The following is a 72,089-nucleotide window of genomic DNA, read 5'->3' as shown; positions in this document are numbered from 1 at the left end:
TTACTTAGAAAAAACCATTTCACTTATAAAACTAATTTTATAAATTCGAATTAAATCTAAAACTTTCAATCATAATTAGAACTATAAAACATATTAAAAACTGTTAGTAGTAGTCTAAAATGCATATATGAAAACTTTATATGATTTAATTTTGATTTACAAAAACTAAATGCTTACTTTTTACTTGTTTTTCAAAAATATACTTCATATGTAAAAAAAATAATTTACATAAAAATTGAAAAAAAATTGTTAACGTTCTTTATAAAACGAAAATTAAAATACTAGGGTATCATCTTTGAATGGAAAAAAGCAGCTGCTATCTGACAAAACCTTTCGCAAGGATTCTGTCAACCAAAATATTCATCCTAATCATCCAAAGATTTTACCAAAGAGGAAAATTATATTATAAATTTCAAAAATATAACTTTTTATGAATATTTTGTATATAAGTTTAAGCTTTTTTTTCTGTGCAATTAATAAAACTTTATTTTTTTACTTTAAATAAGATTTTTAAAATAACTTTACAAAAAAACTAACGACGTTTCTCTGTGCTATGAATAGCACAGTTAAAAGAAGTTTCTATTAAAAAATAAAGCGTAATGACCAGTACTTTTATCATCCATAAGAACTTGTTTCGTTTATTATTAACAACTAATGCTTTAAAAATTTGCCTTTTAACAACATGTTTTCTAAAAGTTGCATTAACTTGATAATTATTTACAACTTTCTTGCTTTTAAATTCGTTATTTATAGAAATGTTTTGCCATAAACCTACGTGTTGCCTTTTTAATGTTTAGGAAATTTTAAAATATCTAACTCCCCTATATAAATATTGATGTAATTTTGTTAGTAAAAATATAAAAATTTAGAAACAAAAAATTCAAAAAGGACTTTTTTTGAAAAAAATATTTGATAGAACAATGTTTCTATATCTTACTTACTTTTGAATACTTTACACTGATCTAGAAACTAAAATTGTTTGTTTAAAAACTTATGACAAAGTTTATCTAAGCTAGAAGTTTTTACAAGCAAAATTGAATTGACAATCATAACTTTTGTTGATATATATTTATAACTTGCGTGATATGATATATTATTGTGTTCATTTGTTTAGAATAAACTATTAAAAAAAATATAAATAAAGATGGGAAAATTAAATATTTTATTTACAACCAGGTTTCGGTAGCAAAAAATTGCGACCTTTTCAAGTAAAATAAAATAGTAAACTGCACATAACAATGTTCTTATCTATAATGTTAATTAAAAGCTTATTCATGTATGAAAATCTAAACAACAAACTAAAATGTTACCTATTCAAAAATTCAAGCTTAGTACTAATTTTGAAACATATTGAATTTAATTAATGTAATGAGTCCGAAAAATAAACTGAATTAAGAGCTTTTTAAAATTTCTAAATAAACTGTTTATAAAAACTTCTCAAACTTTCATAATTCTATCAAGTAAATGTTTTTCTTAGTCTTTTTAAAACGTTTTTAATATTCTATTCTTTAAAAAAAAATTTTTAAAGCTTATGTTAATACTTTTAGTAAATAAAGATAAATCTAGACAAGACGTTAAAAGGTATCCGTGGTGTGCGACTCGATAACTTAAAGGTTTTTTTTCGTGCACCAGGTCCTAGGGCCAAATATTTTGAGCGCTATTATTTTTATTAAATAACAATACATAACAGTAAATAAAGATAAATAAACAATATATAATAGTAAATAAAGGTAAATAAACAAGACAGAATAAGGGAAAATACTTTTTTTTGATAAATTAGACACAATATTGAAGAAAATAGGCTGCAAAGATGTTATGTATTTACTATTTTTATCTTTTTTAATTTTGTAATGTACAGTTAAGAAAAAAGACTTCTTAGATAAGAACACTTATGTATGGATTTAAATACGTAGTACCTAAACCACTTTTGTAATATATAGTTTATTAAACTACAAAAAAAGACGCTCAAAATATTTGATCCAAAACCTGGTGAACGAAGAACCTTTCGGTTATCCAATCGCACACCACGAATACCTTTTAACGTCTTATCCAGGACATTTAAACAGAAATGTAAAAAAAAATCAATTTAAAATCATCTTAAATAATTTTATGCTGTTATTTTTACTAATTTGTTTTAAAAGTATAAACTTTTAGTAGTAATATTGTTAAAGGATTATATATTATAGTATTTATTTAGTAAAACAATAACTGCGGTGTTACAATTTAACTGTTATAGTTCTAGTCATCTAGTGTTATATTTAATTTTAAGTTTTATCATTATAGATACCTGTTTTATAAAAGTTTACTTTTGTTATAGTACATTTATAAACATTTGTTAAAAGTCTTCAATAAAATTTGTACCTGCTTACTTCTAGAACTAGCATTCATCCGCAATTAAGACTTTTTTTTTGAATTTATAAATACGATAAAAGTTTTTTTTTTAAATCAACAAAAACATTGTGTTGTAGATACTTAATTTTTTTCTTTAAATTATCTTAATTTTAATAAACTATCTCTTTAATGAAGGTAAGTTAATTTCATTAATTCGTAAGTTAATAATTGCTTGCTTTTACTAATTGAAAACTTGTCAAAAAAAGAGAAGTGATACAAATGATTAGTATACTAATTTTACTCTCAACTTATGGAACATATTTTTATAGTTGTTACTTACAATCGTATTACTAGATTTTAACTGTAGCAATTGTAAAACTGACTTAGTAAAAATTCTATGCGAAAGCAAGATAAGTAAAACTTTAAATTCTATTACCGCTTAAATATTCTACTTAAACATCAAAATCTAGGTCCTTGAAAATGAAAAAAACAATATCAAACAAAATATCGTTTTAGTCAAAAATGGAAACGTCTGCTTGTGAAAATTATAATAATAAATGTTAAACTATTTATAAATATTGATAATCAGTTTAAAATAATCTGGAAAAATATATTTTAATTTTTTTAGCGCAAAATGTATACAAACCATTTTTACTAGGTTTGGAACATAAAAATACAATTTTTATTACAAATTATTAACAGTATAATAACTTTTCTATAACTCGGTGTGAACTAAGTTTAGAGATTTTTTACTACCTGGCAGTATTTGGTTTGATTTTTTTTTTCTTCCTGCTATCTGTTGCACTTAAGTTAATTGATCTAGCTTGTATTTATTAAACTTGTTAGAAGAGCTTTTGATAAAATATATATCCTGTTAGTTTTAGGTGTTCTAGAAAAAAAAACTCAATTTTTGTACGACTAGTTTCTTTTTTGGGAGATTTTTGGATACTTTTATTAGGCTTCGAATATATTTAGAAGTATTTCTAACGAAACTTACGGATACTCCCAGACAGTTTACAATAGCTAACATATGAGTATCGTGATCTTAAAATCAATACTGTTAAATATTTCGATAACATTTATTTTTAGTTTTTATAGTACTAATTGTTCCGTAAATTACTCCAAGACTGATATTTCTATATTCCGAATGCATATCAAGTTTGTGTTTTTATACGGTAAGAAAAGTCCGACGAAGTCTCAAACTAAAGCTTAATAGAAAAGTGATACTTATAGTATTGGTGTTGGAATTTTATTCGAGTCTTATGCTTTTTAAACAAAACTGTCTTGCATAATATGTGAGTTCAGTTTCATTGTTTTTGAAATTAAAAAAAAGAAGATAAATACGTTTACCAAACGTAGAAAAATAAGAATGAAAAGTTCTAAAACTTGTAAGCTTTGTTTGTATTTATCATCCGTCTAATTTAGTCACGATACAATTCTTTGGAGTTTTTTCAACCATTAAAGAAGAGACTTCTGCTACACAGCTCGACAGTTTTATATAACCAATTCACTTACGAAAATAATTTTAGCTTTTACTATAAAAATCGTTATAGTGCGATTGACTTTAGAATTTATTACTTTTTTCTATAGTCTATTTATATAATTCCTATATTCTGACAATTTTTTTTAAACAAAAATTGAATCAAAAAAAGAGATCATCAGCTAATTATAAAATCTGGAAAAAATACGGTAAATTCATAAGAAGACATTAGGCTTAGCCTAAATTAAAACTATCAGTTAGGTATGAAAACAAACAAAAATATAAAAAAACTAAAAATGAAGTTACCTAGTAATTTTCTAAAAACCTTAAAACTATTAGGCTAATGATTAAAATTAATTTGTTTTAATTTTGGAAGCTATTACAAGAAAAAATAACTATCTAAATTCCACCACTAAATCTTAATGACCATACCAATTCGGTCTGCGGACTTCTGCCGATGTTTTTGTTGATTGTATTTAATACGAGCATACCAGATGTTTTGCCTAGTGGACAATGTATTGAATGTTGCACGGCAAAAGTCAATGCTGACGTAACTGATCATTACCAGCAAACGGTTGCTTCATGCTTGCATCTATAAGGCGTTTGTAGATTGACAGGTTTTTCGGTTATGATTGACTGATAATTTCTAATCGAAACCGGTCTCAGTCTACCGAATGTTTGAGATCTTATGATCGAGTTGGTATGATCAACCCATTAGTTAAACTTGAGCTTGTCTCACAGCATACGAAATTCCAGGCTTCTGCTCTGCAGACTTTCGCCGATGTTTTTGTTGATTGTAGATAGAAACACTATAAGGTTGTTTTAATTCTAATTAATCAAAAATGATTAGTATTCACTTTCTGATAAAATTACAAAGTACAAAATTTCTGATATAAAACAGACTAAGCTATAAGTTATTAAGCTTGACAATGACATAAAATTAAAACTAGCAATGAGGTGAAAAAACCAACAAAGTTAACTAGTAAAGTAGTAAAAATCTTAAAACTATTAGGCTGTTTATCATAAAGGTTTTTTTTGGGTTCAGACTTATCTTGATATTTTATCAATATTTTACAATAGGATTTCCCAAGCTCATTTTCCAAATCGTCTCTTTGACAAAAATTTAAAAACAATCTCCCCACTTTAGTAGATATCACCCCTTTACTTAAAAATTACCCATTTACTTTTTCGTTACGTTTAGCACTTATTGTGCTTTGATTGCCAAAATCGCCCTTAAGTGACTCTGTTCAAAATTCATAGTTGGTTGAAGAGTTTTATATTACTTAAAAGTATAATATGTGCTAAGTTGTTTTAGGTTTGACATTTAAAAAATTTATCAATTCTTTTTTTTATTATTGCTTGTTGATACGTTTATGTTGACAAAAAAAAAAAACTTTTTGAGTAATGTTAAAGTCTTTAAATTGTGTGAAGTCTGTTCGTAGGAATAAAAAAAAGCATTTATTAAGAATATTTTTACGGAGAGTTTAAGCTAAAAGAATTACTTATAAAAAGTTAAATAACTTTAGCAAACACAAATTTTAAATTTAAACCAAAATTGTTTTTAATGTTTTCAAACTTTAAACAATTATTATTTAATGATACCAGCAATTCTTTACATTATTTTTTTACAGTTTCAAATCTAGCTAATGCTAACTTTACTAACTTAATAAGGTAATCATATGTTAATAAAGATCCTAATGAAGCAAGCTCGCTGGAATATATAATGAAAACAACTCGCACTGTACCTTATTTATTGAAGTGATATATATTACCGTGTGGTAAACAAGTTAACACACTTCAACGGAGTTATAAAGATCGCATAAATAACTACAAGTTACCAACGAATAAGGTAGAGAAACATCGTTATTCATATCTGCAAAACGTAGTAAAACAATTGATATATACAATACATTCTTTTTACTTCAAAAAATAAGAATTAGTTAAAAAGTGTAGATATGCTTATATCTAATTTTTTGTTATATATTTGTTATAGTTTTTTAGCTAAGTAATAATGCTTAGTTCGTTAAAGTTCAAATGTTTTAAGTATAATTTAAAAATATCTTTAACAAAAAAATGTTACATTTTTACTTAGCAAGTATATACTAAATTAAAATTAAAACAGTAAATCACGCTAACTAGAAAAAGTACTTTTACTCATAATAACATTTTAAAAAAAAGTTCAAAACTTCAAGTAGAACTACCTTTTGAATTTTATGAAAATAAACAGTTTATTAGCATGTCTGCAGTAATTTAAAAAAAGTTTTATTCTGAAGTTATTATAAAATTAATAAACTTTATGTGTTTAAGCAAATAAATTAATGCAAAAAAGTATACCTTGATGTACTAACAAAAATATACAATTTATATACATATAATGCTTATTAATTCAAAAGTTTGCATAAATAAAATTAGTTTCGATGCTTAATGCTTAAAAAGCTTGTGTCCAATACAAAAGTATTTTTAAACAAGTGGATAAAAGTATATAAAAGTTCGTTTTTTTTAAGTTCGTTATTAAAATACAGGCTCTTTAAGACTTAGTCAACGCCTTTATTTTAAGAAAAACGAATAGTAACACCTGTGATATAAAATTTAATGAAGTTTTGAAGCACGTTTTAAGTATTTAATGTTTCAATTTTGAAGCACATGTATAAACAAAGTCAAGTTTTCGTATAAAAAAAGTGTTACTATTGCTCACTTAATTATATGTAAGCTTAAATGCGAATGAATGGCATTTTTTACTCTTTCTGTCTAAAACTATTTTGTAAAACGTTATAAATTTAAGTATATAAATTAAGCAACAAAACAAATATATTATTTTAACTTTTATAATTGTTGTTTTTGCACACCTTAAGTAGAGTGTTTTTGAAGAGTGTTTTTATAAGTTAATGTAAACATTTAAAGTATTCAAAGCTTGTTTTTTTTTCAGGTAGCAACTTTATTTAAATTCACTATATTTGTTTTAATTCTTTAAGTACAATTTAATAGTTTAATAAAATATTAAGGCATACACCTTATACTAAGCTTTTTATTACTAAACTAAACTTTAAGGAAAGATTAAACGAGTTACATTTACATTTAGTAATACATTTACTTTTTTTTTACATTTAGTTAGAAAAATTAAAATTCACTGCTTTTAAATATTGTATAAAAAAACTATAGTTTAATAATGTTTTCTATAAAGTAAAATCCAACAAGACTCATTAAAATATATTTTGTGTCTTTATTCTACTACTGTTAACAGTCAGTTTATATAGTACAAATGTTTAGTTGAGAACAAAAACTTAATTTTACCCGCTTAAGTATAGAGTTTAGAATTTTATGTTTCAGATTAAAAAAATTAACAATCTAAATATACATTATGTTTATAGACTGTTTTTAGATTAAGACTAAAAGTAAATTCTGACGAAGTGTAAACGTAGTTTTAAAAGCTTTATTTAAAAGTCTGAAGTTATAAGATAATTAATTTTAAAGATCAAAAATAACTGCCCTTGGATTAAATACCTTCATATTTGTAGAAAAGTTATCAACAAAGCTCATTTATGGTGTTAATTGCCCAAAAATAATATATACGGGGTTTATTGTAACAGAACTAATTCTAATTTAATATTAACATTAACCAACAGTTATTCTTATTCATGTTAATTTTTGATTTCCAAAAGGAACTTATACTTGAGTAAAGTATATTTTGTAACTGAAAAACTTTGTTAAGTTAAACATTGCATAACAAAATGTTTTAATTTAATAAGTCTCGTACATATATCTCTTTAAATTTTAATCTGAGAATTGTAAATGAGATTTAAAACCAAAAACTTAGAATCAAAAGTGTTGTAATTACTTATCAGGTGTAGTAAACTGATTTTTTGCAGATATTAAAACTCATATATTCGTCTTTTTTAATAGTTATTCGCTATAAACACCTTTTCGTAAATAATTAATCGAACTTACAATTCTTGTTCAATTTAGACAAAAAACTTCTTAAACGATTCGTCTTACGTTTTAGCTATAATTTTTTGGATTAGGCTAATTTATAGCACAAAAAAATATTTTTCTTTTTTCCTTAAAGTTCAACTTATTTTTTTTGTTTATTCTTTATAAAACAACTTAGTTTCTTAAAACAAAAATTAACTTACAGTTCTTATTTAACTTAGACAAAAAACACCTTAAACGATTCTTCTTACTTTGTAAATATGACATTTTTGGTTAAGGATTAAATAAAAACATTATTTTTTTTTACTTAAAAGTTCAACTTTTTTTAAATTCTATATAAAATAAATAAGTTTCTTAAAATACTTATGAAGCTTACAATTCTTATCTAATTTAAACAAAAACATTTTAAACGATTCGTCTTGCTTTGTAGATATAACATATTTGGTTTAGAAAAATAAAAACATAAACTAATTACTTTTTTGACCTGAATGTTCAACTTTTTTTTTCAATCAGCATTTGAGATGCTTCTTGTCTAAATTGATTAATATTGTAATATTCATTAATTCTTTAAGAAAGTTAGTGTTTTATATAGAATAAACAAGAAAATAATTTGTTGAATTTTTAAGTCAAAAAAAAACTTTATTCGTGTTTTTTTACATAATCTAAGCCAAACATGTTTAAATTTTATAGAGTAAACTCTTTTTTTTTTACGAAAACGTGTTTATAGCGAATAACTGTTAAAAAACGCGTTTATCTGATTTTGAGCATCTGCGAAATTTCATTTTCCCATTAAGTGTTTAGTTTACAAATGCTTATCCGCCCTACGTTAAGTTAACTTTTTGGAATGTTGAAACAAAAGTGATAAAGGTTTTTGATTCAGTTTGCATTTGTTTTAAGTTCTTTTATAATCGTCACACAACTCATTATTAGGTGATAACGTTTTGTACAATACTTTCAAACAGTTAAGAAAAAGATAGTTTGCAATCTTAAACCTTTTAACACTCGAACGTTCTTTGTTTTTTTTTTCTACTTTTTTTATTAGTTTGAAGATTAGTTCCTCATCTTTAAATTTTATCAATTAATTTGGTTAGTAATCTTGGTGCTGGACTATTTGGAAAAGTAAAACATTTTTTTGTGTGACTTTGTGTGCAAACTTATTCAATCTTCGATTAAAACATAATATTTTAAAAACAACTATACGTAAGTTTTTAAGCTTACCCTTCTTTTTCAGTGAATTTTTGTGGATTTCAAGGTACTGTATCTCAAAAGACCAAGTAAAAAAATCAGTTTGTTCAATTTTTTCTTGTATAAAGTTTATATTGTTATTTTTTTTAGGGTAGCATTTAAGTAGAAAATGGAAAACAACTACCACTGATATTATAACATTTTTAAAGTTATAGGTTTATAAATTTAACTGAAGTCTTAATTTTTTGTTTGTTTCAAAGTTTAATCAAATTCAAAAAAGTTCTACTTAAAACGGTTTTAGAGTGTGTAAGTGCTTAAAATATATTTCAATAATAATTATCAGTACTTTCAGATATATTAAAAACAAAGAAGACCTAAAGACCAAATAAACTAAAATTGAAGCTATAACTTTGTTTGAATAAACATTTTGTAAGTTAAGTTTGACAATATTAGTAAAAAAGAACTTGCTTTTTTTTTCAATCTAGTATTTTTAAACAATTTTTTAGGTATATAATTTATATACGTTTGCTTACAAAATATTAAATTTGCACTTTTATGCAAATTATCAATTAGCTCTTAAATTACGTCATAATTAATAACTTTCCTGTAAAAAATACAAAAAAAAGTATATCCTGTAACTTTTTTTAAAATGAATAATAACTCAACTTGTTGTTAATTTGTCCAAGTGTTCTAGCCATAAATATGCATGAAGTTTTAAATTTTGAAAATAGTCCTCGTCGAATTAGTAAGTAAGTACAAAAACAGTTGATGTTACATTTGACAGCATAAGTGTTTTTTAAAATTGTTTCAAAAGTACTAAGTTTTTATATAGCACTACTTTATAAAAGCTTAGACCATTATAATTTTTTATAATTGAAGAAAAACTTCAAATTTGTAAACTTTCATCAACCAAAATAAACTTCTTTAAAAGCATAAGTATTCAATTACAGAATAAATTCAAACTCATTTTGCAAGATAAGTTAGTCACAGTATTTTATAGAATAAAACTGATTGTTCTTTTGACTAAAATCTAGATAAGTAGGGTTAACATTTAAGATGTGTAACTGTTTTTTAGAAAGATGCATATTATAACAGTTATTGAATTAAGTATGTTCATCAGAATTAGGTTTTATAATAATTTTTTAACTAGTTCTATATTTAACTAATTTTACAATTTTTAGCTAATAAATTCAACATTCTTTACTAACGAATGTTTTGAATCACAAAGATTTTATCAACTGATTAAGGCGTATAAATTATTATTTTCATTCATGTTAAGCTTGTTATTTTAAATTGAATTTGAACAAATTGATGAAATCCTGAACAAATTGATGAAAACTTATTTTCTTCAGGAATGCACCTGATAATAGGGGAAAAAGTACGTATGCCTTTGGAGATTACGTAGAAGCTAACAAAAACGTTCGTTTGACCAGAAAGTGGAGCCATTTCAGAAGTAATATGTTCGATAACAGTGCTCAAAAAATATCTAAAGTTACTAACCTAAACAAGCCAGGTAAAAACATTAAATTATGATAGAAACCTTAAACAAACTTTTGTACAGGTTATCTTTGAATTTCTAATTGTATTAAGTCGTTACAGTAAAATCAATTTATGTATAACAGATGTGAGCTAATTTTATACTTTTAGTTCTAAATCGAACAACAATAGTTCTCAATATATGCAGTTACAATTTCCGATAATTTATTTATTCAAGATGTCTTATAATATAATACGATTTAAAAAAGTAATAAAAGAAAATGTTCATCAACTTTTTGATTTAGCGTAGGACAAATGAACCAATATTTAAAAATATTATTACTCTGCAGTTTATTTTAATCACTCTTAGTTTTAAACAGAACATATAAAATTTGTTAAAAAACTATTGAAAAACAAAACTGTCCCGATTCTTAAAACAAAAAAAACTTGGCAAAATATTTTTTGTTCATAAAAGCATAGTCAATCTCTCCGATTCTTATCTAAAAAAGCAGATCACCTGTATACCATTCATCCTAGTTTCAGTAGAAAACTCAAAAGATAACTGTTAAAGATCTGCTAAATCATTGTCATTTATTTTATTTCTGAAAATAGTTTCAAGGATAGTTTTAAAATATAAGTGTAGAGAGGTTTAGTCAAATTTTTTGAATTATTCAAAATATTTTTTATTTAAATTTAAATTTAACTATACTATAGTGGATAAAACTAGCTATAACTTTTGATGGATAAAAAAATTTCAATTAAGTTTTTTTAAGCAAATTTTTCTTCTATAAGCGTCAAGAAAGCTACTTTTTCGTCAAGTTTCATGTAAACTTTTAAAATTGTAATATGACTCATGCTATTTTTCTAAGTCTTACACCTTTAACATTTGCTAGTAATATTTCTTTTAAATATTGGGATTTCAAAGTAAAACTTTAATGAATATTGTTCCATAAAAAAGTTCTTAAAATCTAAAATTTCTTAAACTCAAAAGATTATAAAGTAAGAACACACTGTAGATTTAAAGGATAGTGTTTTAGAAGTTTTACGTAGAGAAAATTTTTAATCTCAGTTGATTACTTTTGTTTTTTATTTTCTTTTAGCGCTCTTTTTGTGATACCATATATTTCAAAATAAGTAGGAATTTTTTATCTTTTAAAGTTAATTTTATTTACAACAAAGTAAGTCATTGTATAAACCCTGTTCCTAATCTTAACCCTTCAATGTAAGTAGTTTTAGAATTATAAATATAGTTAGGCCTAAAAACTTCATGTTAATTTTTTCAGAAATAAAAATTACCTATTTTTAAAGTATTGATAGTTAAAACAAACAAACACAATTTTATATTAAGCTAAATAATAATAGAAGAACATTATACTTAAAAACATTATTTATTATCAACAATTTGCAAAGTACTTAGTTTATAGAAAACTAACGTCATTTATTTATGTTAATAAAGAAAAATTTACGTCTTAATAACACAGCTGAACGGGCTTCTGAAAATATATAACTATTTAAAAGAATGAAGATAAATTAAAAGGTAAATGTTTATTTTATGAAAATGCAAACATATATAAGCTATAATATGGGTAAGCACACATATATACTTAAATTTTTATAAAAGTATTCAAGTATCTTCTATTCTTAAAAAACCTAGTAGTTTTCCTACTTTCGTCAGTTTTTAATAAATTAGCTACTTTGCAATTTGATGTTCTATAAACCAACAGATTTGTTTTGTTTTAGATTCTATTACAAACATAGAAATTAATAATTTTGGATCTTTTATTATTTACTATCTAGATAAGCTCCGTGTAAAAATGGATACATTTTATTTCTTAAAATTATAGTAGTAATAAATTATAAACTTTCATACTAGATCTCTGTTGAACTTCTCAAAAAGACTATTTCAACTTTTTTTGAGAAAGACTAGATAATTTTTTTAAACTTAAAACTTTTAACTATCAATTAAATATAAAAGAAGACTGTACATCAAACAGTTATTTTAAACATGCTTTACACACATTTTTTTATTGATTTTATTATTTGTAATAATGTTACTTAGGCTTTCATTATTAGATATATATTTTTGTTTGAAATAAATAATCAACATATTATGTTATCAACAAAGAAAAAGTTATATATATATTGTTAATTATACTTCATATTGATCGATATTAATTTAAACGGTGTGTTGTCCAAAGGATTTAAGCAAAAGTAAGAAATCATTATGTCATCCTAATAAATAATGAATTTCAACATATTTCTAAAAGTGTTTTATATACACCAAAATAAGTATAAAAGAATGTATTTAGTAAATTACACACCTATTTATAGAAATGTAGATGTTTTTAATTTGTTTAATTTATATCATAAACAAAAACTTCTAAAACGATGTAATATTGATCAAAAATTTAAGATAGAAGTATTTAGACCACAAAATTAGCGTAAGCTTTAAAACAAATGATTAAAGTATGAAATACAACTTCTTTATGTATAAAATTTTTTGAAATACATTTAATTTAATAAAATACTTTTTACAAAATGTAAAACTGAATTTTTTTTTGAGATTTCACGTAAATCAAAAAATATAGTAAAAGTCTACGGTTTTAAGCTAGAGACTTAAACTTTAATGAAATATTACTTTAACAGTTTTAAAATGCTAATATGATAGATTTAAAAATATATAAAATTTGAAATTTTTGATTTAAAACTCTCAGAAAAAGCATTCTAAAAATGAGCTTTTCTGTAAATTACAAAAATTCAAGTTTTTATTAAAAAAAAGAGTAAATAACAAACTGAAAAATTTTGAATATGGTAGTATGTAAATAAATATTGAGGAAATAAAATTTTTATGATATAGTCTTTTGTCACCTTTTTTTTTAGTACCTTTCAAACGAAATCTATAAAATTCACTTATTTTGATCCCGTTTATTTACTTAAATTCTACTATACATTATGTTAGCTGTAAAATTATCTGTAAGCTGAGATAAAAATCTACAGATAAGACCAACTTTATAAAAAAAAGTAAGACTCTCCTCTATACTCTGAACGGGGTTGGGTAGGTTGTTCACGAAGATGCACTTTTGAACGAATTTATTTTTGTACAGAGACACTTTTGCATGGAGTATCAATTTTTACAAACTTTATTTTTGCACGAGGTTAGGATCAGAGTTAGGTTTAGGATCAGGGTTAGAGTTAAAGTTAGGCTAGGGTTAGAGTTAAGGTTAGGTACAAGGTTAGGCACAGGATCAGGATGAATACGTGCAAAGTGACGCCGTGCAAAAGTTACTCCGGTGCAAAAGTGATCACTCATTCAAAAGTGACGCTGTCCTAAAGTGACGACTTCTGCAAAAGTGACTACTTGAGCAAAAGTGTCCCTTCGTGCAAACGTGATACCCACCCCGTCTGAATAATTGTGTAAACTACTTTCTATGTTAAATAGTTTATAACTCAATAAAAATACTTATAATTTAACTATTTTTGTAAGTTAAAGCAAACTAAAATTACTTGCGTAAAACTACCTGTCACAAGAACGTTTGAAGCAAAGTCAATTTTATAAATTAAATTGTAAGTTTTAGCAAGTTTACTAAACTAATTAAAAAAATTAAAAAACTTTAAAAATAAAAGAAAAATAATAAAATTTCGTTTTTAAGTATCGAAGACATTGAAGACGACAGGAAAGTTTGACATGATACCTGAAAAACTTCCTAGGCCAAAAAGCTCTAAAAAACGAATTTCGAAGCCTAGTAGTAATATTTTCGGTCCACCAATTATCAGACCAAAGTCATGTCCTGCCAAAGAGTCAAAAGTAAACAAGTCAACAGCTTTTGAGCAAAATGTTACTGTCAGAAGAGTCAAGCAAAAAAAAAGTGTTACACAAGTTGAATCTTCAAGTAGGAGTTTTAATAAGTTGAAATTATTTTTTGTATTTTTCGTAAAAAATAGTATTATAATAAAGTTTTTCCTTTTAAAAATATTAAGTTTTCAATGATAAATTAATATATCACAAATTTAAATGTAGTTCTTAGTGAAATAGTCTGAAATTGTTTATTAAATATACCAAAAGAGTAGAATATGTATAAAATTTTTAGAACTTTGGAATTAAAATAAAATATTAGTTGAAAAAGAACACTTTTAATTTTTAAATGACCAAGCTTTATTTTCTACTAAAACATATATGCTTATACATATATTTAATTTGCATAAACTCTAACAAGAAACAATACTCAAAAAAAATATTGATCATTAATTAAGTAACAGATAAGTTATAAAAAGCTATCTTTTACAAAAAATAATCAAAACTTTATTTTGCTTTTAAACTTCTGCTTCTTTTCTTCAAAGCATATTTTGTTTTAGTCGTAGATAAATATTTAAACATATACATTTAACTAATTTACTTAAGAAATAAAGCTTTTAAAGATTTTTTTATTAATAGTTTTTAAGTTTAGATTCATATATCGAATATATTATTCAAATCTGTCCGTGACACTGTCAATGTTTGTTTGTGATTTTTCTACGGCACGAAGTAGATAAAATGATCGAATGGTTGTTGAAATAATCTAAAAGTTTTATTTCACAAATAAGACCAATATTCTTTTGGGAGTTCTACTCCATTTTTCAATAAACTTATTAAATAATAAGTTTAATGACAAAGCATTTTGAACGAACTTCTGTATTAGAATTTTTAGATTTTCTTAAACAATCGTTCTATTATTTAATCAAGTCTTCAAGATCTTAGATATAAATAGTTTTAATTTGAGTATGTTTAGTTGTGTTAACTTATCAACGCACAGCAAACTAAAAAATAAAACTTGCTCTCTGTTATTGTTTTTTGTTGATAATTTAAATAGTTTAGTATTGATTGTTTTCGTAGTGGAAAATTGTCTTTTTTTTTATAATATATTAATTTGCATTTAAAATTTTTCTTAGTTTTAAATCTAGATAATAACATATAACTATCAGATTATCAAAAAACTAACTTTTTCATATAATCGAATCAATGTTATCTATTTTTTTAAAACACAAGTTTTGTAATTTATAGAAATGTAAATTTCTAATAACAGCCGGATCATTTAAAGGCAGATCTTACCTTATAAGCAAAGTACTTCCCGCTACTAAAACTAGAAGCTCAAATACCTTTAAAGTATCAAAAGGCCTTGACTTTCAAAAAACAATGTATGTTGGACTACCAGCGAAAAAGAAATACATAACTCGTTAGTTTTACAAATAAGTTACATAACTATAAAAAAAAGTTTTAAACATATAAATTTCTTGATATAACTATTAAACACTTTATAAGTAACCAAAAAAATTAAATGCTTTCTTTTTACTTTAATAAAGCAATTTTAATATTTTTTATAATCGCCTAATGTAAAGCAAAGTCAACCAAATACTAAGTAGTATTTAAAAGTTAATACAAAACAGAATTTTTAAAATCAATACGTTTTATTAGTTGTTTTTGATAGCTCCACCTACCCCGGTAAATAACTGGTGTAATGGAGATTCCAAAAAGGTAGTGGAAAAACGGACAGTAAAACAAACAAACACATTTCGTTCGTCCATTTTCAGCAGCCCATCAAATATGAACAACCGGACTTTTTCAAATAATAAAAAAATTGTTAGCAGCACAAATTTTAGCAACTCCGGATGTGTGATACCGGATAGCGGTCCAGTAGTTTATGCAAGCAATGGAATAAATAAGCTAACTGAACTTAGGGGACGATCACAGTGTGACAACAAGGTAAGAGTTGTTCTAATAACAATTACTAGTATATAGTTTTGTCCTGGACAAGACATTAAAAGGTATCCGTTGTGTGCGACTCGACAACCGAAGGGTTTTTTTGTACACCAGGTCTTACAACCAAATACTTTGAGCGTATTTTTGTCGTTAAATAAACTATATAACTATATATATTTTAGGCAAGTAACAAAATCATATACAATTTTCTAAAACTATTGTCTTTTATACTTTATGTTAATATACTTTCATAAGTTGTCAAATTGTTAATTTTTATATAAAGTATAAGAAATCATACTAAAATTTTTGCTCGAAGTCTTAACAATGTTTGCTTAATTGTACTACATCCTTGAAATAAAAATTGCACCTCTTTATAAAAGTATTTAACGGTAAAAGAACATTAAAAACGATGTAAAAAAAGTTTTTTATTTACAAAACATACTTTTTACTAGTTATATAATAGAAATAAATCACTAATTTGTAAATTACAAAATAACTGTTTGTATGTTTGAGAGTATTAGTCTAAAGACTTAGGAAAATTGTTTATAAAAATAAGTTTTTTTAGGCTAAGCATAAAAAGCAACTTAATGTTTATCGCCGATTTCTACATTGTTTTATTAATAATTCGTCTAGCTTAAGAAAAACATACTTTTTATGGAAAGAGAACTAATACAATTAAGATTAAGTTATATATTCAAATTTGTTTCATGATTAAAACTTCTCTTTTCAACAGATTAAAAGCGAGCCAAAATTACTGGAGTTCGACAAAGATGCACCAGTAGATAACACAAGCTTTATAACAGGTTAGAAATTTCAATTAATCTATAAAAGTTTATTGTGTTTGTTCGTTTTGTGCTATTTTCTGTCAGTATTAAGCTTTACACTTATGTGAACATTACCTTCAAATAACCAAGCTTTATAAAATTGTCGATGATTTTTTAAAAGTTTTACTTATACTGCAAATAGTTAATTTAAAACAAATTTAGAAGTTCTTAATAGAAGAATTGAAATATTGAATAACGATTTTGCGTTCATTTCTATTTAGAATAGATTGTATTGCTTCGAAAATAAGTTGCTTTATTTTTTTAATCTGGTATGCATATATTGACAACAGTTAGTTTGTTAAAAACAGTTTTATTTCATGAATTAATAATATCAGGTTCGATAAAGGTTATAAGAACTCTGCTAAGTTATCTATAAATATTATTAAGTATGTTTTCACTTATTTTTATAATGTATTTAAAGATACAAAAACTTTTTTATAATTAATTTATTAAAGCTACAACATCTCCCTTCATTATGAGTAGCAAAACTGAAGGGTTTTTAAAAGTGGAACGTACTGAACAGAAACGTAGTCAATTCAAATTAAATAAGTATTTTTAGAGTTAAACTCAAAACGTTTGGATCTGTTTACCAAAATACATTTTTAACAGTTAATGTGTTAAACATTTATTCGAAACTTTTTATTTTGCTTACTTTAAAACATATATCTGTTTTAGCTGGCCACACAATTAAAATAAGCTATTAATTAAATTCACAAACTTTTAATAAAATTTGTAGCACGTCCAAGATCAAGAGGTGAATGGTCAGTTAACAGTTCCAACGTTTTCTTTCCACAAAAGGATAGTGAACAGACTTTTACTCGCAGAAGGGGTTGTGGTCAAACTCAAATGTCTACTATATTTTAATAGCTAGCCTAATTTTAGCCTTTAAGGTATAAAATTAAGTATATTTCAAAGAAATAAATCAAGAAACTTATTATTTTGTTGAAAATTTTTTTATTATTTACTTGTGTGTTTTATTTTTTACCAAAATAACTTTTATATTTTTAGTCAAATAATTTTTAACACTTATAGCCCAAAACTTTTTCAAATATTGCTGGAAAAATTTATAAAGCTTATCTTAAAATAAAAATGTATTTACATCGAACCATAAATAAAAATTAACTTAAAAGTTTAAAACAAACTTGGTTGAAGTAGACCATAAAATTTTAATTGTAAAAACGCTACAAAATAGGAAGCAACACTACTTAAAAATATTAAAAGTCATATTAAGGTTTAAAGCACTTGAGTTGAATGATTAATGATCAGCATACTTAATCCCTATAAAATTTACTTTAATAGCCTTTAAAATAAAAAAAGTTTAACTTTTTGCATATCTCTGAAAAAATTTCTTTGCCCTATACATTAGAAGCTTTATTATATGTATTTTATTTATTATTAGTTTTAAAAAGTTTCTATAGAGTAATATGTAAAAATAAATATACAAAAATGCCAAAATTATCTTATTTTTTACATGAAGTAATGCTTGAAGTAAACTGTAATTAGTAAGTAATAATGTTGATAAAACTAATGGAGGCTTTTAAATAAGGTTTCATCAATAAAATATATAAAGTTATTAAAATACGTTTTTTTAGTTTTTGTATAGTTTATAACATATTTTAAGAGTAGATTTTAAGTTATCACTGTTATAAACTAAGCATAACTTGTTTTAGATAAAAACTGGTTTGTAATTTGAGACATTTAAAAAGAGTAGGTTATAAAGTTTTTATATAAATAATTTAAGTAAAACTTTATATAATGGTTTTATTTATTATTTTTCATAAAAATAAGTTCATAAGGTTTCAAACTTACTACTAAACATAATTTTTATTAAAATCTAATTAATTTTACAAGTTGTAATACTCTTTTTTTGTAGTACTTAAGCTTTACTGGTCTCAGTTCTATGCTAAGCTACTAGAGAAGATTGTAAGCCTTTTAATATAAGCTCAAAAGTTGCCATGTCTTGATCTAAATAAAGAAATATATAAACTAAAGATAATTTGTACTTAATTTATAAATCTTTATAACTTACAATAGTTTTATAGAAAATTAAATCTTTAATTAATAACGGCTCACTTACAGCCTAAATCGGCCATATATCGCGTTCTCACAATATTTTGTATAAACAACTACACAAAACATATGCAAGATAATTAAAATATTAATAAATACTTTTATTCTCTTCTTGTTCTTTTCAAGTCTCTTATTTTTTTTTTGCTTTTTACTTAGTTTCCTACTAATTAGAGATTGACTATTGTTGCAAATATGAGTAACATAGGTAAAGTACCAGTCATAATATTTAAGGTCTTCAGGTCGCGCTGGCAAACGTCTTTGTAAGAAGTCTCGGGCGACCATCTCGCTGTATAAAAAAACTTATGGTTACGCTTGTCATGCATCCTCAAAACATGACCAAACTAGTAAAGCTTGTGCTGGTTTAGATTGTTATACATTGTAATGAAGTCACTATGTCTCGACACTTCTACGTTACAAATATTATGTTGCCAGTTAATTTTAAGAATACGACAAACCTAAAATTGTTCGTTTGCTTCTTCTCTTTTAACAGAATCCACGATTTGTACACGTACAGTAGCTTTCTACATACACAACCACAACAAACAGCTGGCATTATTTGAATAGTTAGTTTTGTATTATCAACACTAACACATATTCTAGTAAAAGTGTCTAAATTTTTTATAACGCAACATTTAATCCTAGTTTCAAACGCAAGACTTGAGCCTGTATCTATAATTTCTTTTTAAAATTAAGTTAGGAGAGCAGAGTCATCAGCAACGAACTGATCTCGTACGTTGATCTTTAGCTCTGCTAGAAATGCAGCGTCTGTAAAATATCGTATACACTTTAGTTCTTATAGCTAAAAAATAAATGTTATTCTTTAACATAATAGAATAGAAAGTCTTAAGAAAATTTTGAACAAGGAAGCAATCTTGACCCTACCAACTTTTAATCGTAAAATTAGCATTAAAATTATATTTAACAGTTGTCTTCGTGTTGGTACCAAGAGACTTCGATGTATCAAATAGCTTAAAAGGAAGACAACCTTTAGAAATATCACAAATATATTCTTTGTAAACTAGATTGAAAGCTTTTGTAAAGTGAATGAAAACGATTTAAAAAGGTCAGTTATGATGTTTGCATATTTTCTGTAACTATCGCACAGAGCAATCGTGTCAGTATTGAGCGTTGCGATCTTAATTTTTATTATGGTTCGCTTTATATACTTCAGCCAAGAAAGCTTTACCAGTTAATATTACAATATAACCTTATATCCTCGTTTCTATGCATGATAAGCGTTACACTTTTGTAGAACTTTATTTTAATTAAAACATTATGTAGAAGAGGTAGTAAACAGGACTTGTATTGACGAAGCAAGTCCGCAAGTATGCCATCAGTGTCAGGAAGTCTAAAATAAATCTATCATATTTTTGGTAGTTGGTTCTCTTACAAGATCATACATAGTTGACAGACTTTACATTTAGCTAAGTGACAATATTTAGTTTAAATAGAATTATAAAAAGGTCAGACCTATCTAGGTAACTAATAATCTCTACCATGTAAGTCTTTTCCTATTTCAGATTACAAAGATTATGTCAACGTTTTTTTAGGCCCAAAAGCTTTTAATTTTTACCATACACTAATTTGGTTTCATTGTGTTTTAGCAGCTTTTTAATTTATATATTTAGCAAGACAAAAAAGAGCAGTAAGAATTTGCTTTAAGAAACTTTTATGAGGAATGCTAGCTAACTTAACTTGAAAAAATTTGGATACGTTTTTAATAGGTTATATTTTATCAGCTGAAGTTCAACTTTATAAATGGAAATACTAAAGTTGTTTCGCATTAGTTACTTGATAAATTCTTTCTTTTTAAGTCAATAATTCGATTGGATCTTACACTTTGCTCAATTTAAACAAAACCTAAAAAAAATTTTTAAGATGAAATAAGTTACAGAAAATTTAGTTTTATTGGTATTTGAATTTCAGAGAGCTAAAAGAAATTCAAGTTTAATTAAATTGGTTCCATTTTAGTTATTATATTTTTAAATTTTTTTTAATAATACTCATAAATGCTATAATGAACATATTTTAGTGATGTGTAATAGTCCTGTATTTATAACTTTTTTAGACTGGATATCTAAATAACAAAAAATATAACTAATTTTCGGACTTTTACAATTTTAAAGATTTTTATAAGCACAATAATAGAAAATATAAGTTATCAAAAAGTTTTAAAGAACTTTTAACTTCAAAAGCTTAAAGCATTTGTCAAAAAGTATTAGTTTTAAATTTCTGTTTATTATTGATAAATTAGCCTTCTTGATACTAGATTTAAAATTATTACTTTGACAAATACTATACTTTAGTATTGTTTTTCCTATATTTTATGTTATTTATTTTGGTAGATGAGTAACAAACTTTCTTGAATAAATAATATAAATTATAGAGTATAAAAAAAAACTCTTCTAGATTTTTAGCCAAACTAATAAATTTAATAATCGGTAATAAAGTGAGAAAATTTTACAAATTATTATAATTAAATCATTTTTTTAGGAAAAAAGTTATGTAAGTAGATTTTACAGCGAGTAAGTTAACTAAAATGATTCGCTAGTAATCTAATATAACAGAAAATGCAGACTAATAGGTTTCTGTATTTAAAAAGTACAACAAAAAAACAAACAAACAAATTTAATTAGTGCCAAACCATTTATTGCTTTAATTGGAATAGAAAGCTCTTTTAAGATAAATTTTTTCATTTAGTTTTAAATGTACATTTAAATTGTTTGTATAAATAAAATATTGATTATTTTAAGGCAAATTTAAACTTTCTTAGTGAGTATATTTTACATATAAAATATTTAAATCGGAACTTATAATACTTTTAAGGACAAAACTTCGTAAAAACATTAAACGTACATTTACAAATTTGCTATACTTTCTTAAATACAGTACAAATAAGATTGTTGTCGACCTTTGCTAGATTTAGTTTTTTATAAAAAATAACTGAACTTTCAATAATTTTGAGCTTTATTATTGCTTTTTAAATTTATTAAAAAAATGTCTAAAAATCACAAATAAGCTCACATTAATGTTGATAATTTAACTTTCAAAACAAAGTTTTCATAATTTTTATATATTGTTCTGTAACACTGAAGCTAAAGTTAAGTTACTCAACTAACTTTACGAAGTTCTGAAGCTTACTATTTAAAAAATATGATTACAAAAAATTCAAACTAAAAAAGTTAATATTTAAAATACGTGAGTTTTCATAAAATTTCGAATTTATACCTGCACAGTGCACATTATTGACATGTATTTTGTTTAAAAAATAGATTTTCACTTTTTAAGTATTGAAATTTTGTAAAAACTAAACAGTTATAGTTTTTATATATTGTTATTTTTAAACAGACTCTTTTTTGTTTAAAGTATAAAAATTCAGTGAACTTACAATCAAGTTATATTTCTACAAAGAGCAAATAATTTTTGACAGTTAGTAAAGTTTGTATGGTTTAGTATGCTACACAAAAAATACATGTAACAAATAATTCTTAACTATTATTAAGTGTTATTTTTTTGCGTATGAATTAAGGTTATATTAATGACATGTTTTTTAGATAAAATGTTTAATATAATCAAATAAAATAAAAAGTATGTGTAATAATAAAAGTCCTAAAATATTTTTAGTGTAAACATTTTTAAATAATGGTACATCATTAAAATTTTAATATAGATCAAATGTTGTTCTGTTTAGCAGATCAATCGATTTTTTAATCGTGTAGCCTGTGTAAAAATAAAAGTAAACGCAGCAAAAAAGGACGTACTTAATATATAGGGCATAAAACTCGAAAAACACATTTTTCAACTTTTTTTATCTTATGCTTAACAAAAATTAAGTATGAATTAACTACATAGTTCGCAGCTCTATAATTAAGAAAACAAATATCAAAAAAGCAACAAAAGTTATAAGGTTTTAAAGTTTGTAAAACCTCAATAATGTTTTTGTATTTGTTTGAAATTTCATTTTTAAATAACTGATTTTTATTTTACGGAATGTTTTATAAAATGTTGAAGCTTAGAAATTCTTAGACCTAGGTAAATTTTGATAACTAGAGTTTTGAAATACGAATAAAATATTTTTATGCTACTAACTATATCTTGTTTAATGAATATTATATGTACTTTTATTAATGAAAAAACACAATACTTACGTTTTTAAAGGTTTAATATATAATAAATTGTTAATTAAAATCACAGTAACGGAGAAAAAAAAGAGTTTATAAGTTTTCTAAATCTATAACTTTATGGCTTTAATTAAATTCAAAGCTTCACAATATCATAGCTTTTTATAAAAGAATCAAGCTTCTTTTATCGATATATTTATTTTAAGTTTTAATGTAAAGATAGTTTAAGCCAGTTACTGACTAAACAGTTTAGATCACATCTTGTTTGAATTAAGTAATAAATAACTTCATTTTTTAACTGTATACTTTAATAATATTAGTTCTTAATTATCAATTTAAAAACTTCTACTAAAAAGACAATTTCATAGTTATATTACAAATATTTTAAAAGTTGTTATTTTTAATTCAAACAACTAATTTTAAACTTTGAAAAATAAAGTACTCATGCAATCAAAATATATTAATGTATTATTTTTTTAACTTATCACGCTTATTTATATGTTCAAAGTTAATAAATTGCATATATTTTTCATATTGAATTTCTACAATCTTGAAATAAAACAGATTAATACTTTTTTTGGTTTAATTTACCGTTTTATTTACTGTTAAAAATACAACTGTTGTAAAACTTATTTAAATTTAAATTTTTAGCTTTAAAAGTTTAGGATATAACATTCCTTCAGTTAACTATTGGTTTTGAGTTTTTTTTTGAGCTATTATTTTAGTTACGAGCAAACCCTTACTAACTAGAAATTTGTTTTACTACTTACTTTAAATGGATCCTTTTTATCTTGTTTCTTTAAGAATTTTTTTTTTTCTTTAATTAGTTATTGAGTCTTTTCTGTTATTATTTTTTTAATATTAACGTATACAAAAACTTCCTAACATTGCGTAAAAGCAAACATTTTTTTTTCTTTACCAAATCCTGTAATTTATTTTATTTAAAACTTGTTTACTTAAAACTAACTTGAAAAAGATCCTTATTCTTTAAAGTGACGGAACTTTGTTTTCATAATTCTCTTTTAAGTTAGGTTGTAAGGTAACTGTTAAACACTAAAGCTCTTTTAAGTTTAGATCAAAGATCTCCTTTTTAACTTTAGTTAGTAACTAGATTTTTTTTTATTCTAACACTATTCTAAAAAGTTAAGAAGAATATATCAAGTTAAAAAAATTACTATAAAATAATTGTTTTAATGGTTTTTGTTTATAAGTATTTTACAGTAAACTGTTTTTTTTTTTAATTTATACTTCTCCATGATCATTATTCATAAAACAATAATATTTCAAAAAACACGATTATAATTTTTCAAACTGATTAGAGAAAACAAAATTCAAATGTTCTAAAATCACTTTAAATCTCGAGAATGTGTAACTTTTTTGTAACTATTGTATTTAGATGAGTTTGTCAAACTACTTCTAATATTAAAACTTTTATAGTTTCTTTCAGTTTAACTGAAAATCTTTTTTTTTTGTATTGCAACATGTATGTCAACATCTAACAAAATCAGACATAAAAAATATTAACAGAAAAAGTACAAAAAAAAGTGTTTTAGTACGTTATTAGTGTTTAATTTTATTTAAATTGTTTTAGATAAACAATTGCTCTGACTGTTTTACGCATTTGTTTAATAAATTTACTGTCCAAAAAAACTGTTAAAAAAAAATAAAAACCGCATTATTCTAAGCTTAACTATCATGAGTGTAAATTACGAAGTTATTGTAAAATCTTTCTAAAACTTATTTATATTAATTTTCAAATGAATTTCGTCATCTATTAGCAGATTAAAATGATTAAACATTATACTTTAGTTTTAATTCAGTTAAAGTTAATACAAATTTATACATTATAAAAATCTGGCTTAAGTTCATACAAGAAATAACTTTCTTTACTAATACCAATGTAGTAGTACATAATATTTAAAGCTTAAATGTTAAAACTTAGTTGCTGTAAGACTTTTGGGAAATAAATTCAAGCTTACGAAGAATAATAGCTGCCTGATTATAAATATAATCACGAGCTTTAGAATGTTTAAAAAAAATTTGTTTACAATAAAAAAAACTGTAAAATAAATCATCATTGATCTTACAACAAAAACATAACAATTTTTTTAGACAGTAATTTCATAATTGTAAAAACATTTCTTTTATAAAAATCTTATTAAATATTAGTATTACTCATCTCTTTAAAAACATAATGTCTGAAACTATTAAAAACTTTGTTGTAAAAATCATAACTGTGTTTTCTTTCAATGTAAGTTTTTATAATTTGACAAAGTACGTTTTTTTTAATAAAATGATACAAACTTTCATTGTACTTATCTTTAATAGCAATTTTGAATATTATTTTCATTCTAGAAATTAACTATTTAAGCACTACGTACTTTTAAAATTAAGCTTGAGTTTGTGAATCAATTCAAGATTTATTACTATATATATTGATAGTACTTGAAAAATCATAAAGATAATACTTTTTCAAGTCAAAGAATTTATAATTTTTTGTAAATCTAAAAAAAAAAATTAGTAGTTAAATTAAAAGTAAAGCAATAGTTATTCTAAAATATTTCTTTTTTTTTTTTGAAGACTAAATATAAAAACTTTTTTAATAAGATTACTTTAGTTTTTTTTTCTTATTTGAACACTTATAAGCTCAACAAAATATCGAGTTTTCGATAATTTGTTACTATCAGATTTTATATAAATATAGTTTTAGTAGATTTATAATATTCTTTAAAAATTTTACTATTTAAACGGGTTTTGAGAAAAATTCTAAACAAAATTTGATATTTATCTTTAGCCAGATTTCTCTACACTCGTTAAAAGATAAAATAACAAACAAAAAAGCGAAAAAACGAGTCGTTTCATCAGTTGAACACTGGCTATTTTAAGATGCAAAACATTTAAATTTTTGTTTATGCAAAGTGCAAAGTATTTTATGTAACATTAAAATATCGATTTTAAACAAAAAAAATTTAGTGGTTTTTCTAGGCACAAAACACTAATAACTTTTATTTTAACTATTATAAGAAGAAAAGTTGAAGTGCTTTTTCAGAATGAATTCTTCTAAATTTCAAGGCTAGTTGCATTTAATATTTGTTATGTCATAACATTATTGTAAAAACAAACGGTTAGCATTTTATTTATATTTATTAAATGCTAATTTGAAAAGTATTAGTATATATTAGTTTTTTTTTAAACTTAGTGAGCTTTAAGTTCAATAAAATGGTATTTCAATTTAATTACATACATAAATTTTTAGAAAACTCTGTGAAAAAAAAAATGATAAAAAATAATTGTTGGAAAATAACAGCTTGTTGTTCATATGTTTCGTATTTAGTCTATATATTTTTTTAAATAAGACTAATGTTAAATAACTACTTTTTTTTAAATGTATAAATGTTTTTAATAAAATAATTAGTTTTTTTTAGTCTTTTTATAAATTTAGTAGTTTTTTTTCAATATATACTTGTTTATTTATACTACGTCTGTTTTTTATTTTTGAAACCTTGTTGAAAGTAGTTCAATAACATTTGTTCTTAAGAGTATTGATGTTCTACAACTTTAATCAGTGCAAAACAAAAAAAGTAAAGATAATTAGTACATAAGCTTAATTTTAAGTACGTATATTACTTGTTTTCAAAACTCTTAACTTTTTTTTAAATATTTGTTAATACACAATATATTATTAATAATAGTAGTAAAATTGTGTATAATTTTTTTTTTGTTTATTATAGTCTAGTTCTAACAATTTCATATGACTTTTATCAGCAACTATAAATTATAAAAAAGTATTGTAAAAGTTTTTTTTTTTTGTATGCGCCTGTTAATTGTAATATTAAATTTTTTAAACAATTACGTTTTAAAGTAAATAAAGTGTTTGAACTTACATTAAGTGACATAAGGTAGATACTAAAAGAACATATGTATAAGCATGATTTATAGCATAACTATACGACTTGTTAAGTATGTTTACTATTTATCTCGTTTTTATTTTTTAAGGTTTACTCTATTCATTTGCTTGTAATTTTGTTTTCAATACTTCAGTAAAGTCTTACTAACTACCGTTAGCATTTAAAAACTTATATTTTGTCAAAAACAAAAGTGTTGAAGACTAGTTTTATTTTTATAATGAAAAAGTACCCATATTAAAAAACTCTAATCTATAAAATTTAAAATTTAACTGTTGTTTAAAAAACTATAGATTTTTTCTATAATCATTAATATTAACTAACGTTAGTTTGCTCTGATTTTTTTGTAAACCATAAATTAAACCAAACTTTCAACTAAACTAAGGTGATAATACTACCACATTGAAATTTTAAGATTACCCAGGCATGCTAAAAGGTCAGACACAGTCCTCTCCTTTGTCTTCAAGAGCAAGTACAGGAAAAATTGATGTCACTGTCCAGCATAACAGTATTATATTTTTCATTATTTGTTTGAGTTATATGTTTTATAAACCATTTATAAATAAAATATTTAAGAAATTAAAAGTCTTTTTAGAACGTTTTAATTGTAATACAACAAAATATTTGTGTTTTTGAATGATATTTTTTTAGTTAGCAATGAGTTATTGAACAAAATAATAAGTAATGTTTTAGTAAATTTAAAAAAACGAAACTAAGTTAAATCAAAAACATTTTACTTTCAGAAACTTAAGACTAATCTTTTTTAAATGATAAACTGTATAATAAGTATACTTTATAAACTTATTTTCCTGAAGTCTAGTAGAACATTAGAGTTTCCAAACAAAAAATCAAAAACATTTGTTAAATTCAAATAGTCACTTTTAGTTCACATGTGTTAGGTTAAAAGCGTAGATTGTTTTAATTGTATATAAAACTTCTGCTAAAAACAGACCTAAATTATTAAGAAAACTGTTGTTAGTATAAAAAATATTTTATTTTCAGTTAATATCGAAGAATAGTTTAACAAAACATTTTTTGTATTTGTTAAATCATACAAAAAATCGGTACAACTTTATTTTTTATCAAAAGTTAAAAGTTTTAAAATATTTTTTTTACCTAACTAAACTTTTTTAAATAGTGGTTTGCTAATCTGTAACCATTTAATTCAAATGTATATAAATTTAACATCACAGTATGTTATAACTAACAAGTAACTACGGTTTTTTCTGATACCTTAAATTTTCATTAGTAGTTTTATTAAAGATTATGTTAACTTTTGTGCTTTTTTTGAAAAAAACCGTTGGGATGTTTATGTAATATAGTTTAGTTGTTAAACTTACAATACAAAAGCGAGTAAGATAATAAAAAAAAACTTGTTTATGTATATTAAAAATCATTTAAAAGGAAAGAAACGAAACTCGGTTTTCAATTACATAGTTTCTAAGTCGAAATTACCACTAGGAAAATCGAAGAAAGAACAATCTAGCTCTCAGGGGGATTTACATTTAACAATGACGGTTGAGGAGGAAAAAGGTTAAATTTCTTTTGATCTTTAATAGGTCTCAAAAATCAAATTACCGTTACATTACACTTTTTTTATATAATTGGTGCATTGAATAACAGTAGAATATTAAAGTTGAAAATTTTTTAAGCAAAAGCAGTAAAAAAATAAAACAGTTAACACTTAAAAGTTGCATCTTAATTATTATGTTTATCTTAATGGCACATTATAGCGGAATAAACGCACAATTTAAAGGTAAAACATTTAAGAGTATTTACACTGTAAACATGAACATTTATTTATAAAGTTAATAAATAGTGGTACAACTTTTAATTATAAACTTTTGGTTGTAAATACTTATAAATTATTAATTTACTATTAAAAATTTTTATTTAATAATTTAAAAAAGAAATGTTTCATTGCGGTTTTGAATTTTTTCATTTGATTAATAAATACAAACATTTTTTTCTCAAGTGTTACAAATGAAACATTTTTGTATTCCTATATTTAAATACTACTTGTTTTCATAAAGATCTTAATTGAATAAAATACAAGAAATTAGACGATTCTACCTTATTTTTTTAAAGGTACAATTGTTTATTATTTAGAATGTCCAAAATTTATAGTTAAATTACGACTAGTGATGTACCGGGCTCACTATCCGGGTCCAGATCCGGCCAGATATTGCCATTTTTGTCTGATATCCGGATCCGGCCGGATCTTGATATGAAAAAAAGATCCGGATCCGATTCCAGCCGGATCTCGATTTAAAAAAATATCCAGATCCGGTTCCGGCCGGATCTTGATTTAAAAAAATGTTCGGATCCGGTTCCGACCGGATCCTAACAGAGATCCGGCCGATTTTATTTTTCAAAATTCAAAAGGGTATAGTTAGACATAACACATAAAAGATAAACTTCACACAATTATACTTAGTTAGTAGTTAGTTATATAAAGTTGCCTTATCGTACATAGTAATTTTTATACTATTTACATTACAAACAACTTAGAGTATTAAGAATCCGGTTCCGGATCGGCCGGGTATTGCCATTTTTGTCTGATATCCGGATCCGGCCGGATCTTTATATGAAAAAAAAGCCCGAATCCGGGTCCGGTACATCACTAATTACTACTAACTTCAATTTTTTTTTTATATTTAATGAATTAAAAATATTTCAAAACTTGTAAATAAATTTAGATCTGTAATTAAAGTAATTTTTTATGATTTTTTAAACTTCTACATGAAAACAAATAACAACTACATTTAAAAAAGCTCCTTTTTTAAATATCGTTTCTAATAAAAGTATTTTTATCTATATATTATTAGATGATGAAAAACGAATTCTCTTAAAAAAAACAGTTTAGATGCAGTATTACAAAATAAATATATGATGTGAACATATGATGTGAATATGACTATATAAATACTAATTTTTATAACAAAAAAATTACTTTTTTAAAGATACACTGGTTTTATGGTTTTGTTCTTTGGATTATATAAATACTTAATTTTTGGAATAAATAAATAGTATGCAATTTTTTTTTTTTTTTTAATTTAAAGTAACTAATTTTTTTTTTAATAAATAAGTAAACTAAACTTTTTGAAAAATTCTTAACTTCAAATTGATTTAACTTTAATTAAATTTTAGTTACAGACTAATTCTACAGCTCATAATCATTTTTAATTATACGTGCATTAAAATAAATATATATACAACAGCTTAAAAATTCCTTTATACGTGCATTTGAATTTAAAAAAATATGAACAGTTCTAAATTTGATAATTTTTGTTTTGAACTTAATAAAATTCAGTATAACCTCGTGTCAAAAATGATATTGATATTTCGTTGTATTAAGAGACTTGGCTTGAAACAAAATACAAAGTTATTTTTGTTTTAGTTTAAAATAGAATTCTTAAAGTGAAATGTTATTAAAACTTAGTAGTGTAATAAAGTGCTTACCCTAATATTTGCTGAGTCAGCAAAACTTTTAAAAGCTTTTTTTATTTTTTTTAGTTTATACTCTTATCCCTAACCCATCTGACCAAAACATATTAAGAATTTATCAAAAAATAAATTTCTAGTAACTAAAAATTTTTTAAATGTGTATAATTTTTTTTTTGCTGACTCAGAAATTATTAAGAAACACCGTCACATTACAACAACACTCGTTTAATATCTTGCCCAGAAAAAAAAAACTAAAAAGTAGGCAACTAATTTAAATTTAGTTAACAACTTAAGGTTTTTTTTTATAGTTAAGTATAAAGTAGGGTTAATAGTTTATTTAAATTAAACATATGTGAGTAAAATATAGCTTGTTTAAAAGTATTTTAAGTGAAAAAAAGTTTGTTCTTGTAAAACAGCATTGGTTATAACAAAAAAAAAATCATCATTTACTGTACTTTTAACTTAAAAAATCTTTAGTTAGTGTGATAGGTTTAAGTTATTTCCTTTTTTTGTTAAAAGTACGAAATACTTTTTAATTCATTTCAATAACCTTTAGTATAAAACTCAAAAGATAGCTTAAATTTGCTATATTTAATTACAGTAGTATATAAAAAAGTTTAAATTATCAAATACTACATACCACGATGAAATTTTTAGATTCAAGAGCTCGATTTAAAAATTTATTGTATTCAATATTTAGCTTGTTTTCGATATTTAAAGCTATGTAGTGGTAAAGAGAATAAAAATAAATATCTTAGAACTAAATTGTACAAAACTTAATTTTAAATCTATTTGTTGTATTAAATATTTATTGTTTCGATTACTAAAACTATGTAATGGTAAAAAGAAAAACAAAAAGAGAGAAATTTTAAAATTAAATTGTACAAAATTAAAATTTTAAATCTATAGAGAAATTAATAGTAATAAATAGTTTGATAGTTTTTTTACTCACAAATGTTGTGACTGTCATATAAATTTAAAATCCCTTCCTAAACTTGCCTACTATAAAAAACTAACTCTTAGTAATCATCTTCAACATTTTTAGTAACAGCAGCAAAGTATCTTCAAAAACGACGACATTCCCGATTAGATGCAAATGAGCCGATTGAGGATGTTTTTGCGGGAATTGAGTTTAAAAAAATGGAAACTAAACGAACAGTAAGAGAAACCGTCCCGCACGTAGCCATAACAGAAGAGGAAGATTCCAAAAACTCTAAAGATTTCACGAAAGCTTTAAATCCTCACGATGTACAATTTTAAATTTATTAAGTAACATTTATTCCGGCGTAATCTTATGTTTTACCAATACGTCTTTGTTAATATTATACATCAGCCCCTTTCAATACTCGCCAAAACCACTTTAATTATTCATGACGTTGTGCTATCGATAAGTTGACATTGTCTCGTTAACGTTAACAGTCATATTTATAAAAGTAATTTTTTCTTGCTCAAAATAAATAAATAAAAAGTGTCAACACCATACTTTTATAGTTTTTAAATTTTATATGTTTTGATTTTTTTTAAACAATATACAGATATCTCTACTTCAAGAGGAAAAATTATTCTTTATAAACTTAAATCAGTAAACTAAGTTTCTTTGTGATAAAACTCAGTTTACTAATTAAAATTTTAAAAGAATAGACTATAGTAGTTTTTAAATGTAAATACATTTATCTTAGTTTGTTTCGTTTTAAATTTTTTTATGTATATACTTGCTTTTTCATTTTAAAATGAAATAAACATTTTGCTCATTGTTTTTCTTGTTATAATTCTTTATTAAGTAAACGACTATAAGTGTCAAATATAGCATATTTAAAAAATGTCGGATTAATTATTTACACAACTTGTTAGTAGAATTCTACAATTGTTTCATTTTGCTGTACGTTTATCTAGTAACAAAAAAGTTTTGCACTAGTTGTTGTAAACGGAAAATCCAATATAATAATATTCATGATATACTTTTTCATTTATTCTATGTTTAATACAGTTTAGATATAATGTTTTTAAGACAAATTTTAGTATTATTTTTTCGAAAGCTTGCGAATTCAAATCCTGAGTTTACATTTATCGTTAAATAAACTCAAGATTTTCATAAAAACTTTCTTATAGCAAAATAAAGGGTGATTAAAACTTCTTTGTTATCTTTTAAAAGGTAAGTAAAAAAACTGACGTACAAGTAAGTATCTGTACTAACAATTATTTTTTAAATACAATCGCTTTCAATATATGATAAATTGATGCTTTAAAATTAATATGTTTTTTCTTATAGTTGAAATAAAAGTAAATATTGTTTGAAAAAAACTTTAATATTTAACAGTAGTACAAAGTATAATACTTCAAAACTTTGTTTTTTAATATTAAATGTAAAGTAAACAGTTAACAAATGCATTTAAACTTAAACTTATAATTTTTAAGCTTTTTTCCTAGTTAATAAATAAAAATAATAAATTTAAATATTCACGGCAACTTGTCTTTAATCAGACTAGATTATTAGTAATTATTAATTATCAAAATAAAAATTCTTACTGTAACAATTAATATAATTTGGGTTTTAAATTTTTGAGAAGAACAAATCAAGCTGTTTTAAACTGTAAAACAAAGGTTAAAACTTTGATTTAAGTTTTAGCCCACTTTACACTATAAAACATTTTTGAGAAACGTAAAACTTAAAATATAACTTTAATATGATTGCATTAATAAATTAATTTAGTTATCTTTAGTTTCAAATTGAATTAGCAAGTGTTAAATTTTAGTTTTTAATTATACTTAGAGCTGTATAAATTTTTTCCGTTATACTGTAGTTAAATTACTAGTAAGAAAGTTATAAAAATATAAATTACGTACTAAAAATGTAAATAAACTAAGCAACTGTTGCCCGAGTTTTTTTATTTATCAATTGTATTATTCTGATTCAAATAATTGTTAAACTAAAGTTAACCACAATTTTAACAAAAAAGTTATATGTTAAAACACTTATACAAATATTAATTACGTAGTTGGTGTTTAAAATTTTAAGCTTATTGGTGAAATTAATTTCATAAATTTTATTTTTTCCTACAAGGTCTGAAACTTCCAACCAGGCATGCAATTTGTCAATCAAACAAAATTTTAAAAAATACTTGGGTGTGTTATTTTAAATTAACTATACATAGTACTTTAGTTTAATAATTTGAATTAATGCTTATTGGTGTACTCTATTTTCACAATGTAAAACAGTCAGATTATATAGCATATTTTGTGTCAAAAAATTATTATTAGTTTATAAAAATTATGACTTATGCTGTAGTAAGTTTACCTCTTCATCTGCTTTATCTCCTATTTTTACTTGCAGTACTTATTTTTACAGAGCTCCGTGGAACTGTGTGAACTAGTTTAACGCTGAAAACATATTTTTGTTGAATAAAATAGAATACTGTGTAGTTTATTTTTATCTTATAATCAATAGAACTTACTTTGTCAGAGTCTGTATTAACAAAGCATTAGCTTGTAGTTTTGATTATTTATTTACACATACTTTGTTTTTCTTTTAATTTTCTCAAAAGTTTGTTTTATAAACAGTATTTCACTAAATTTTACTGTACAAAAAGTTAGCCTTTTAGTTAAGAAATAATATTCTAAAGTAATCAAAACTGTAATAAAGAAATCTAGAAATTAAACTTGAATTATTTAAAAATTAAAGATATCACTATAAATAGAAAACTTTTAACTTTTTTTTTGTTCTTATTTCATTTAAAAATCTTTTGTTAATAAAATTAAATTGTTTTAAGTAATTTAATTTGCAAAAGTTGAAATGTCACTTGAAAAATAGTGGTTTTAGCATAGAAATTAAATAATAAAATTTAAATATTTTAAAACTATAATTAAACATGTGGTCTGATGGTGTTAGGGTACTTAATAATGTTTTTGGAAATCTCTAAATTAAACATTTTAAAATCGAACGCCAGTGATCAATACACATACAAAAAAATATATATATAATAGGTTTTTAGTTAAATTAAGTTTAAAGAAAAAGCTAAAATGTCTTTTTATTAGTGTCATGGAAGACTAGTTAAAATGACACGATCAAACTTTAGTGAACTATAATAATCAAAACTTGAAAATTTTTATATATGTCGACTTGTAAGTTTTGATTTTGGAACATTCAACTCAACTTTCAAACTTAAATAGCTATAGATTTTAAATAAATAGAGTTTACTTCACATTAATTTATTTTGTATAACTAACTTAGTGTGATTAAACTTTAGTAATTACATTAAGTATTATTTTAGTAAAATTGGCTATTCTAGTTCAAAAACAAATCATAGTCATCACTTATTAACATTGAACATGATCTTTTATTAAATACTTTAAGCAACTTAGTAGAAGAAGCCGCTTTGAAATATTAATTCATTATGACATCACAATTAAATTTTAATTTCAAATCTACATCAGCTGACAGCCAATAGTGTACAAGCGAATGGTGAAACTTTCTAATGTTTCCATTTATTAATTCAACATTTATCATTTAAAGTTCAGCAAATAAGCAAAACCAAATCTGTTTACAAAGTTTTTAGTGAATATCAAAGTTTTTTTTTTTCAAAATCGAACATGTTCCAACAAACCAGTAAAAACACGCCCAAGGAATACTGAGCTTTATTTTTTCATAAAAAAAGCTTAATTATTTAGTTACAAGTAGTGCAATTTTATTTCTCACAAATATGGTCAGCAGAAATCTTCGGAAATTTGTCCTTAAAGATTATTTATTAAGTTTGAAACCCCTGTTTTAGTAAATAACTTAAATAATTCATTGCAATTTGTATTTACATCCATAGATACCATACATCTATCAGCAAATTAACACACAAAAACTCGAGCATTACATTTTAAGTTAAAACAAACGTTTGTTCAGTACTCTAAACTAAACTTCTTAGTTGATTAATTGCAACCAGTCTTGGTTGTACGTGTTTTTATTTTTAATCTATAGCTCAATACGCCTTTAATTTTTATTTTAAAAGTTGTGAAATATTAATGAAAAATTTCTTTAAATCATTATTTTATTTTTATCCAGTATCTTATGATTAGATTTAGCTTCAACGGTAATTGCTTTTGCTTAAAAATAAATTGAAAGTAATTAATAATGCAGAATTTAATAAGCAAGTTGTTTTGTAAGAGATCGTGTTTCGAATGTTTTTTTGTTTCCTGTGCTACCCCCAAAAAACTGGAATAAACGTAATAAAAAAGTGATTGAATATGGTTTTATGTTTTTAATATTTTACTAAAAATTCATATCAGTATGAACATAAAGTTCAAACTTTTGAAAAATTACGTCAAAATGAAGTAGTTTTATTAGTTTTTTTTGTATAAAAATTGTATAAACTAAAAAAAATTGTACAATTATGAAAGTTTCACATTGAAAGATAAAACTCTACTTTTAAAACTAGGCAACCAAGTGTGTTTTTTTTTGTTTAAATGATTTTATAACTAAAAAGGGTTTCGTTTTAACCTTAAAAACGTTTGACCAAATCACATACTGTTTTTATTTTTACAACAGTAGAAAAACCGTAGCTTTACAACTTAGTTTATCATCAAGTTAAGAAATAATTGTTTACTTCTGCTATTAGTTTGTTTTAAAAAAACATAGTTTGTTTTTGGTTTAAGTTCTATTTTTAGCTAAATTATTTTAACTAGAATTGTTTAACTAAATAAATTATTCACATATCACTGTTTTTTTTTTCTATTATTAAGACAATTTAAATATTAATTCTGATTAGTACTTCCTTTTTAGTTTCCATTTGTAAAAAATACTTTGTTATTGGTTTAAGCTTCACAATGTAAGGCAAAATTTTCACATTGTCAATAAAACAGGATTGAGTCTTGTATTTAAATTATTTTATCAAAATTAAAAGAACTGGATTACTTATTTAGATTTTGCATTCTGTTTTACTATGATATTAAAATTACTTAAAGTTTAAAGTTGTATCTGAGAAATTTTAAACAGTTAAGCATTTTTCTAAAGTGTAAAATTTATGGTTACTACAAAATACTGTTTTTATGATTAAGCAACCCCACTGAAAAAAGTCTACACACGCCCCTTGTAAGAAATAGAACTCATAAAACTTTACCGTGGTAGTGTAGCGTTTTAATCACTTTTTAGTTACTATCACATTATAAACGAATAATATTAAGTTGTACAGTCAGCTAGAAATATATATATATAGATCTTCAATAAAATTCAATTTCAAAAATAGCTAAATTTAACATTTTGTTAAGGTCTATATATTGTTTCTTTTTGAAAGAACATTTAAAAAATAAAAAAAACTTTAGTAAAAAACTATATCAAATTAATTTTTTAATCTGTTACACAGCAATAATGAAATAGTAATTCGTTGTATTTAGTTATTTAAGTTTCGAGTTTAAACTTAAATTGGTTTGAGATCTTTAATTAAAATAAGTTAGCAAGTAAAAAAATATATTGTTTTAATGAATATTATTACTTTTCAACATTAAAATGTCACGAATGAATTATGCAGTTTATCAAAATTTAAACGAAAAAAGAAGTATATCAGATATTAAATCTTAAATTTTAAAAATAAGTGATGTTTGAAAATACAAAACAAAGCTTCTTGTTTCATTTTTTTATTGTTTTACTTAAATAGTCTTAACTTAAGTTTAGATTGATTTTTTAATTTATTTGACACAGTCATCTAAATCTATTATAGCTTATAGTATAGTTTTGCCTTAGTCTTTTATCTTTACTTCTATCCGTTTAATGGTATAAATATTTTATACTTTTGCTATCTCTGTTTAAACACAAGTTAAAAGTTTAAATCTTGAATAACATACATAATCTTTAAAATTCTACGGATTTTCAATTTAAATGCATATAAAGTAGCATACCTGAAGGACAATTTGAGAAACTTAAATATTCTAAAATTGTTACCGTGTAGTGGTTTCCTAAACTTTTTTCATAAGGCCCCCTTTAAAAAAAAGTTATGGCCTCTTCGACAAAATAGATTTCTCCAAAAACTGCCATTAGATACGCCGAAAAGTTTTTTTTCTTTTATTCTCTTCATCATCAACTCTAGAATATTTAGTGTATGTTCCAAACTATGGCATCATGGTCACCTTTGCTGCTTCAGGCTCCCTAAATTTCTGTAAGGGCTCCCAAGGAGACCATGTGGATCTTTCTAGAAAACCATGGTATAATGTAATAAAAAATGCTTTTCTCTTAATTAAATAAATAATTTTTTACAAGTTTTCTTAACTTAATATCTTATTTTTGATCAAAGTAGATTTTTTGGTTTAATTATTTTAAAGTTAAGTTTGATAAAATTTTTTTTAATTTTTCTAAACTTAAAACAACTTCTTACTTCTTAAACATTCAGAATTTAAAGTTGTTCTAAAAAAATAAAGTAAGGCTGAAACATTTAAAAAATGTGCTTATTATTAAAAAGTCACTTTATTTTAAACTATCAGTTTTAAAAGAATATGAATAAATATAAAACTAATAGAATTTAAGTATAACTAAAGTTAAAAGTCAAGTACAACTAAAAAAAATGAATACACTCAAGATACAACTTAAAAAAATTACTATACTCAAATACAAAAAATATTAATCTATCTTTATACATATAAAAACATTACTCCTATTTAAATGTATTTTATTTTTTATCGTATGTTTTATATGTTAAAGTTAAAAAAAAGATTTTTTAATAACTATTTTTGTTAGGTTGGTTGTAATAAATTTTAAAAGCGATTGGTATACGACTCGATAAACGAAATGTTCTCCCGTATACCAGATCTAGATCAAACTTTTTAAACGCTTTTCCTTTGTCGTTCAATAAACAATATATTGTATAAAGTAAAACGATTATAAATCAAATTTATTTGTATACCTTATTTACAGAAACAACATAAAATTGTAAAAACCTAATAAAAAAAACTTTTATCAAATTTTATCTGGAATTTAATTTTACCCTTATTAGTTTTTAACCTACAAGCAGTGTCGGAATGATCAAAAATATAAATATTTTCGTAACGTGAATAAACGTTTGGCTGTTTTAACTTAAATATCTTGCTCAAGTTTTTTGGTTGCTATTTCTTCATAGAATTCTAGCATCTATACCAAAAGTTGTAAGCTACAACAGTCCTCCTAAGCCTAACTCCTTATTTACCTGATTTGGTTGCTTCGATGCTTTAGTAAAACGCCCTTTATCAGAAGTTTTTATGGTTAATCTTGAATGCAAAACTATTTAATAAAGCCTCCCCAGCTAGGTAAAGTATAATTAAAACAACTAGTTTCTAATAGTTTTTTTAATGCTATATAGCTTCTTACAGTTGTTAAAAGTATTAAAAGATTGTTTATGAATTCTAGGTGTTGAAATTTTATTTAATCTCTGAATTAAGTATTTTACTAAAAAATTTAAAAAGTGTGTAAGTATTTTATATTTATTTAATTAATGTTATTAAGTTATTTATTACTTCAAATATTAAAATTAATTAATTTTAATTTATTAAGTATGTTAGAGTCATGGAATTTTTTGTTTAAGTAAACAAATTTGTTCTTGCAAAGGTTAGAGTTTGAGACTGATGTTTTTTTTCACCATAAAAAAATTACTAATTTAACATAAAATTAGTTTTATTTTATCTTCTTTATGTTTTAGATAAGCTGTAAGTGTTTCTTTTTTTGCTACAGTTATGTTTTGTATCTTATATTCTCATTTTTCTATTTTTCTATTTTACTTATATTCTCAAGTCTATTTTTTTATGGTAAAAAAAATATCAGAACTTACTCTAACATTTTCTGAAGGTCAAGTGAGTGAGTTGTCACAAGGGTTCAAGGCTGATGTTTTTTACCATAAAAAATATATTCAATTGTATTTATAATTATTTTAATATTTTTTTCTTTTAAACTATACTGATTTTTGTCTTCTGTTTTGTTAACTTATTTTGTTTTTTCTTTAAGCTTAACAAACTTTAGTATTAATTTATGTTATTTGCTCAAAATAGATAAGTAATTAAGTGCAAGTAGCTCAATGATCAAAAGGTTTTTTATCCAGGTCTTTAATTTACCATTAAACATATTTATGAGAGTTCACACTTTTCTTGCTTTCTTATATTCGTTTAGATAGATTTTTTTTTTGTGTTTAGTAAGCTGTCAATAAAATAGTAAGCAAGAAGTTTTTATTCTTTTTTTTTTTTGAATTATGTAATGTATACTCTGCTAACCTAACTTTTTTTAAGTTAACAGGGTTTCAACACACTCAAGAAACTCATCATATCTTGAAATTCTAGAAGATCTCAGTATAAATCAGGAAACTTTGACTTTTTTTTTAACTTGATGACTCAGCACAGTTTTCATTTTTTTATAAAAATCTCAGAAAAGTTTTAAGATTTTTTGGTTGATCAAGAATGAGTTTCAGTTGATCCAGTTTCAATGTTTTGTTATTTTATATAGTCAATTTTGTTCAAGAACAAGGTTTTTATTGATTTTGAAATGCATATTTAAAAATAATATTTCAGCCTTGTAGCTAGTTCTCTACTATTCTTATAAATTATATTGTAGTTTTTAAAACTTCAAACATTATTTGCTTTTAATTAGATACATAACAAGTATATGGCACTCTCTAAAGTTTCTTGTGACACTTTAATACATATTTTTCTACATTTCTTAGAAACTCACAGTAGAACAAAACATAAAATTATAAATTGGTTTTCACTAAAAACAGAAAAAAAGTTAAAACTAACAAAGTAATTAATAGGCACAATAAATAATTAGTGTAAAAATGATAATTAGTAAATAAAGACACTTTGTAATCAAATTATTATTGTTTGCACAATTCTTGTTTGTTTGAAAATACAGAATAGCCTCTAACTTAGTGAAATCAAAAACACTATTAAATTGATTAATTGTTTTAAATCTAGATATCTCCTGTTTTAGCAGAAACTCAATTATTTTTTAAGTATTTTGCAATTGAAGATATTTTGTCTGCGCTTTTTGTTGCTGTTGTCTTAATTTCTGGTTCTTTTATAAATTTCAACATGCAAGCAGGTAAATGTTCCTTGATCCTAGTTTTGAGATACCTTTAAGTTTGTCTGATATAGCTTCTTTCACAGAAGCAATTGAATTTGTATACTATTTAACTTTTGTTTAAATCTGGTATTGGATCCTTCAAGTGCACTCTTAATGGTGGTTTTGAGACAAATATAATTCTTAGATTAACTTGATTGTAAGTTGTTGTTGTTAAATTTTTTACTCTATCTAAAACACATGCAAAATTTCTCCAATATATGGTAGTTTCTAAATTGCTGAAAACTTCTCTGGTCCGTATATCTTAGGTTTGATTGGCTCATTGATATGTTATTTTATAACCCCCTTAATTACATCTAGTGGGTATCCATTTTTATTAGAATGTCTTTTATTCTCTCCACCTCAGAATGAAGGAGTTTTTTAGAACAGATCTTGTAGGCGCTATGGTAAATTTTTTTATTAAGTTTATTTTGTGCTTTTTACTGTAAAAAGATTGGTAGTGTAAATACTGCTCAGTCAAAGTTGTTTTCCTATTGACATTTGTTAGGTATTTAGTTTCATCTTTTGTTATCAATATATCTAAAAATGTCAGTTGATTGTTCTCTTCCAATTTTCTAGTAAAAGATATCTTTTCACGTGAAGAATTTAGTTTTCGAAATATAGCTTTGTTTTCATTTTTTGTTTTGGATATAACTAAACAATCATCAAATCTCTAATGTACCTTAGGTACGTTGATGATTGTTTAGTTATATCTAAAACAGAAAATCAAAACAAAGCCATATTTCAAAAACTCATTAGATATGTTGTTAATTATTTAGTTATATCCAGTATAATCTTTCCCTGACAGAAATTTTAAATATAATCACCTTATTTATTAGACATCACCTTTTTACTAGTTAGTTTTACATTTTTTGCTGCCTTACTTATTAACACCCCTGATAGCCCCTGATGCATTATTGCCCATTTTGGAAACCCTGGTCTAGTTAAGTCAGTCTAAAATTGAATTAAGTTGTGAACACTGATGTATTTATTAATTTTTATGAAGTCAATATGTTATTGAAAAAATTATATTTGGTTACATAATAAAATGTTGTTGCTCATTTTTAATGTACTCCTGATGAGAGTAGAGTTCTGATTGAAAAAAAAAGTCTTTTACTAAATTACTGCACTAAGAATATGAAAATTTATATACATCTTTTAAAAAACCCCTTATTTTTATTTTATTTAAATTTGAAGTGGACTCATTGGGTAGATACCTAACTATTTCCAAAAGGTTATTTGCACATATAGTTATGAAAGCTGTTATATGTACTATTGATAACCTTTACTTCATGTTTAAAAAGCTTAAAGATAGTCCATTCAGTATTTATTATGTTACACAACTCTTAATTATTAAAAACTACATTCTATAAGAAGTATTCATAATTATTTTAGTTGTGTTATAATTCTATTTTTTTACTTTATTAAATTACTTTGGCAAAACTATTAACAGTTAACTTGAGACTAGTATTATGTGTTAACTTGAGACTAGTGTTATGTGAAGTTAAGTTGACATTTTAAAACGAGAAAATTGAATGACATTTCATCATTAGTATTTTTTATTGACTTAACCCTTGAATAAATTTTACCTTTTTTTGTAATTTTATACCTAAAAGACTTCAACCAAAGTTTAACATCTAGAGGCAAGGATATAAATTAAAACTTTAAAAAAAGTTTAATTCAAAATAAAGGTATAAAGTATAATATTGACATAGTCTTTTTGAGTGACTATTTTTATGCAATAAGATACACAAGACACGCAATTCAGTAACCTAAATATGTTTCGAGCACTTCTCATCAGTAGAGTACAAAGCTTGCTAGCTTTGATAAGATTATACAAATGATAAGATTTAACAAACTTATATAGAAATAAAGTAATCAAGAGAGTAATAAATGACAAAAACTGTTGATAGAAATTAAAATCACTTCAACTTACTTACATTATAATTAACCTTTAGTAAAACTATACATTAATATAATGACAATAACACACTATATAGCTCAGTACTCTACTAATGAGAAATGCTCTAAATGTATTCAATCTGAATTGTGTGTCTTGAGTATCTTATTGTATAATTAATGGTGAATTACTGTTTTTGCTTTTAACAAGCTGACAAAATTTTGACTCCAATTAAGATATGAAATTTATATTTTATAAAATTTCAACTCATTAGACCACAACCCTAATCCTAATTTGTATGGATAACACTTATGATGTAATATTTTTATTAATAAGACTTTTGTATAGCAAATTACCAAACTCCACTGATTTTTAATTTAGTAATTATACTTTTATGAAAAAACTACAAAATAAAAGATAAATATTATTGTTTTTTACTTTTTATATTCAATTATTACCGTTAAACTTTTATTATTTGAACTCTTACTTGTTAAACAATATTTTTAAGTTTTTTAAGTGTTACTGCATCTGATAATCAAAAAATAGTCTGTAATAAAATTAAAATGCTATAAATGAAATGTTTTAACATTGTTACAATTTAATTTACTAGATAATTCTTTTTGATAGAAACACAGTTTTTAACACTTTGTTTTTAACAGTAGAAGTATAAGTAGTTACTATTATGCCTCGTATAGTGAATGATCAACGCCACACTTTTGACACAAATGAACTGTTTAGAAGATTAAGTCGTGAAAGTGAGATCAAGTATGCTGGCTTTCAAGACAGAGCTCTTGAAGAGCGCCAAGCACAGTTTCAGAATGCCTGTAAATTAGGTAGAGCTGAAATTGCTTTTGTTACTTCTGGTACTAATTTTTCTTTAAGATTTTTTCCTTCTGGCTCTGAACCATATCATGGGATGCTACCTCCTAAAGAGTATGTGAATTTTCAAAGAGAAAATGGAAAAGTTAGTTCTCCTTTTTTAATATTAATAACTTGTCCATAATGGTTCTTCTAAAAATTTTTGCTGTGTGATTTACTGTTTAAATTTTACATAATTAAATTAAAAAATCTTCTGTTCTAAACTTTTTTATTTGATTTTCTCATATTTACTTTTTTTAGAACTTACAATTTTTATGTTTAACAGCTGTTTTTGTTTATTTTTAGAGTCGTTAAACTTGTTTACCATTGCTGTGCCAAAAACTATATAAAATTAGTAAAATATGCTTGAAAAATAATTTTTGCATAAATAACTATTTGTTATACATACTTGCTATTTTTGTATTTACATAAAAAAAATCATTTTGTTGATGTCAGATAGAGTATGGTAATTTTATCTTATGAAATATTCTATGTAATATAGTTGTAAAATAGTTTTTATACAGTTTATATTTCCAGATTTTAGAAACTAAAAATATTGTTTAGAAAATTAACAGAAATAATTTCTTAGTCTCATGATTTTCAGATTACTTAAAATAATGATGTAAAACTAGAAGTAATTTCAGGTTCACGTTACTACTCTTTTTACTTAATGCAGAATTTTTATGGCTAAAAATTGAGGTGGCCAATTATAGGCAGTGGGCCAACTCTAAGATTATAATGTTAGATACTTTTATTCCCATCAAACTATGTGGTTAAAGTTTTTTAAGCTCATATCTTTGAAATGCAGTTTATTAACAAGTAAATTAGATTTTTTAGGCTACATACTATATTATGCTTCAATTTTCATAATTCTTTCAGAGAGCTGAACCTAAAAAACTATAGACTTGTTATTACTCAAAACGCACAAGTTTATTTTAAACAATAAACACTTTTTTTTTCAATAAAATCAACTAAATAAAATTTAGTCAGGTTTTTAGTTAATTTGCTGGTAAATGTATTCTTATAACAGTTTTTAAAAAGGAAAATACTGAACTTTTTTTAGTTAAGAACAATATTTGGAAACAAAAAAAGTTTCCTTAATAATATTGGACAAAAAGTAACAATAAAATTTTTGACCTTATTTGATAACAATTTAGAAACATTTTTATGCAAAAGAGTAATCCAACTTAAATACATAATAAGTTTTATACTTCAAAGCATAAATAAAATAAATTATAAAAATAATAATATATAAAATACTTATTTACTAAGTACAATTTAGAACTTTGAATAATTTTTAAGATATATTTTGTTAGTTATATGTTGGAAAACAAGTTTTATGTAGTTAATAAATATTAGATTATATTAGATAGAATTATAATAGAAGTATATTTGAAATAAAATTAAATTATTTTACAGGTCTATTTGAGAGCACCTTTGATTTTGAATGGAGTTTGTGTGATGTGGAAAGGATGGATAAATTTGAACAGGCTTGATGGTATGGGGATGATTGAGTATGATGAGGAGCGTGCTCAAATGGAATCTGCACAAGTTAATTCAATAGGCAGTTACCATCAAAGTAATATGAGTAAGGTGCTAATGAAACAACAGGGAAGGAAACACTCTGATGGAGGACAAAATGATATTAATAAAAGACCTAGACTGTTATAAACATGCTTGTTACATCAACAACATTTTCTTAATGCTTTAGAATCAAGTATTTGTGGATATTTTTTGCTTAAAACCAAACATAAGATTGTGTTTGCAATTATTGTTCTTAAATTAAAATAAATCTTAAATTGATGAAATACTTTTTTTTTTCTGTTGAAAGATAAAAAAAAATAGTTAGTGTTGTAAATTTAAATACTATTGTATAGAGAACAGAAAGCTTGTTATAGGTTTTCTTAATCAACTCCTAATCTATTTTTTATACATTTAAGTAAATAAAAAAATTGAAATTAGAAAACAATCAATTTAGCTGCTTAAAACTTACATGACTTTGCTCAGATCAGTAATTTTATAGCGCAAGTCTATTAACTTGAAGTAAAAATAGCATTTTAATTATTAAAATTGAATCACAATCTTTTTATTTATTGAACTTAATAGGTTTTTATTTTAGTTTTTGTCAATAAAAAAATTACCGGGAAGTTGTTAGTAGCTTTAAAAAAAACTTTACTTTGTTTCTTACATTTTTGATTTAAAATATTGGTACTATAGTTATAATCTAGTTTTGTTTAACTGTTTGGTTCTAAGATTCAATTTTTTCTAAACATACCTTAAAGTTTGAATTATAAGTGTTTTAAACTAACTAACTTTCATCACGCTTCTTTTTCTTAAAGTTATATAGTTTATGGCTCATGTCATTTGTGTAAATTTGAAGTGTTTGAAAACAATAATGAATTACCTGATTTTGTTAAATAATTTATCAGTGAATGTTTGCCAGCGTTATAAAATAAACAACATGGATGTTGAAGAAGTTGAAAAATTAAAAGTCATATGTCTTGGAGATAGCGCTGTGGGAAAATCAAAGTTTGTCATTTTTTAATTATATACCATGTAGACAAATACTATAAGTAGATTTATTTACTTCTGGCATAATATTCCATTTAGTCGTTTAAGTATTTAACGTTTTTTCACTCAATTTTAGATATTTAATTTTTCAAAATTACTGTATTAAAAATTTAAAACAACTTAAAAAATGTTTGTGCGATGTAAAGTATATAAAACTAATTACAGCGCAAATAGTTATTACCAAGTTTTTATGGCTGTTGTAAATAAGTCTTGATAAAATTTTAAGCCAGCCTAAATGTTAGATGTCATATTATTGTTTAATACTCTTTAGTACATAAAAATTTATTTACAAATACTTAAGCTACTTGGTAAGCAAATACTTGACTAGTTCAATTTGAAGTTTAAAAAACAAACTTTACAGAAAACTTTTATTATTCTAAATAAATTTATAAAAATTAGGATTATTTCAAAAGCTTTCAAATTAGATTTCGATATATCTTTCAATGTTAACTTTATTAAATATCACTAATAAGTACGTACATACTAGTTCTAAAAAATACGTTTGCACAGGTTTTATAGACAAATATTAATAATTTTATATAGTTGAACAGTTATAAAATGTTTCAATTTACATCTTGCTTTGTAGTAATTATTTTAACCATAGTTTTAATTAAGCTAACCAGTCATTGAAAAACGTATGTTAGTTGTTTTTACCAAATTTACAGCAATTGCAAATGTGTCTTATAAATAAGAATATTTAATTTAAATATTTATTTTTATATTTTGTATTCGACAGTTTTTATTGCAAAATATGTAAAGATATTTAGACAACATTTTACAGGCCAACTATTAAATGAGTTTTTTGTATTCCGAGCTTTGCTAATTAATGGTAAACTATTTGAAATTTTTCTGTTTAATCTTGTTTAGAATTTTTTTTTTACATTACGACCAGTTTCTAAATTTTCAATAAGTTATATTTCTACGAGTTATACCTAAAGTTTTCTAAATAAGTTAAGCTTTTTTACCCGTATAAATTTTACTTTTTTTGATAAAGTTCAGTATATATTACTAACAATTGTTATTGATCGTTTCTCATATGAGATTTGTTAAATTCATGTTTTATAAATTATGTGTGAGATTAGCTTGACTCTTTAGACTATGAACAAGTATGATTTCTAGAATTATTGAACTGTAGAGTCAAATATAAAATCAAATTAGAGTAGATTAGGTATACAAAAACATGTGGTTTGAGTTTGATGAAGGTTAAAGGAACTTTCAATGTGCTTTCCAAAAAAGTTTTAAACGTTTTTGTATGGTCATTTTTTAATGCAGGATTTTTTAAATAAAAAAAGAAGCTTTTTAAAAAAAACCACCTGTTTTTTTAATCTAAAGTTTTTACTTTTCAAAGTATTAAAATTTCCAATAGCAAAAGTCTTTTAAATTATAAAACGGTTATTTCCTGAAAATTTGAGGTTTACTCAAAATATGAAAGAGGAGATAGATTTTTAGTGAATTTTTAAACTTCCGAGAAAATTGACCCTGAAAAACTTGCAGTCTATACGTTTGTATTGGAATCTTTGTAAAAAACCGTCTATATCTCAAAATCTAATTAAAAATTTAATTTCTATAATTTCCTGACTTGTAGTTTATACCTTAAGCTTTCATATACAAGCCAATGTTAATTTTTGAAAAAAATGTCTGACACCCCTATGCCCTTAAGTCTATCGACCAGATTAACCACAAAAAATAATCTTTTGCAAGCCGCATTGTTTTGAAGAATTTTATTGTAAAATAAAAATTAAAGTTTAAGAGCAATAAAATAACAATTTTTTGGGGTACAAAATTTAAATACAAAATATCAACAAGTACATTGCATTTTTATTGAAGTGAAAAAAAATTTGATACACACTTTTCTAACTAGGCTATAGAATATAATATTACTTTTATGAAAACTTGATAAAACGGGAATGGATCAAAATTGCACAAGTTGTAATTTTTGCACGAGGGTAACAAAATAGAAAAAATATATATAAATATAAAAAAACAAAAAAATAAATTAAAATATATGTTATAAGAAAATAAAAACCAAAAGCTACTGACCTAAGGGTTAGGGGTAACAGTGATAGTAAAAAAAAAACTAATAAAATTTATTAAAAAAAAAAAAGTTGATAAATAAAAAGAAATTAGAAAAAAAATAGTTAATAAAAAAAAAGTTACAGACCGAGGTTAAGGGTTAGGGATAACAGTTATATTTAAAAAAAAAACATTAAAATTAATAAAAAAAATATTTATAAAAAAATCAACCAGTGCAAAATTGTCTGCTCGTGCAAGAGTGTCTTTATGCAATTTTATCCCCTTGTACAAAAGTATCTTTGTGCCATCAAATACAAATTTTCAGTACAAATTTTTCCTCTCGTGCAATTTTGTACGTTTGTGCAAATTTGACAGCTACCCTGATAAAACACTAACATCTGTCATAATGAACATGTGAAATTCTTACTTAATTTTACTAATGCTAAGCTTACTAAACTAAAAAAAACTAGAGTTATAATAAAAATAAGTAATCAAAATTACAAGCTAATCTTTTATTAATAAAGATCCTAGCTAAGCAAGTTCGCTGGAATTTATAATAATGAGTTATAAGTTATTATTTATTTGTTTTTTTACTAGTAAAACTACTTTGTAACAGTCTTAAAACATTTTGCAATTAAATTTATAGTTAAAAACTAAAGATTTTTTTACAACTAAATCTAGTCTATAAAATCTTTTTATTTTTTTGTAGGACCACATGTTTTTTCAGATTTCAGTTCAATTACTTTGTTTGAGTATTAGTAATAAAAAATTTAACAGTATTTTTATTAGTATTGTTTGTCTTTTTATAGTTATTTATGCTTTAATAGGTTTTTTTTTAGCATGTAGTAGATAATAATTTGAATCAATAGGTTAAATGTATTTTTTTAATACTATTTTAATCGATAATCTATATTAAAAAAACATATTACACAGATTAGTAGAACGATTTTTAATGGATGGCTACAAACCCCAACAGCAATCTACATATGCGCTAACATTATTCAATTATGAAACTAAAATAAATGATAAAAAAGTTTCTGTGGGTGAGTATAATTTTATTTAAAATTAGAAATTATAGATTTATAGTTAATTAATTTGTTTTTCTTTGCTAATTTTTTTCAATAAAATATTTTGACTTGAGTCTAAACGTGGTATAAATAATTAATAAAGCTTAGAAAATTTAAAGTACTTTTTGGAAACTAACCTTATTTAATGTTTCAAAAAACATTGTTTTGTTCAGGATTTACATACTTAAAATTTTTTTTATTTAATATTTTTTATAAAACGTAGTAACGTGAAAAATGATACATTTTTCAATGAAATTTCATGCTAAATGTTACATTTAAAAACGCTTTATGCACCTATGTAGATACAGTTTTTTAAGACAATAGAACAAATCTTGAGCTTTTTAATAAAATTGCACAGTATACTGGCTTTAATAAAGTTTTATAAATTTTTTAAGGTAAGTTTTTTCAATTAAAAAAAGTCATTCTCTTGAAGTTTCAACCTTTTGTTGTATTAAAAATTATTTATAAATTTTCGAAGTACCAATGAAAATAGAGTTGTTACAATATATACTACACTAAAATGCTTGTTTTAAAAAAGTGTATTGAAAAAACGTATATTTATCTCTAACGAAAGTTTCTGTTCACCGTAATAAATACTGCATATCCTTTTCTAAAATAGTTTAAATCAAAAAAACCTTTCTCTAATTTAAAGAAATAATAAAATTGTGTAAAAATGTAACCAGTAAAAACATCATACTTATTTAAAAATGTATGTATTATGTTAATCTTATTAATTTTTGTTGATTGTTCTATCAAATAAACATTTAATTTTTTTATTCAGATATATGGGATACAGCAGGCCAGGAAAGGTTTTCTTCTATGCACGCGTCTTACTACCATCAATCACATTGTTGCATTCTTGTTTTTGATGCAACTCGAAAGATAACATACAAAAACCTTAGCAATTGGTATAATGAACTAAGAAAATATCGACCTCACATCCCATGTCTGCTAGTTGCGAATAAAATTGACTGTTAGTGTTTTTTTTTTTGAAATAGTTGTTTAAATTACTTTACTTAAAGTAAAACCTTGTTTATTTAGGATAAGTCTAGTATTACATTTTATTCATAAGCTCTTAATGATTAAAAAGCTTACTGATATCTCCTTCTTTACAAAATATTTTTTTCTAATATTGCAAGGAAATTGCAATCTAATATTGCAGGGAAAACTTCCTGACAGTTTAAAGTGTTTATCTCAAAAAACATAGGATGACATAGATCTTTTGTAATATTAGTCTTTTATCGCTTTTTTAGTTTGCTCCTCTCAAAAAGAACCTATTGTACTCTTCGACTTTAACCGAATATCTTTAAAAATTAGTTGAAATATATTAAAAAAAACTATAAAAAAAACTTGTAGCTTATATAAACTCTACAAAACAAGATCAAGATAAAAAGTGATTACCCCCTTATGGTCTTAAAGTTTTCAAATGTCAAGTTTGAACACTAATTATCTAAATATTACTTTTTTTTTGTTAAACTGAGTAAAAAATAACTGTCTTTAAAAATATTAATTAATTAAAAACAAATAATTTATTGCGAAGTTTTGAGATTTAAAAAGTACTATTTTGTGTTTGTTTTAGAAGCTACTAAAAAAGATAATAAAATTGTTCGTTTTACTGAGTTTAAAATTTAAAATGTGTTTTAGACTATAAAACATTTTGGTTCATTACTATTGCGATTACGATAATAAATAATGAACTTCATCACACAACCAGCAACAACAGCATCCGAGACAACCTTGTTGTCTTCTCAACTATGTTGATGATGGCCGAAATAAAAATTAGTTATTACGATTATGAAAAGTTTTATTTTCTAAAAAAGTTTTTTTTTTTAATCATTAAAATAATTTAACATATAGCTAACATGGAAGCTACTCAACAAAGTTTTGCATTCGGTAAGAGGAATAAACTCCCACAGTATTTTGTCAGTGCTGCAGAAGGCACCAACGTTGTTAAGGTTAATAGAAAGTGTATAGTTAAATGGTATGCAGTATCTTTAAAGTTGTTTATTATGCATGTTTTGAATATCATTTTAGCTAATAACATCTTTAATTCAAAAGTTTGTGTAATTTATAACAAAATATTAAGAATTCCGCATTCACATGATTAGTAGGGTAACTGCTAAAGTGTATAAAATAGAATAGAAATAGTCGTAGTTGTACAATGCTTACAACAAATGTTTTAGTTATGTTTGATATAGCACAATTAAAATAACATCTTTAATAAAACTTAAATGAACTAAAATTTTATCAACTACAATTTACTTTTATACCCAATTTAAGGTTAAAAGAATAATTTTTAAGTCTGCTTAAAAAGTTAAAAAGTGAACGACACCTGTTTTTATCAAAATATAAAGTTTCATCATTTTTATTTTATTAATTAACTATAAAGGTCTAAGACCAAATAAAAACAAAACATTATTAATTTTAGTTCGCTTTACTAATATTTTCTAACTAATCTTAAAATAAAATTGAAAGCTGTCTTAAAAATTGTCTCTAATTTATAATTTACTTTGAAATATTTATAATAAATAAATTAGAAAAATTTTTAAGCTCGTATGTTCTATTTAATACTACAAGTATTTTAATAAATATAAAATCATAGTAAAATAAAATCTGAAAAATTAATATTGTTAATAAGTTTAATATTTATTGTTTTTTTTATATAGTTCTAATGTTTTGAAACTCAACATTTTTATCACAATTATTTAAATTTCTGTCAAATAAATTTCTTAAGTTTTAATTTACGACTGTAGACTGTTTTGTTTTATGTTATGTTTCATGTTTTTCAAATGCATTAAAAACTTAAGAGTTGTAGCAAAAATATATAACTATACTTTACTTTTACAATTACTGTACTTATTCGTATTGAAACTTACATATTGCGTTTATTCCCTTAAAATGTGAAACTTTCTCATAGTTAATTTTCGTTCCCACAAGGCACGCTTGAGAAAAATTCAACTAAATCGCCAAATTGTAGCGGAAGTTTGCTTTTGTCTTCCCTTGTGTTTACAAGTTTTTCTTGTTGAATAAATTTTAATCAATAATGTTATTTTTAGCTTAAAGTTGCTCCTGACTACCATAAATTTGATTTGTTATTAGTTATATAAAATTAAAACTTCCTAGATAAATAAAAAATTTAAAGGAAGTTATTTAATACTAAAAAATGATCAATTATGATGTTAACAAAGCTAAAAAAAAAGGTTCAGTTTAGTTGTTTGTTTTTATATATATTATTTAACTAATTTTTTTTTATTGGTTTTATTGATAAGATTAGTATTATTTAATAATTTAAACAGTTGTTAGTTTTAATTGTATACATTAAATATTTAAAAAAATATATATTTGATTAAATTCTGTTGCTGTTTCATGCATGCAGAGTTTTTTTTTTGTACAAAAATCAGCCCAATGTTTTATCTATAACGCAATATTTTTAGTATGAAATTTAGTAAAAAAACCATTGAACTGTATGATTTTACTTAAATGTATTAAAATAATCTGTTTTTTTAATATTTTCAGTTTTTACTAACATTTTCTTTTCAATAAATTATATGAGCTTGAAAACATAAGGTTCTACATAATTTAAATGTTCTTCATCACTGAAATGTTGCACATAACTAATAAAAATAAATGTATTTTCAATTAGTTTTTTGTATACTTTTAAGTCTGTATCTGTTTAAAAGATTAGCAGTTAATGAACTTTAAATAATGTTATTCCGGTATAATTTTTCTCCAGTATAAAAAAATAGTTAAATGAATGATTAAAACATAGTTTTAAAATATGTTTCAAGTAATTTTCAATTATTGTAAAATAGTTGCTGCTAGTTTTTAGTTTCAATAGACTAGTTTTTTTTTCAAATTTTGTTGAATAATCGGAAGTTTTAATCTTAAATCGTAAAATAATCTCTTTTAAACGTTTTTTAAAAGCTTACTTATTTAATTCTTAAAACTGATTCAAGTTTTTAAAATTTTAACTTATAAGAGATCATAATTATCGATAAAAAGTTATTTATACTCAATTTAAAAGTCCTAGGGTGCAACTGAAAATAGTTGCTCGATTTAATATTTCCTTTAAATAGCCTTTCGTAGAATTTTACATTGGAGTTATAAAATTTCATAAAGTTATATTTATACTATTTATACAAGTCTAAAAATTGTTATTTGTGGGTCTTCACAAGTTTTTTTACTAATTTTTCACGGTTGTTTTACTGACATGTGGTGTGAAAAATAATATTATAAACAGTTGTTTCGGGATGCAATCAAAGCTGCGCTTGTGTACAAAAACGACCCTCAGGACATAAACGACCAAATACTTTCAGAACTTGGGGTAAGCTTATTTTTCGATTAAAATTTAACTGTAATTTTTAAATACGTTTATTTTGTTGTTATTAGTTGTTTAGGGTCAAAAATAGACATTTACTTTTGCAACGAAGTATTTTTCTAATATACATGTTGTTTTTAAAGACAGTTAAGTGAGTGATTGCCTATAAATAGCTTATTTTAGTAAAAGTAGAAAAATCTATTTGTTTTTTATCAAGTATACGTAAGTTTATGATTTTGTTTTTTAAATAACGTAATTTTGATATTAACTACTAGTTCAATACTATGCTATAAAATAATTTACTTACTAAACGGTACTTATTTTAGATTATTAGTAATTTGTAAGTAGAAAATAAATAATTTATAGTATCATTACAAATAGTTTTTTAGATTAATTTTAATAAAATTGGAATATTGACACATACTTTATTGTCTCAGATTTAAAGTATTTTAATTGAGTATACACTTTATCTAGCTTTAAGATGAGACAAGTTTAAAGTTTAAAAATAAGATAAAAGTTGCACAAAGTAGTAAAACTATATCTTTAACTGTCTTTTTATTAGTAGCTTAAGTTTAAGTTTTATTTAAATATTTTTGTGCTTCTTATAACAAATAATGTTATATAGTTTTTTTTTTTTTTTTTTGAATACTTTTGTTTAAAATTATATATTTTTACAAATTACTATATTCAAACCGTTACTCTTTTATTGAAATATCAAATAGCCTCGAGTTATCATTTATATTTAATTTTATAATAAATGAAACAGAAATTTTACTTGTGCTTAAAGCATATTTGAGGTGGTAATTTTGAACGTGTTTTTAAATGCATACATTAAAACAGAGTTTGAAATCAGAAAAAAATAAACAAGAAGCCGAAGATGTAGTTAGTTCAGAAGAAATAAGCAATTAATTTATTTATTTTCAATCAATCCAAACTTACTTCAATATGATATCCTTGCATTTTTCGTAGTTCTATTCTGCACTTTTGCACTTACTTTTTTTTTTGCTTTGTAGTGTCTTGTGAACAGTTTGTATACTTTAAAGCATTCTCAATTTACCTTGCTGTTTATATTTAATTGTGATTTGACTGTGAATCTTAAAAGATCTTTTCACTGTTTTTTTTATTCGTTAATTATTTAATTTTTTTATATAATAAATAAATACCTGTACAATGATAGAAACAATCAAAATTTACTTATTTTTTACTTTCTTCTGCGTTTTATAAATACTATTTTCTTAACAAAATACACCTCAAAGCGAATTTATGATAACATTTTAACTACGTTAACTATATATTTCATAATAGTATGTATTAATTTTATATATACAAGGTTGCCAAAAAACCTTGACTTGAGAAATTTGTAAAAAAACCTTGAACTTTTAACAAAAACACTAGAAAACTAGGAATTAAAACTAGTATGTATTAATTGTATATATACAATGTTGCCAAAAAACCTTGACTTGAGAAATTTGTAAAAAAACCTTGAACTTTTAACAAAAACACTAAGAATTAAAAAAAACATTAAAAGCAATGAAATTTCGATTAGATATAAAAAATATATCATTTAGATAAAAAATCTTCAGAATTTTTTATATAAATAACACATTTTAAGAAGCTTTACAATATCTTTTCAATGTTATTTTACTATTTAAGATGAAAGTTTTTAACCATGAAATTAGTTTATACTATAAAAAGGACCAGAAAATTTGTTCCTAAAAAACCCTCGAATAAAATTAGAAAATATTTCCTAAAAACATTTGACAACCCTTGTTTATATACTAGTAGTGCTAAAAATTATATTATACAGAAAGTACTTCGTCATAAACACCCTAAAGTTAGATTTTATTAAAGAAAACATCAAAAAATGTCCTGGACCACTACCGATTATCGTAAAATACGTAATTAATGTTTTAGGTTGGACCACTATGGTTTAAAAGACTATTATTTTTAATCAATATTGCATTTATACCTTTTTTGTTATAAGTTTCGCTAGTAACCATAGCATTGTCAAAATTTGGTAATTACCTAGGATGATGTCACACCAATATCAGGTTGATTTTGTAGTCGATGTCTTTTTAATCATAACTTAAAGCTAAAAATCAATTATTTAAGACTAATATGTTTAGTATAAAAAGAAACTTTGTTTTAAACAAGCTATATATATTCATAAACAAAGTTATTTATTATAACTAAAATTTATTTTTATTAGCTTAAATATTTTATTGCTTTTATTTTACAATATTTTAATCAATCTTAAGTATTTTATTGTTTGGTTCGCCTTATTGTAAAATAAAAACAACTAAAAATTTTAGTTTATGATAAATAAGTTTAATCATATTTATGTATTTATAAAACATTAATTTTAACCTACAATTATATTTAAAATAGACTGAATATAATCTCAGCTCGATACTGGTGCGACATCATGCTAGGTAGTTACCTAAAATCTTAACTATTTACTAAACACTTATGGGTAATTAATTTTAACTTCTATATGCTATCAATCTTCAATTACACTTTAAAATTCTGTTTTGGTTTTTGACTCTGATGACTTACCTTACGCCAATTTTTTTTGAGTTTTTAATTAAATTCGACCTTTAAATTTATTGAGAAATTGATCGGTAATGTATACTATTGGAAAATTTTATCTTAAGAATAATATGTACAGTAGACTACCGCTTAAGTACGTAAATTGAACATGACCAAAAAAAGCGTACTTAGCACGGGTAGTGCGTACTTTTTGACCACAAAGTATAATATGAAATTTAGTTGTTTGTTTTTTTTCTTACAACTAGTTACCAAATAAAGTCTTTTTATTTTAAATAACATTTAATACATAATTCTAATCTTGTATGATGAGCAAAGCTGTATGATGAAATCAAAGCATATGATGCTGACAGAATTTATAATATAGCTGAAATTGGAATCTTCTTTAGAATGATTCCCAACTACATTTTGCCTAATGAAGATGTTAAAACAGCACGTGGTCGTAAAAAGGCAAAAGAGAGAGTTTCTTTGATTGTTTGCTCGAACGCAACAGGAAGCCACAAATTTCAATGCTCAATGATTGGTAAACCAAAAGCTCTGGCATGCATTAAGAAAAGACGATGGCCTTTTAAGTACATGTCCCAAAATAGAGCTTGGGTCGACAAAAAAATCTGCTGGAAGTGGTTCAACGAGCAGTTATTTCCTGAGGTAAGGAAACACACCTCACTTCCAGTGATCCTCTTTATGGATAATGCTCCTGGCCATTTTGAGGAATTCAAACGTCAAAATGTCACACTAAGGCTGTTTCTTCCCAATGTGACTAGCTGGAAACAGTCTTGTGATTTAGGAATCATTGGAGCCCTGAAGAAAAGGTATAATTATCTATATCTAAACGATGTGCTGGCATTTTATACCTTGAATGAAGCTTCCAAAAATATGGTTTTAGACCAATCCAAGCAAATTAAAAAAAATTTTTTGTCTTTCTGGATAAGTGCGTACTTAAGGCGGGGCGCGTACCAAAAAAACTTGTACTTCAGCGGTAGTCTACTGTATATAGTTTTAATGTAATACGCTGGTTATGATTTTATTTTTTCTCTCAATTAGCTTTATAAGAAGTAAAACAAGTTTATACATTCTTTATGTTTAATTAAATTAAAAGGTATATGTTTGAGTCATATAAGTATTATTGGTTGTTATTTACACTAATAAATTTTTTGAGTAAAAAACAGTCGAACAGCTTCTCTCGAAGCATTGGAATAAAGTTGTTAAGTACATAAAAATAACAAAGTTTTAAAACTTACAACGAGCATGTCATCAAAACTGACTTGACATATGAAAATAAAAAGTTGTTTAAAATCAAATTTACACACTTTTTACTGACTTATAGAGATCTATTAAAAAGTTGATTCTGCGTTTATATGTAATATTCGTAACAAATAGACTATAACAGCTTTTATTTTGATTCAAGATAAAAGTCTTCAAACAAAAAAGGCTAAGTGTGTATAAAAGAAAATTTAGATAAAATAAATTTACAAGTGAATATGAACGTTTAGAAAAATACCGAAAATCATTAAAAATACATATCATTGTATTAAAATCATAAAAGCTTTAATTCATAGCTTTTTTCATTAGCCAGATATATTTTCATTGCGCGCTGCTTTTTGTCGACCCTTGGTTTAAGTCATTGTAATTAAATTTATTAGCAGCTGAATAAAATTAAAATTACATCCTTAGCCTGTTATATACAGTAATAAATCTTTTGAGTACGCACTTTTAAGCCAAAAACTTTATGTTAATATCGCAATTTTCATTAAGACTAGTTCTTCTTAGATACGAATTTTGGGCTTTGTTGAAAATTTGTTATCAAACATATTCTGTGCTATAAATGACCAAAGTAAGGCAACTGTAATGTTTATACTTTAGTATTTATAAACTGAAAACTATAAAAATAGTATAACATTAAAAGTTATGTGTGAAACTTTTAGAATGGATGCATTACTTTTTCGATTTTACACAATAAAAGAAGCCTGAGTATTAATCAACTTATAATTTAAAAAACATAACTCTATTTGAATTTTATAATACATTATCATTCTAAAATAAAAAACTCCCTAAATATTAAATTTAACATGTGGGTTGATCATACCAATTCGATCATCAGACCGCAAGCTTTCGGTAGACTGAGACCGGTTTAGTCCTGATTAGGAGTCATCAGTCAGTCATAACTGAAAAACTTGCAGTCTTCAATCTACAAACGGTTTATACAAGCAAACACGAAGCAACCACCTGGTGGCGTTGATCAGTGATACGGCATACGAAAGTCCAGGCTTCTATTTCGCCGATTTTTTTGTAAAATATTATATTTTAATATTGTGTCTTATTTAAAAAATTTTCTATACATTATTATTAAAATTGATTATTTTTTTTGTACAACACTATTATAAACACTATAATTCCAATCTTGTTTAAAAACAAAAAAGACACCAAAAAACCAACAACTTAATTGTTTCATTATTTAAATTAAGCTTTGGATTTTACATATATAAACAATATTTTAATTACAGACTGTTATTAGATTTTTTTACTCTTTGAAATACTATCTTTACTTTCTTTGAATTTTATTGAAGTCCTTGTTATATGACATTGGCTAGATTAACAATACATAATAATTCTCTTTACCATTTATCCATTAGCGGAATTTAATCTTTTAAATAAAATTGAAACCCCTCTCAGGTGTTTAGATTAAAATTAGAAAGATTTTAATATGGTTTTATTAAACAACAAATAGTATTGATTGAATGATAAAAGTTGTCCGAATCTTTTCAAATGTAAGACAAGACTACCAAATTACTCTACATTCTATTTGTTTAATAAAATATGCTTAGTATATAAATAAATTTTTTACAGATTTTTAATGTACGCTAACTTTCGCATACTCTGAAGAGCTGTTTATACTTTATAAGCAGCAAAATGTATTAAGTCTAATAAAGTATTCGCGTACAAAATAGTTGTTTTAATTCTCTGACAGGCTTTGCTTATTTTGATCTCTAAAGTTTGACGCCTTGTCGCGTTAATACAAATTTTATCGTATATTATTGTCCTGGACATGACTTTAAACTGTATTCTGGTGTATGACTCGATAACCGAAAGATATTTTCGTACACCAGGTCTTTGGACAAAATATTTGAGCGCTTATTATAATAAAACAATGGTAGTTTAGTTTTTTTTTTAAATTGAAATAACTATGATATAGTAAGTTTGTTAAATTAAGTAAAATAGAGAAAAAAAACTTGATTTACGCTATTAAGCCCTAAGCTTAACTTTAATTATTAATGTACTTAAAAATAACATTTTATCTTAGATTTAAATAGTTTCATACAAACCTTACATTAGTGTTCGAATTTAGTCGTAAAATTTTAAAATTTTCAAACTTTTTAAATGGCTTTGTTTCATTTGTTGCCTTTTGGAGATTTTAGTAGTAGCAACTCTTCTATGCCAATTTTTTTTAAATTCTGCAATAAGTGAAGTCAGTGAATTAGCTATATCTTGTACTTATGTGAAAAACAACAACCTTAATTCTTGAAGCTGTGCACAGTATTTCAAAAAATAAAAACATGTGCAAAAAAACTTATCTATTAAATTTAAATTATTATGTTCATAAGTGTGATATTTATTTCATCTCTTTAAAAGTCTTTTTTTAACGTACGTTTTTAAAATAAAAAACATAATAGACACGTTTTTAAAATAATTAACACTACACACGAAATTTTCTATAAAGATAAGTTCCACTTAATAAAAAAAATTGCTTTATGTTAACAACTACTTCATTTAAGCTTAATATTTCGATTTAGTTTACCATTATAAATATAACTAAATCACTATGTATACATTTCTTCAGTACATATTTTGCTGATTTATAAATTTGTTATAACCTTATTTTACTCAACAAAACAAATTTAAATATTTTTGTTGGTTATTTGGTGAAAAAAATTAAATGTTCTAACATCAGTTATTATATGCTATTAACAATCAAACCAAGCGAACAAATTGTCACGAGCGTAGGACAGTTTATTTTTTCTTTAGTGTAAAAGAATATTTTTTTTATTAAAAAATATAAATGAAGTACAGAAATATATGAATCAAGTAAAAAAAAATGACCCCAAGGTACCCCTAACCCTTGGTTGGTAACTTTTTATTTCTTATTTTTTTCTTATATTTGTTTTTTTTTTACTATCACTGTTATCCTTAACTCTTACCCTTGTTCGGTTTATTTTTCTTACCAATTTTTTTATAATCTTTTTTTTTAACTATCACTGTTACCCCTAACCCTTGGTGAGTAATATTTTTATTTAACGTGCTGTACGTAAAATTTTATTTGAAACTAGTTGATTTTTTTGCTAAAATATATACTGGGTCATCATTATTCAAACTTTCGGGATCACTTTTTTACTTGTTCTGATCAAGTGAAAATACTGACCAAGGGGTCTTTTTTTTACTTGTTGAAAACTGAGGTCATTTTATTTTACTTGATCCATATATACAAAAAAAAACTTTTTTAAGTTATTTTGCCAAAGCACTAATTTATAATTTTGAATTTATTATTACTTATATATAAAAAGAAATTAGAGAACAAAATTTAAACCATATTTTTTTCAAATTTAACACGTAGATTTAGTTAAGATCAAATCAAAAGTTTATAATAAAAATTTGTTCTAATAAGTTTCTTGTTTGAAGTATTCTAACAATTTTGTTTATGATATTTAATTATATACCTTAAAACTAATATAACTACTAAATATTTGATAGCAACAACACAATACCAAAAACATACCATAAAAACAATGAATAACAACATTAAATGCAAGTTTGTAGAGCATTGTAAATGTCTGAGTATTTAAAGCGATACCCACTTTGAATGGTCTTTGTTGGGTTTACTTTCTGTCCGTGGGTGAGCATAGTTGCCCGGGTCGCACCAAACATTAGTTTGACTGCAAACTCGGGAACGGGTAAAATTGCTGGCCTCCGCAAAACCGAACCAAAGTTTTGAGCAAACACCTTTGATGTTATTTTTTGCGGAGCTACTCCATTGATAACGCCTTCAATGGCGGAATTACCGAGAGCGTGCATCCAAATTTGCGTGACATCATCTAAATGAACCCATGGAAAGTTTTGTGTTCCAGGCATTATTGGTCCACCTAAACCCATAAAAAATGCTGGATACATAGATTTTAGAGCTCCTCCTTCAGGACCCAATACAACTCCTGAGTTTAATGTTTAATCAAGTTAAAAAGTTTCTAGTTAAATTATACTGGAATACTAATTTAAGTTTTATCTTACTTTTAAGTAAAGTTTAAGATAAAATATAAAAAAAGTTACTTTTTTTCTTTAAATAATAGTAGATGTCAACATAAAGTATCTAATTTAAAAAGTTCTGATTTATAATTTATTATATTGTAACTAGTTCAACACATACAATAATTTAATAAATTTATTATATAAAAAACAAATGTTTTAATGCTTTTAAATCAGAGCAAAAAAATATCCTCAGAGCAAAAATAAATACTTTATTCCGCTTAAAGCTTTGAAACTGTTGTAAACAATTTCAAAAATATTTGTTTTTTTTTTTTGCGTTATAAATAGTTATCTCTGCAGTTTTCATAAAGAACTTTGAAACTTGTCAATTAAAAAAAATCCTAAAAACTTTGTATACATTTTTTTTTCTTATACTTAAATTCTGAAATTAACTTAAATTATTTAGGATACTTGTATTTTGTTTTAGTAATAAATTAAAAGCTATGTGGGCTTTTTTTACATATCTTCACAACTAGTAACTTTATATATTCATAAAAAAAACTAATTTGTTTTACTACTCATTTTAAAGCTATTAAACGTAATTTTGCATGTTTTTTATAATTACAAATTCTATTACTATTAGATCCAAATATCACTACTAAATCAAAATGAGCAGTAATGTGATTTTAAATGCACTCTTTCAATATTTACACAGTGTTTTAGAACACTAAAGTTAATTAATTATATTAATGTATTTTAACAACATAGTTCTAACAACAAGTATAAATACTTATGTATAAGATATTGAAAGTTTTAAACTGTTTTTATGTTTGTAGTTACTCTTTTTGTTTTTATTAAATCAAAACTTTTAGTATTTTATTAAGGTGTACTAAAAAGTTAAAAATATAAAAATAGTGGCTATTAATGAAAAAACATTAAACATCTAACTTGTCCTAAATTAAAAAAAAAAAGATTTGGAAAATCATATATTTTAAACTATATATCCTACAGGTAAAACTTTGGTAATATATAGGAACAAATATATATACTTTCTCTAATAACTTATATAGACACATTTAAATTCTAATTGGCATACTTTAAGTTGTTTTAATTTATATATAATGGTTTGAGCTATCAACTCATTAAACTTGTATTTAGCGGATAAATGTAATCACATCCAAAAATAACATTAATTTCTACGTATTTAAATTAAAATTATTCTTATACATTTTATCAGCTTTCTTTTATCTTTTTAAACTAATAAATAAGAACATCAAACCAGTTCTCATAATTACGTGTCGCACATCAGGTTTAATATTTTCAGGTAAACTGGCTGCTTTTTCCCATTTTAGTGTCAGCTTACTCCAATAGTCTCGTGAATCGTCAGCTACAACTGTTTAAAAACAAAAAATGTACAAAAATTAAAATTTTGGAAAACACTTTAAAATTGATAATATTTTTTCGACTAGGCAAATAACAGTCCTCAAAATAATATCATAAGTTATTTTGGATTGGGTTAAATGAAAACAATATATATTTAAACCTTAAAATTTCACACTTCATATCAAGTAAAGAAATAACTAATAAAATTAAAATGTAACATGAAAATTTACAATAATCAGCTTTTTTATGGACTACTAATGAAAACTTATATATGAAAACCAATACAAATCATTTTTTTAATTCTTTTAATAATCTTATACTTTAAAAAGTACAGAAAAAGACTTTAATAGATTATCTTATAAGAAAAACTCAACATAAGAATTATTTGATATACAATCATACTAAATAGCAGTGATAAAAGAACTTTTTAGCTGAAGCTGTTTTTTTGTAGAATGTGCAACGCTTGCCGCTCTTACAGATTGCCGCATTTCCTTAACAATATTGATCTACACCAGGTTTTTCCAAACTTTTTTTTAAAACGACCCTTTTAAAAAAAAATTTTAAAACTATGGCCCCTCCAACAACATTTCTCAAAATACTACCATTAAAACTGCATAAGATCTTTTTCTTTTTAATTTTCATTATAACTCAAAAATATCTAGTGTAAATTTCAAATTACGGCCTCATGGCCCCATGTGGCCCCTTTACTACTCACGGCCCCCTAAATTTCTGTAATGGCCCCCAAGAGAGGCCACTTGGCTTAGTTTAGGAAACCGTGATCTAGATGGTACCAAACTATTTGGTTATTTAATTTTTAGTGTATTTATTTATTGTATATTATTAAATTGAATTTTTTTTCCAAAAAATACAACATTTCAATGTAAAAACCTGGTACTTTATTTAACTTAAAATCTTAATTTGCATTATACATAATGTTTCTCAATTTGTTCAAACAATTAAAACAAATAAGTCTAAATTATATCTTAACTAAAAAGAAACCATTTGAATTATACTACATGTTCTTATAGTTTTGAGTTTTGTTAACATTAACATTAGTTCAACATAACTGATGCCCGATAATTTATTAAAATCTTTCATCAACACCAACAGTCAGACTATCAAGGAAATTATTAAAAAACACAAACTTAATGAAATTATTTTGTAAAGAGATACTTGTCAATAAAATTATAATGTTCCTTTATGGAAATCCAATTTATACAAACTAAATTGAATATCAAAAAGTTACAAAAATGTAAAAGAGATTTTTTAATATCGGAAAATAGGTAGCACCACGTCTTTAACTATTTAATACCTTACACCAAACATCAAATTTTACCATGTACCGGGTAGATTTTACCTAAACTTAACCAAAATTGTAAAAAATCTTAAATTCTAGGTATTACAAAGTGTAAACATATGTACAATAGGCGTAAAAATAAGTACTGCTTCTTTGTTTGTATAACAATATTTTTCGAAAAAATAATATCAAGCTTAAAATATACTAGGCCTAATGTGTGTATTAAACTGTAAAAAAACCATATCAACTAAAAATTAAGAGACTCAATGTAACACTGACCTTTTTAGTTGAAAATATTTGTCTATCGGGTATATCGTAAAGGGTATATCGTTTAAAAATAAAGTTGTATAAAAATTAAATTAAATAAAAAGTCAGTATTATTTAATTTTTTAAAACTAATTGTAAACAAAAGTTCTTTTGAAGTATTTGAAACTTAAAAAAAATTACTTTCTGACGCAAAACATAGTTAGGATTATACTTACATACTTAGGATAAATTACACACTGTTGAAAATAATAGTATCAAACTTTGATTATAGTTAGCTTTTATTTTGTACTTTTTATATAAAGTTTATAGACTTTTTGTGAAATATGTTATAAATTAAAAATTAATATTAGAATTTAATACCAAATACTATGGTTGTATAGTGATTTACCAGATCCAGAATTTGGACCCTAACTAACAAATTATGATTGTAAAATCGAAAAAAGTATTTATTAAAAGGTAAAACTACACAAACACTCTTTTTTTAGAAACTTATTCAAAGTTTTCTGATTTGCAACGAGGTTTTTAAAAGTACAAGTTTTCATGTTTACTTTAAGTATAAAAATAAATTTAAGATTTACACCTATATTTAAATTATTGTAAATGTACTGAAATGCTACTTAAATGTGTTTAATAATTTAACTTCAAATAATTAAAGATTTTATTTTAAAAACAATGTTTAATACACAAAAAAAGATCATCAACTAGTAATTAAAATTTATTCAAACAGAATTGTATTCTATACCAAGTAAATTTATAAGTAATTTTGTTTTGTGTTTTTATGAGAATTTAAATTTATTATTGTTTGTACTGTACAACTATTAGTAATTCTAGGTGTTTTTTTGCATAGTTTTTCATATTTCAGAATTTTTCATGATTCCAAGTAAAATATTTATAAAAGGTTGTTTTTTGTTAACTTTATTTCAAAATATATACTTTTTATTTTATTTCAAAAATACTTCTTAAGGTCTATTTAATAAGACTTTGATGTTTTTTTTTAATTCCTAGTGAAAGAGATAATTGTTTTACTAAAATCCGGATCTGGCCAAATGCTAATTCCTAAAATGGATCTGGTTCAATCCGGATCTATATCCAGTTATTTGAAGCAAATAACAGTCATTTTTCGTTGAAAAAAAATCTTTATTTAATGAAACAATCACACTTAATTTATAACAAAGTGTTCAATGAAAAGACACAAGTAAGTTTTCGAGCATAAACAAATTCACAGTCTAAGTAATTTACAAGTTGTAGTTGATGTATAGGCTATGTTTACATCAATTGTTTCAATAATAACATTATGATTGATTTATTCATAGTAGTTTTGCTTCCTTAGTTTGACAAACAAATACTTTTTATATGTACTGTTTTGAATTTAATTGAATATTTTTACTTTTAAATAAATCAGTTTTTGTACACTTTTTTAATGTTCTATAAGAAGGTTAGGTAACTTCTCTAGTCGATAGACCTACAATAGAAGCGCTAGGTACACAAAAGGTCGGATTTATTTGACATAGACTTTTGCAGAACACTTTACTTTTGTTAAACTAGCTACTTTATAAGATCCAAATAAAACTCAACTTATAGTTTATTTATTCATGCGATCAGCTTTTAGAATGAATCATACTAACATCGAATTTTAGGTTACTAGATTAAATTCAAATTGAGAACAAATTAAAGCAAAGTTAAAAGAGTTTAGAGAACTTTTTTCAAAATAAATCTTCCAACATTTTCATAATTTAATAAAACAGTACAACTACAAAGTATTAAAAACGATAAATAAAACAAACCAGAATTTTCGTCATATTCAAGAACATCACTAGGGGGGTAATAACCAATTCCAGAACAACTACCCCAAAAACTAGGTTTTTCACTTTGTTCAACAATTGCATCTCTCAATAGTTTCGTTGTATTCACTCTGCTTTCCAAAACTTCTTTTTCAAATGAACTACTCCATCTATATTTTTTTTAGTCTTTTTTAAACCATTACATTCAAAAGCAACTTAATGTTTTTTTATAATAAAACATAACAACTATACTTGCAACAGTTTAAATTTTGATTAAAAAACATAGAAGTCTGTTTTTTTAATCCTAAATAGTTAGTATTACAAAATATTTTTGAAAAGTTATTCCAAAAAATAATTCATAAACGGTTATTTAAAAAGTTTAGATATTATCCTGACTTTTAAATTACCTATAGTTTAATATCTAACTTAGTATTTTTTATAATGTTTTTACTTTGATCGACTGACATTTTTTAAATTTTACTATTTACAATCAAAAAACAAACACTTTATAGCTAATCTATCAATATCTAACTAAGTATTTTTATTCACGTAAATTTTCAAATTATGAACAAGTTTTAACCAGATATAAAAATATATAAAAAGAAATTGTTTCCTTTAAATTTTTCTCTTTATATATATATTTATAACACTTGATCAGCATAACACAGTTAACAGTGATAAAGAAGCAACATTTAGGTTTTGTAGTAGTTTTTATAAATTTAGAACATCTGCTTATGTTTACCTAATTATTTAAAACATACTTTTATTATACAATTAAAAGGTTTTCTTATGGTTTTTAATCGATTTTACTAACTGGTAATTAGAATATTTTGCAAAATAAAATATATATGACAGGCATTATACCTTTTTAATGGATTCAGCACAAGCTCTCCTGCTAAGTTAAATACTGCATCAGTTCCTTTAGGAAGTCCATTATTTTTTACATCTTTCTGTTTAAAAAAAAAAATTTTGAGCGTTGAAATGATTTAAATAAAATAAATACTCAAAAAGAAAGATTATACAGTTATCTTTGAGATTTTGTTTACTTGTTATGTAACAACATAAACAACTCTAAAGAATAAACAAACTAAAGCATTGAACAAAGTTAAAAAATACTTGTTAAAACTCTGTTTATCTAAAAAGAGTATTATAATGGTATCAACAATATAGTAACCTACAAAATGATGTCTACAATATCATTTCAACAACAAATATAACATATAAAGTAAAACTGTACTTGATATTTCAGCAATAGAAACATTTTTAAGGTAAATGCTTATTAAAACTTTTATTTGAGCTATTTCAACTCTTTACTTAATCACTAATAAAAAAAGTATTTAATTTGTTTTTTTTTTTTCAATTATTATACCACTTTAGGGAAAAAAGTAATTTAGAAAGACTTTTTTTGTTAACTCAAATAGCACAACAAAACTTTAACAATATTCTACATAAAATAGATAAAAAAATACAATTTCAAAATACTATAAAAACTTTATAAACACTAGTTTCAAATATAATTAATGTACAGGAATCAACATTCGAAAACAAAAGACAAACAATATAACTATCTAATTATATTAACTAAAGATAACACTTCAGTTACAACAAAAAATAAAATATTTCAAGCAGAACAAGATCAAAATTCAATTCTAAGCTTTCGAAATTATACTTAAAATTAAAAAAATACTGCTTATACATGAAGTATAAATATTCTTTATATATCCATATAAATAATAAGTGTTCAAAATCAATAGATTACTAGTAAGTTTTTAAAAGAGATACGAACAAAACAAGTTCGTTTGAATATAAAAATACAAAGTTTCCCAAGTATTTGCCTTATTGAACATTTGTTTTTCTGTATTGAAATAATAACTTAACTCTACAGAGTTCTAAAAAATAAGTACTTCAAATAAAAAGAAGACAATTGCTTTATACTTTATATATTCTAACCTTTAGAATACATATTTTTTCACTCTGTCAATTTACTATTAGTTAAACACAAAGAAGCGTTTATAAAATATTTTGGTAAAAAATCATAAAAGTCAAAAATCAAATAGTAAGATATGTTTATCCTATAGTTTGAAATTTGATAATCAAATTATACATTCTAGAAATTATACAAAACAAATTCAAAAATTCACAAAACCTCAAAAAGTAGTATAAATTTGGTAATGTTTTTTTTTATTGTGATAGTCTTTATACTTGTATATAAACATAAAAAGTAATTTTTGTTATACAAATTTTAGTAAAAAATACCTTGCTATAGTTAAAGAGATATAAGTATTTAAGAACTTGACTAATTTTGATGTATTGTAAAACATTTACCCAGGTAATGACTTGCTTCTTACCAGCATCATTTTTTCTGGAAACAATAGTAACACTATACCCAGCGTTTTCCAATGCTTTGCACAAACTTTTTCCTATAAAGCCTGATCCACCACCTGATATAATTATATATATATATTTATATATACTTTTTTTTTTTTTCAAAAATAAATTTTGAAGATCAATTTCATACTTTTTAAGTAATATATTTACTAAGTTTTTATTAATTTAACCATTTAAAATCAATTAACTTATTTTCAAACATGCTAAAACTTAATTTGTTGGTGTAGTTTATGAGGCATAGCTTTTTTTAACACAAACTTGAAAATAAGTAAAATTTATACTGTGTATTGAGATAACAATGTTTTAATTTTGATTTGTTAAAATTTATAAATACAAGTGTTTTGTTCAAAAATGTTTAATTTTAAATTTTATTGGAGACCAATTTTCTAAATGGTGATCAAAAGCTATTTTAAACAATATAAAGTTATAGTTATAAATAATTTTAATATCATTAACTAATTTTTAGAAAATATTTTAAACTAAAATTTTTGCTAACTTTCTCTATCGAACTTACTAAATCTTTGCAACTGTTTTTTTTTAATTAACTTAAAACAATTTTTTTTTTTTGATTGAAAAAATTGATGTGAATGAAAAATGTGAACGCTCACAAGTATGGTCAATGGATTGCTGTGGAGAAAGACCTTTTGATTATTATATTTATCATCTGCTCTTACAAACTTACTACATTTGTTAAGCAAATTAAACCTTTAAAAGTCTCATAAAGTATTTAATATTAATAGTACACCTATATATAGTTTATTGAACGACAAAAAATAGGTCCTAGGATTTGGTCCTAGGATCTAGCACAAAAAGACCTTTTGTTTTTTATAGGGTTGCCACTTGTTTTTTCAAAATTTTTTCCAGGTTTTCCAAATTTTTTCCAGGTTTTTAAAAGTACACATTTTTGGGTCTATTTTTAGTTTAAAGTTAAGTTTAAGGTAAAAAACTGTGTTAAATAGTATAAAAACATTGAAAAGATACTGTAAAGCTACTTTAAATATGTGTTTCAGGAAAAAAAATTAATGATTGTAAAAATTTTTCATTTATATGATAGATTTTTTGAGATTTTACCACTGAGCATGTGAAAATTCTTAAAATTCCAGGTTTTTTTAGTGATTTGCTCAAAACTCCAAGTTTTTCCAGGTTTTTTCAAAGTTTCCCAAATTCCAGGTTTTTCCAGGATTTCAGGTAAAGTGGCAACCCTGTTATTAAGTTGTACACTACGGACACCTTTTAACGTCTTGTCCAGGACAGAACACATACATCTATAGTTGATATAACTTCAGATATTGTAAAATTATCACCGATAAAAATTTTTTACTATCATACACTTAATAGATAAGAACAAACCAACAACTGCAATCCTAGAGTTCATATTCTTCAGATTAAGAACCTTTAGAAAATATATTGCTACAAAGTTGTGAAACTTATATAATCAGTATCTTTTTGAACCTTTCTTTCATTTTAGAGCAATCCCCTTAAAAAAAAATTGTTTTAAATTATCAGTGCAATTACTGAGATTACTGCAGTAAAATAAATAGCTTAAAAAGTTTTTTTTTTTGATAACATAAGACTTGTGGCGTTTAAAAAAAATTGTTATGATACTATTAATTATTATATTTAATCTTTTTTTTAGTCAAAAATAAATAAAAATTGTACCAATATAAACATCATTTATTCATATTTTTAAATTTTGCAGGTAGAACAGTATTATTTTATTTGTTGTCAGTTTTAATACAATCTTAGAGTCTATAATTCCTTATCATAAAATCTATTAATTATAGATCTTATAATTCTCATATATAATTATATTAATATATGTTAATTGAATGTGTGTGTGTATGTGAAAGGTGGATGAAAAGTATGAAAGGTGAGAAAGCGCCAAGGAGTTATTTGAAGAAGAACCGTCGGTTGCGTACACTGTTATTTGAAATATCACGTCTTTTATTTAGTAATTGTCAAAATCCGTTACATGGTAACTGCTTAATTAAAAATGTTGTGTATAAGGTGCGCGTTAAATTTAAGCTTAGTAAAGATAATAACAAAAGTAATAATAATGTTAATGATAATAATAATAAAGATAAAAAGTAGATTGGTTTGACAGGAGGTCACTTTAAAGATAGGTACACCGGGCATAAGTATACTTTTAAGCATGTAAATAAAAAGAATAGCACAAGATTGTCAGATTTCGTTTGGCAGTATTTTGACAGGTATGGAACCAAACCAGAAATGGAATGGAGCATCCTTCACCACGCCAACAATAACATCAGTAGCGCGAGCAAGATCTGACAAATATGCAACCTTGAACGAATGGCAATTTTAGCAGAAGATAGTAAATAATTACTAAATAAAAGACGTGATATTTCAAACAACTGTGTACGCAACTGACGGTTCTTCTTCAAATAACTCCTTGGCGCTTTCTCACCTTTCATACTTTTCATTCACCTTTCACATAAACGCACACATTCACTTAACATATATAATTATAATTATATATCCTAAGTAATATATAGTTTTGATGAATTATTATTTATATATCTATTTCGCACAAGTCACTTTCTACTCTCCGACATTTCATATATTCATTTTACCCTCGGACTATAATTCTTCACACCTTTATGTGTCAAGTTCCAAGTTTAATTGGAAGCCTGTATTCAAATCACAGATATACCGTGCTTTTTTACCTACTACGCCTAAGAGAGCTAGTAGGTTTTTACTGCAGGTTTATACTTAGCATATGACTACCTCGTTGTTTCACATTTTAACTTTCATATATAACACAGTTTACTTATTAAATATTTAAAATATATGTATGGGATATTTAGTTTAAGCACCCGACTGCTACTTTATCAATCAATAATTTAAATAATTATAAAATACAATATATATGTAATTTAAGTCATTGTGATTTTATGTATGTCACTGTAACTTAATTATCGGTCAGTACTTTGTACTTCTGTAATGAAACTAACATTTCATTTTAGTATTTTAAAGCTTATGAATAAATATGGAATTTTTTGTAACAATAAAAGCTTTTCCAAAAAAATTTTTATTATTTTCAAAACAAGCTTTTCCAAAACAATTTTTATAACTCTTAAAACAATTTTCTAAAACAATAAACAATATTGTTTACTTAAAGGAGTTACATTTATTTCAGTGCTTATAAAACGGAATTTTACTTGCATTTAGTAGCAGTAGCAGTATCAGGTGTTTGGTAAAGCTCGAAATGTAGTATTATAAAATGTTTAAGTTTAAGTCTGAAATACTTCGTTTTCTTTAGTTTAAGATACTTCTTGTTACTTGTGTTCAATTGTAGTTTTAGTTAGTGTGTCTTGTGACTATTTTATATTTGTAAATAAACTTTTGTTGACTTTTAAGTATCTTAGATGTATTTATCTTATCTAAAAATATCTATCCCCATTTAATTACCCCTAGCAATTTAGATTGGTTACAATAGACACCACGTCGGCATCTCTTATCGAGACACTTCGTACAATAACAAGTTTGTTTTTTTTGTGTTTTTTTTCTTAAACTTTAATTTTTTCAATTTTGATTTTTACATTTGAACTAACATACTTGTTTAATTTTATTCAAAATAGATTACAAACATAAAAACTAAATTAACATACTTTGCAATACTAATTAAATAGTTGAAATAACCTCATTTATATCGTGACGTAGTTATTAGATATAATGAACTATTTTGTTCGTTTATTAACAACAGTAAAATTTGGATCAGTTTTCTTTCCATTAACGTGAATGTTTGTTTATATTATTTTTTGTTGTTTTGATGTGTATTTTAGTTTACTTTACTTATTTTAGACTTAATAATCACAAATATTATATAGTTTTATAACTGTCGGATTTAATATTAAGTATTTTACCGATTATTAACTATTATCTGTAGAAAATATTTTAT

At 24.1% G+C, this 72,089-nt stretch overlaps 4 protein-coding genes across 4 annotated transcripts in view; 3 read left to right on the top strand and 1 right to left on the bottom strand.

Moving 5' to 3' along the window:
- The window catches only part of LOC145842429 (alpha-1,3-mannosyl-glycoprotein 4-beta-N-acetylglucosaminyltransferase A-like), a 7,681-nt gene extending 6,780 nt beyond the window's left edge, over nt 1–901 (top strand). The window contains exon 8 of the mRNA XM_082949873.1: nt 286–901. Coding sequence (XP_082805999.1) covers nt 286–409 — 124 coding nt within the window. The 3' untranslated portion in view covers nt 410–901. The remainder of the gene's footprint in view (nt 1–285) is intronic.
- A 42,211-nt stretch (nt 902–43,112) lies between these two features.
- On the top strand, nt 43,113–45,749 carry LOC145842727 (core-binding factor subunit beta-like). Its single transcript, XM_082950206.1, has 2 exons — nt 43,113–43,412; nt 44,726–45,749. Exons 1-2 carry the CDS (start codon nt 43,131–43,133, stop codon nt 44,975–44,977), a joined length of 534 nt encoding a protein of 177 aa, XP_082806332.1. The 5' UTR covers nt 43,113–43,130; the 3' UTR covers nt 44,978–45,749.
- Nucleotides 45,657–54,443, top strand: LOC145842726 (rab-like protein 2A). Its single transcript, XM_082950205.1, has 6 exons — nt 45,657–45,835; nt 48,824–48,933; nt 49,739–49,930; nt 50,815–50,912; nt 53,198–53,281; nt 54,116–54,443. Exons 1-6 carry the CDS (start codon nt 45,657–45,659, stop codon nt 54,182–54,184), a joined length of 732 nt encoding a protein of 243 aa, XP_082806331.1. The 3' UTR covers nt 54,185–54,443.
- A 5,366-nt stretch (nt 54,444–59,809) lies between these two features.
- LOC145841957 (epimerase family protein SDR39U1-like) lies at nt 59,810–69,585 on the bottom strand. Its single transcript, XM_082949271.1, has 6 exons — nt 69,521–69,585; nt 68,108–68,223; nt 66,647–66,732; nt 65,786–65,952; nt 62,334–62,447; nt 59,810–61,023 (listed from the first exon to the last, which is right to left on the bottom strand). The coding sequence occupies exons 1-6, from the start codon at nt 69,543–69,545 to the stop codon at nt 60,617–60,619; spliced, it is 915 nt and encodes a 304-aa protein (XP_082805397.1). The 5' UTR covers nt 69,546–69,585; the 3' UTR covers nt 59,810–60,616.
- Nucleotides 69,586–72,089: the final 2,504 nt, after the last annotated feature.

Source organism: Thalia democratica, chromosome 8, assembly GCF_965202585.1.
Source record: "Thalia democratica chromosome 8, ktThaDemo2.hap1.1, whole genome shotgun sequence".
NCBI lineage: Eukaryota > Metazoa > Chordata > Thaliacea > Salpida > Salpidae > Thalia > Thalia democratica.
This window is presented reverse-complemented; position numbering and strand designations above follow the sequence as displayed.

Bases quoted from the DNA above. Each gene is read 5' to 3' on its own strand.
- LOC145842727 (XM_082950206.1), top strand. From the start codon at position 43,131: ATGCCTCGTATAGTGAATGATCAACGCCACACTTTTGACACAAATGAA. The intron at 43,413-44,725 runs GTTAGTTCTCCT...ATTATTTTACAG, and splicing joins TTCAAAGAGAAAATGGAAAA to GTCTATTTGAGAGCACCTTT.
- LOC145842726 (XM_082950205.1), top strand. From the start codon at position 45,657: ATGGCTCATGTCATTTGTGTAAATTTGAAGTGTTTGAAAACAATAATG. The intron at 49,931-50,814 runs GTTAGTGTTTTT...TTTAACATATAG, and splicing joins AGTTGCGAATAAAATTGACT to CTAACATGGAAGCTACTCAA. The intron at 50,913-53,197 runs GTTAATAGAAAG...TATTATAAACAG, and splicing joins AAGGCACCAACGTTGTTAAG to TTGTTTCGGGATGCAATCAA.
- LOC145841957 (XM_082949271.1), bottom strand. From the start codon at position 69,545: ATGAACTCTAGGATTGCAGTTGTTG. The intron at 66,733-68,107 runs GTAAATGTTTTA...TTTTTTAAACAG, and splicing joins AGAAGCAAGTCATTACCTGG to AAAGATGTAAAAAATAATGG. The intron at 61,024-62,333 runs GTTTGATGTTCT...CATTAAACTCAG, and splicing joins ACACGTAATTATGAGAACTG to GAGTTGTATTGGGTCCTGAA.